This window comes from Lates calcarifer, linkage group LG10 (assembly GCF_001640805.2).
Source record: "Lates calcarifer isolate ASB-BC8 linkage group LG10, TLL_Latcal_v3, whole genome shotgun sequence".
Taxonomy (NCBI): domain Eukaryota; kingdom Metazoa; phylum Chordata; class Actinopteri; family Centropomidae; genus Lates; species Lates calcarifer.
Genome location: NC_066842.1, coordinates 26710729 through 26782817, shown reverse-complemented (window position 1 = coordinate 26782817; position 72089 = coordinate 26710729). Strand labels below are relative to the sequence as shown.

The 72089-nt window shown below is 39.0% G+C and overlaps 2 protein-coding genes across 2 annotated transcripts in view; one reads left to right on the top strand and one right to left on the bottom strand.

Annotated features, from left to right (window-relative positions):
* Positions 1-22882: 22882 nt before the first annotated feature.
* Positions 22883-43222, bottom strand: LOC108884607 (paired box protein Pax-6-like). The gene is made up of 10 exons (XM_051073354.1): positions 43189-43222; positions 34367-34497; positions 33177-33392; positions 31400-31562; positions 28098-28250; positions 27018-27100; positions 26454-26604; positions 25584-25693; positions 24522-24663; positions 22883-23729 (listed from the first exon to the last, which is right to left on the bottom strand). Exons 1-10 carry the CDS (start codon positions 43220-43222, stop codon positions 23644-23646), a joined length of 1269 nt encoding a protein of 422 aa, XP_050929311.1. The 3' UTR covers positions 22883-23643.
* A 26561-nt stretch (positions 43223-69783) lies between these two features.
* The window catches only part of LOC108884578 (zinc finger protein 32), a 3456-nt gene continuing 1150 nt past the window's right edge, over positions 69784-72089 (top strand). Inside the window, exons 1-2 of the mRNA XM_018678554.2 lie at positions 69784-70063; positions 71676-72089. The exon at positions 71676-72089 is cut by the window's right edge and continues 1150 nt beyond it. Coding sequence (XP_018534070.2) covers positions 69895-70063; positions 71676-72089 — 583 coding nt within the window. The 5' untranslated portion in view covers positions 69784-69894. The remainder of the gene's footprint in view (positions 70064-71675) is intronic.

Sequence of the window (72089 nt, the reverse complement as noted above, 5' to 3'; positions counted from 1 at the left end):
GTCAGGATAATAACTGTGAAATGGTAGCATTGCCCTTTAATAACTGTCTCCAGAAGGCCGTGGTGAATGTGGATTATGTACTGTGATGATATACTGTCATCTTAAAACCCTCTTTTGTGTGTGTGTGTGTGTGGGTGTGGGGGGTGGGGGGGGCATTAAGAATTACTCTCAATTATTGCTAAGTGTTTTCAAGTCATTTCAGAATTACACATTAGAAGCCTTTGTGGCTGTAAAGACTCTTTCTTCTTTTTTTTTCAGTAAAACTGCATTGACATGAATGTAAACTATGCATAAAAGGGCTGAAGTCATCTATGCATTTCACAGTTTTGATGTCACCTCAGGAGAAAGCCAATATGAGCTATTATTTTTTTGTGTTATGAGGCAAAAAGTTCCTCTCTTTTCCAACAACTCAAAAAAACTAATGAGCGTAACCCTTGCCATGTGTTAGAAAGCTGCCCACATCTTTAGTGTTACCGGGTCAAATTTGACCTGTGATTTAACTCAGCCTGAAAATACTTAAAAACACTAGTTATCATCTAATATTGTTTTTAACCTCATAGCTAACTTAGTATGTATTCATATCCATGGAAATGCTGTTTTAAAATTTTTTTGGCTCCACAGACTTTTTATCTTACAATATACCACTCGTTTTCGATTACAAAAACTGTTTAAATTCACTAATTATATTTCCTATAGTGATAAAATGAGTAATTATATTATCCATGTCTTATAAACTAATATATGTGTGTATGAGTACACCTACCCCAAAAAAATCTTTGATTTTTTTTTTTTTAATTTAAAATAATTAACAATAGTGACAACTGTGGTGTTACGGTTCAAAACCGACCCGTATAGATTTATGGTAGGATAAAGACAAAAAATTAATTCCTTTTCATAAAACCAACTTTATTTTAATCAGAATTGCAAGTGCAAATTGAAAATTAAACCATAAACTGAACATTGAAAAACAATATGGTGTCAGGACAGGTATGTGTAGTTGTGTATGAACCATAAACTAAACATTGAAAAACAATGTGTTGTGTGTGAACCATAAATTGAACTTTGACAGACAATATTTTGTGTGTGTGTGTGTGTGTGTGGTGTGTGTTTCTTTCTCTTGCTCCCCCTGGAATCCCCTGCCTGGTTCCTTGTGCAGGATGCTGGTGTGGGTGTAGCCTGCGTGTGTATCAATATTCTACGAGAATGTTTGAGTTCACATGGGGGAGGGGTGGTGAAGGGGGCCTGTGTGTGTGTGTGTGTGTCTGTGTCTGTGTGTTTGTGTGTTGTGGGGCACATTGAGCCATATTTGATCCACAGAGCAACCCACAGCTTTTGAATGATGCATACAACAGCCAGTATTCTCTGCTGGGTCATATTTGACCTGTAACACCACAAATGTCACTTTTTTTTTGAGACCTTTAGAATTTACTAAAATGGTGAAAATTAATTTTGTTGCATTAAAATAGTTGTGTCTGAGGATTAGATGAAGCCTTGTTCCAGTACAAAAAAGCAAATGGTACTTTTTACATACCTAAACTTGAAAACGGGTCAATTTTGACCCGAATACAATATGGTACTACTGGCAAGAATCAAGAGCAACAGCTGGATAATGAAAGCTTCTTTTGTAAGTTTATTTAATTTCTGGGCACACTGGCTGTATTTTAAAATTAAACTGAGGTCCAATTAGATTAAACAGAGGTATCTTCAAATGCAGTCTCAAAATTAAACACAAATGTCTTTAAATTTCAATATATGGATAAAAATAACAAGTAAACACTAAACGTTTGAAAGCCTTTTAGAAATTATTTAGAAAATTTATTTGAAAAAAGAATAATTTTGACGTAAATACAGAATAATAAGTAGAATTAAATAGCCACATTTAACTGTCTTTGCCTCTCAACCCTTTAAATAGCATCACTAACATGCCAACCCTACTAATCTCTGTAATACTAAATTGTTGTTATTAAATTGTATTGGCACGCTGCAGCCTCCATAAAGCAGAGCTGTGAGGGGTCCTTGCAATGTAATTCATTTTAAGCAAAGCTGGTGAAATGTACCTGACCACCCTTCAGTTCAGTCAGTGTGACTGATGGGGGAGCGTTGGTGGGGGGGTTCTGACACTGCTCTACCCAGCAACCACCTTGTTAATAAGGGGTGATGTCCCATTGGGTGCTTACTACTAATTGGCTGTAGCAGAAAGGACCTCAGAGACACTCAGACCTTATCAACTCATTAGCATGTTGTTAGCTTGTTATTAGCTTAAAGCTTTTTTTTTTTTTTTTTTAGCCCCTTAGCTTGATGAATGACCAGGAAAACAATCAGTGGCCCACTCAACCAGTGTGTGTGTGTGTGTGTGTGTATGTGAGGGAGAGAGAGTCTGTTTTTTCCAGCTTGTTAACATGTGTCAGAGCTATTCAAAGCACCTTTGAATGACCCTTATAAGCCGTCACGACTGTAAGACTGGGACAGCATATATTTTACTCATTTGACTTGTCATGGACTCGGTCCTGTGAAAACAGGTGTATAATGTCTTATGTGGCTTTGGAGGAGCTTTGTCAACTCTGAGAGAATAACCCTTATATGATATCATCATAGTGATGTCCTGCACATGGAATTGAAAAGATGTGGGTGCTAGACAGGGAGGGTCAAAGGAAAGGACACTATCATGCTGCATTATGTAGGACCCAGAGTTATTGGAGCTTGACCCTGGTGACCAAAGTCAGCCTTAGCCTCTCCTGCTTCGACCTTGACCATTTACCTTTTCATCTTGCGAGTCCCCTGCCTTCATGGATGTGAAAAATAACTCATTAAACATACTGAAAGGAGAGGTTTGGTTTGATAGTGACATCCAGGCCAGCAGAATATATTAATTATTCTTTGAGGAAAAACATCTCAGTTTGATCATTGGTGTTTCCGAGTATAAAGTTTAACACATCACAGCACCGGCCAGTTTAGGTAACAGTTCCTATATTGTGTTTTGATTTCCTTATACTTATTGTATGCCAAAAAAGGTACCTTGTTTTCATGCTGTAGAAGGTTGTGGCACACTTCTAGGCTAAGATGAAATGCTGCCACTGTCTACTAGATTACTGCACTCCAACCCACTCTCAAAGGTCTCTCTCTGATCACAGTACAGCTGCACTCCCCACAAGAGTCTGCACACAGCAATAGACCTTCTGACCACATTGTAGATAGTAAACCTTTCTGAAAATATAAACCTTGTGTTACCCTGAAAGGACAGTCCAAACAGAAGGTTATTGTTTTATTTATCCAGGTTTGAGAGCAATGCCAACAAAACTGAGGCTCATTACGAAAGCCATCCACCTCAGTCACTAGTATCATGAATTTCATCACAATTTCACTGAGATTCATTTACCTGCTGATGGAAATCTGAGGAGTTGCTGTCAAGCCAAAATTAAATTAATTTGTAATTTCTGTCTTATTTGAACAATTTAATTTTAGTGTGCATACAAAATACGTTATGTGTTTTATGTGCCTGTCACTGAGCTGTAGAGTCTGATCTGTCATGGCAAGCCTCTTGCTGCTCCCACTATCCTGCTCATTGGCCGCTGTTACATTTAAAATGTATAAGTCTTATTACTATTACTGTTATAACTGTCATTATTATTTTTATAGCTATCATTACTATTATTAATACAATTTAAATCTCCATATGGAATCTGCATATGTTCTCTGTCACTGGTACTGTACTTCGTGGCTTTATCTCTACCTTAGTTTAAACCTACCATAAGCTGTAACACAGAGATGGGTGACAAATTAAAGGAAAAACTAACATAAAGCAGCCACCAGACCAGTTTCAGTGCACCTTGGCATTGATCCTACAAGTCTCTGGAACTCTTGTGGAGGGATGGAACACTATTCTTCCATTCACCTGCAGATGGATCAATCTCAGTTTCTATGAATCTACTAAACCTAGTACACTATAACCCCTTTCCTGCTGCCAAGATTACTGTAAACTTTCATAAAACCACAGCATGTCTCTAACCCTCTCTTTATTTGTTTGTTCCCTCAAACACCGCATGTACCCCTGTGCTGGACCATCAGCTAGATTTGACCTGACTTATCTTTCTGCTGCCTATACTTAGAGTCTCAGTGAGGCAAAAAAAATTTAAATGAAGTCAAGATGATTTTATTTATATACCTCCAAATCGTAACAGAGGTTATGTCAGGGCACTGTTTGGTCTAGAGCAGGCATGGGCCATATGTTTTATAATATTATTTACAGATTCTCAACATGACCCCATGAGCAAGCACTTGTCAAAGTTTGTCCTGAGAGGGGCGCTAGAGGAGTAGTCATGAAGAGAGAAATCTAAAATTCATCTGCCCAAGATCATGAATATACTCGGTACATTTAATGGAAATGTTTCTGTAATAAGTCTGTGCCTCTTAAGTTAAAATTGAAATTTTGAAATTGTAACTTGCTGGTAGCACTAGCAGGAAAGTTGACATATAGTGTTAACAAAAGAAAGAGAAAACCCCCAAGGTTTTTGGTTGGAGGAGTGCAGGGAGAGGGCTGCCCACTGAATAGAGCAGACTAGAACAGAGAGCAGTGTGTCCTGGCTGCTGCTAAGCTGCTTCAGTCCAGGTTAAGCGTGAGTAATCTGTGTTGGCTCACAGGCCTCTAATAGGCCATGGGCCCTCACTCCCTGCCCTGTCCTCTGCTTAATCTGCCCAACACTACCTGCCCCCCTGCCCCCCTGCCCTGCCTGGCAATCTGTGCTCACCTCCCACCACACTATTGTCTCTGTATTTATTAGTAAGAGCCACAGAGGCTGCACAGACGAGGCTAACAGGCTTTGAGATCACTGTCATTCTCATTTTATGGAGCTTTAATGACAAATTAATCAATAATTCTCAAAAAAAAAAAAAAAAAGTATTCGGTAGCTCCTTGGCAAAAACACTTAACACTAAAACACAGCTGCAATTGAATTATTATCTGTTATAGACAAGTTTTTGAGGGATTTATTCTTCAAATCATCTTTTTTTTATTTTCTTCTTCTTTCTATTCTTTTTTGTATTTTGACTCAGTCCTGCATACACCATCCTGCTGCCCTAAATATTCACTAGAGCACCAAATGTGGATTAATACACTGATGAAAACAGTCACTTGCAAGTGGACTATGTTCCCGTATATTTCTAAGAGGTGTATGTCTTCAGGAGAAACCAATAGACAGGGTAATAAGGGCAGGTAATATTGGGAGACACATTGTTGGCTTTCATTTTTGATTTTGATTTAGTTTGTTGTTTTATTTTTTTATTTTATTTTTTAAGTGTACTCCAAGGTGTATCAGTAAAACATGACATCAGTGCTGGGTGTAGCCATAGGTGTTCTCTGTCAGACTTGAGGCCCGATGTTGAAAAAAGTTTTCAACTGACAGATGAAGCCAGCCATGTGACAGATTCCACTTCTGAAACTGACAAAAACATGCAAAAACACCAGTATAGTTCTTACATATGTCCATTTCATTTCCCTGCTGATGGCTGTACAGTGTTAAAAGAGGAGGAGGAAGAATGGCTGGAGAACAGGAGATGAGTCCATCATCACATATTCAGCAGTGTGGACAGCTGGAGGCCTCACTTCAGTCAGGGCAGACTGAATTCTCCTCTGACATTCAAACAGTATAAAAGCTTTGACAGGAGCAGCTTTTCAGATGTGACCTGATGACAGAGAGCGAATGTTCTGTCATTAGTTGCTGTTCTTATACATGTGCTGTCATAATGAAGTGAAGCACAAGAGGACAGCAAACCTGTCAGCTGCTGCTCCTCCATCTCTACAAGACCAGAGACAAGATGAAAAGAGCAGTGAAAGATCTGTTAGAAGAGAGAGGTCTTTATCTGTCTTCCATAATGGTCAGTCTTTTTTCTTCATCTTTCTTTTTTATACTCCTCTCAGTTCATTGTCACTTTGGAGGTTTTAGTACAACATATCTTATAATAATATAATAATAATGAAATGTTTAAAATTAAAAAAAAAAATCTTTTTTGTGGTCAAATGTATAATTTAATATAAAGTCAAATAATATCCTCGACTCTTAAGCAAGAAATGCTGACAAACAAGAATTATTTAAACTTATTTAACTGTAAATTCTTGATTAAAATTGTAAGAAATTAAAACAGAAAAATAAATATAGCACAGCTTTCCTGCAATCCAGCAGGCACTAGGGGACATTTAATTGATAATTAAGTTACTAATAACAGCTTAATATTAATGAATATGAGCAGACACGGAGCATCCTTATCTGCACATTTCATACAAATCTGATCGACCAGTATTCAAGATAAATTGTCTCTGCACCATACTCTGACTGAAAAAGTCTTCAAACATTGGTGGATTGTCAATGATGTCTTTTCTCAGAGGCTGAAAGATGAATGGGACAGAAGCAGAGAAGAACGGGTTAAACTAATTCTGCTGCAATCTGGTGAATGTTTGTGTAAATGTGTGAATTCTTTAAATACATGAAAACTGTGTCACTACTTGTCTTGCTTCAGTCCCTCCACACACATCTCTAGTCATCATTTGATGGATAAATTACACAAAGAACAGTTTTAACCACAACCTCAGCTGTGGCTCTAATGTGCTGACTCAGCCAGGCTGTGTAAATGTGCAGGAGCGGTTGGCACAAAGACACTGTTTACACTAGCTTTATTTCCGAGCTCTCTGCTCAGTGGCTCAGCATAATCACTTGTTGTGGAAATCACTTAACACCTCACTTCCATCTGGAGTGTGTGTGTTTGTCTATGCTGATTCACTACACAGACTGAAATCAGATAGTTGCGGCTTCACTGACTGCTCACTGTGCTCTTCACATGTTTGCATTGTAATGAAAGAATAAGGAAGGCCCAAGGCATGATGGTCCACAAAACATTTATATATGTGTGTGTGTGTGTATAAACGTAGCACAGAAAGTGAGGAAATTTGTGTTTGGTAGATTATTTCTTTGTTGTAACAATGCTTCTTGGTAATACATCTTATACCGTTGGAAAGCCTGTTTATTAACTTTTTTAAATGGTGCCACATTTGTAACGAACATGCATTTGTGAGATGAGCAGCAGCAGCTTATTCTGCCACTGACTCTTGTTTGGTGTTTGGTGGATTGGATGATTGAAGTTTGAGGAAACAAGACATATTGGCACTTTAACAATTTATTCAATTAACAAACAGGAGCCTCAGTAGCGTGTGGAAGAACCATACACAGCCACAACAGCCTGGCACCTCCTCCTCATGCTGGTCACCAGCCTGGTCACACACTGCTGTGGCACGGCATCCCATTCTTCAACCAGCATTTGTCGCAAGTCAGCCAACATGGTTGTGTTGGTCACTCTGGCATGAACAGCACGTCCTAAGCTGATCCCACACGTGTTCAATGGGGTTGAGGTCAGGACTGCTGGTAGGCCATTCCATCATCTGCACTCCCAAATTCTGGAGGTAGTCTCTGATAAACCCTGCTCTGTGGGGGCGAGCCTTGTCATCTTGGAGGATAGAGTTTGGTCCCAGACTGTGGAGATATGGGATTGCCACTGGTTGCAGAATCTCATCTTGATATCTCTCTGCATTGAGATTGATGACAAGCCTCGTTTTTCCAGTGAAGGAGATGCTGCCCCACACCATCACACTACCTCCACCAAAAGATGTTACTCTATCAGTGCAGCAATCAGCATAGCTTTCTCCGCATCTTCTCTACACTTTGACTCAACGATCCAACTGCCGTAGGCAGAATCTGGACTCATCGCTGAACATAACGTTCCTCCACATGTTCAGGTTCCAGTGTATGTGTTGCTGACACCAGCGCAAACGGGCCTGATGGTGAAGGGCAGTCATGGCAGGCCTCCTGGCAGCCCTATGAGACCAGAAGCTCAAAACAAGAGTCAACTAGCAACAGCGATATAAGCTGTTTGGCATTCGCAGAGATGATTTGACAAATTTTTCATGAGCACAACCAACATAATCAGCTCTGCTGCTCATCTCACAAATGCATGTTCGTTACAACTGTGGCACCATTTAAAAGGGTAATAAACAGGCTTTATATGTACATATATATGTACACACACACACACACACACCCCACACACACACACACACATATATATGTATATATATATATATATATATATATATATATATATATATATATATAGAGAGAGAGAGAGAGAGAGGAAGAACTAAAGAGAACTGAATATTACCTGTGTGAATCGTGTGGTACCGATGTCCTCATGATAGAAAATTGTAGTGCTTTTTTTTTCTCCTCTTCAATAAGATATAGTCAACCATTACCATTGACAAGATAATGATGATTGTGTGTGCGTGTGTGGTGTGTGTGTGTGGAGTGTGTGTGCATGTGTGTGTGTAGCTTGGTGACACCACTGGAGGGAACTGTTGTGACATGCCTGTTGCTATAGAAACCCAAGGGTGGGGGTGTCTGTCAGGAACCATTTCTACTCCCTCAGGGGAATAGACACACATACACAGATTTGTTTTCCTGTGTGTGTGTGTGAGAGAGAGAGTGTGTGTGTGTGTGTGTGTGTGTGTGTGTGTTTGGCAGGCTAAAACAGTCTCTTGGGTTCTCTTTGTGTGTCAGTTTGGTCCCCAGGGTCCCACAAGAAAACAACTGTACTCGCCAGCTAAATGATGACACTGTCTGGGAGACTGACTATGTGTGTGTGTGTGTGTGTGTGTGTGTAGGTGAGAAACTGATTTCATTTCTTCCCATTAGTTATCAGTGCTTTTGAAAATTCTAAACTGAGTTCATCAGTTACTGTGTAAAATAACAGATCAGCTGATCTGAAGTCAAATTAAACATGGGTCATGCATGAAACTTGTAATTGGAAGCGATCTCACTGAGAGCAGCAGTAGTAAAATCTTGTGGGCAGATCTCTCTGAACCTGTGGAAGAGTTTGGGCCATGATGAACATTTTATAGTTTCTCAAGTGTGAGAGTGTGAATTGGTCAGTATGCTCAGTTTACAGAAACAGATTTTCTCATTCACTTTGAGTGCAGACACTGTTGCTATGGTTTTGATATACAGTGAGTTCTGTGGATTATCCAGCGTTATCAGGGCCAGATTAAGGAAAAACAAACAAGCTGAAAGCTGCTACTGACCCTTTGTTTCCTCCTCTCTCTATGCATGCATGTGTGTGTATGTATGAGTAAATTTTAGTTAGTTTTTGGTCATTTTATTAAGCATATGCACCATGTATATATGATATAACTGAAATAAATTTAATTTTAACTTGGACTCCATGGTGACACAGCTCTCAAGAATAGGTAACAATACAGGTGTTGCTTTAAAGCCTTTATTATTTCAGCTCAAATTGTGCTTTATTACATCATACAGTATTACCAGAAATATCCAGTTAATCACATTAGCACAGATTTGATTAATTAGGCCCATGAACAGTTACCTACTCTGACCAGACCTTAAGAGTAACTAAGACATGGTTCTTGAAAGAAGTGGTAAAAGTCTCTACTCAAGTACTTTTAAGATATGTGTACCTCAGAGATAGTGTAATTTTTAATATGTTGATTCATCTGACAGCTGCAGTTGATGGATACTATACAGAGTAATATAAAAATATAATTTTACCTGAGTGTAGGACTTTTACCTTGAGAATTTTTGCAACTTTGCAATTATTGCTGCATTTTCTAAATATTTGTTCCACCATTATCCAAAAGACGTGTTGCTGTAAATGTATTTTTTCAATTTAGTAAGCTGCAAAATTTCCATTCATCCCCATTATACTGTGGTGGATATTTTGTAATGTTGCAGTCTCAGAAGATAAGATTCCATGTAAGAATTATAGAGGCCACTGTGCTCTTGGAAACCTTGGTTTTTGCTCTGTGTGTGCATTGTCAGCCATGAGACCCTCATTGACAGGTGTGTGACTTTCTAAATCATGTCCAATAACCTGAATTTACCACAGGTGGACTCCAGCTAAAGTGTTGAGACATCTCAAGGATGATGAACATAAATGGGAGGAACCTGAGCTATGTTTCAGGTTTCAAAGTAAAGGTGATAAATACTTATGTCAGTGTGATATTTCAGTTTTTCCTTTTTTAGTAAATTTGCAAAAAAAAAAATAAAAAAAAATCTAAAAATGTTTTCACTTTGTCATGGGAAACTGGTTGTAGATTGTTAAAGGGAAAAATGTATTGTTTTTTTTTATTATTATTTTATTTCAGCATAAGGCTGCAAAAAGAGCAAAGGGGTTTGAATACTTTCTGAATGCTCTGTGCATATCTTTAGCCCTAACAAATAAAATCAACAAACCTTCTAATATTTTCTACTGCAGTTTTTAGTGTTATTTCAAAAAAAAGAAAAGAAAAAAAAAGAAAGAAAGAAAGAAAGAAAAAAAATCCTTTCACAGAGACGTCAGATTCCCTGGGCACTGAGACCAGGCACAACCTCAGTAATTATCACCAATCACACAAGGTCCTCAGGTTATAGTGTCCTGTGTGAGGAGCCTTTATTGAGACACTTGATCAGCTGAGGCCCTGCTGCAGCCTTTTGTTGGGGGTCAGTCTTTTAAGTATCCAGGGTGGGCTGGACATCTTCATCACCTCTCTGCATCTAGCTGTCTATTGTACTGAGGTCTTATATTCAGTGAAAGCTTCTTACTGGACCTCCCTCCACTACTTTAGCCAGTTAAGGTTAGCCTCAGTCAACACAACAGTTGTATTGGACTGCTCCATGCTCTCTACAGTTGTTTATTGTTTGGCTTCCATACAGCCAGCGAGTAGCCAAAGCCTCTTATGCTGCCAAAGGAGCCTGTGAGTACGAGTACCTAATGGGTGACTGCCCTCTCTTCACATGGCTCTCACATCAGAAAAGCCTCTTATTAGAGCTTCTCTTCAGCTTCAGCTCAAAATGAGCACATTAACTGATACTTCAGCTCTCAAAAAGTTGCTAATTTGGCAAAAACACATGTTAAAATGCAGTGATGGGTTTTTCTATTTTGGTTGAGAGGGTGTGGAAGACATAAGCTTTCTGAATTTAATATAGATTTATTGTGAATTGCCTGTATTCTTTACAAAAAGTCCAAATTATTTGCTGTATTGTAATAAACCTGTTAAGGTGGCCCAGTTGCACACAGTTAGGCAAGCTTGTTTATGCAGCACCTTACAAAATTGGACTGTTGTATAAAAAAAAGGAGAAGGCCAGTGTTATTCCATAGTTTTCTTATTATCAACAAATTATGCATTAGTCTATCTCTTAGTACTTTATGAATTATCTGTTAAAAATATATAGTTTTATTTTTTTAAATAGCTAAGTAATTTTCCACAGCTGCTTGACTGCAGCAACAAATAACTAGTTACTCAAACAGGAGGATTATTTTCAGTGGTGGATTTATCCACATTTGTTGCTATAGTGAGTTTTATGTGGGACTGAGTAGAATGAACTACGCTGTGTGTGTGTGTGTTCATGATAAAAAACATTCATGTCACCCAGTGGCCCATCTATGCATTCAATAGTTTATGGACAACAGTGGAGCCCTATAGCACAGGGGAATAAAATATATCAGGGTTTGATACATACACACACTCATCCACACAATACTTGTTAAGATACATTTAGTGTTGGTTTGGGTCTGCACATGAGATGAACAGGTTAATGTTAAATACACACACTGAAGAAGAAAATGATGTGGTATTTATGCCATTAAATACACAATAATCTGTAATTAATTATTAATTAATTAACAATACCCTATTATAATTTTTAAAATGACATTTTAATCTAAAGTTAGTGATGTTGTAGTTATGGATTTCATCATCATTTAGCTTTCAGTTATCATCCAGGTCTTCACTGGGATTTGTTCATGGGCTTTGCTGCCAGCTAAAATGCATAATATGAATGCAGTCAATTTAACCAGGGATCATCTTTGTTAATGGGTATTTAAACCATATAACCTGTTTTGTCTCTCTGTTGTCACTGCAGTTGCAGCTTCCCCCTGCACTGCCACCGCTCTGTCTACGGTTCTCTAGGGGGAATCGCTCCCTCTCTTGGCTGCTAGTTATAGAGTTCTGTCACAGCTCCTGCTCAGTCTCTGTTTATTTCATCCCTGTCTGCCTGTTTTTCCCCTTTACTAACTCTCTCTCATTCATTCTAGATTCAGATGTTTTTTGGATTTTGTCTTTGCCTTTTGTTTGCCCGTGTTTCTGCCCACCTGTTGCTGTTCAGCCTGACCAAGACCTTTGAGATTTGCCATTTTCCCATTGCTTGCTTTTGCCCTCTAAGCTTTCCTTAAACATGAAGTACTTCCTACCTGTGTTGCTGAGCCTTGACAGGGTTCTGTCACTTTAAACACCAAATTCTTTTAATTAAATGGTCTTATTTCATTCCTGTTCACTTGTGCTGTTGTTTCCACTTGTATTATAGATCAGGTATGTTTAAGTTTAGTTTATTAAAATCATTTGATTGCTGACAGTGTGTATTCATGTGTAAATGATAAAAACTAACTGACTAGTAAGAAATAGAAGTGAACGTGCGATGCTGTCGCTGAAGTTAAACCTCCTAACTCTACATGACCTATATGAACACTACTGCAGCACTGGAATAGTTGTATGTGAAAGCACAGTCCTTCATTACAGTTAAAGTCCATCCCTGTCAAGATTCTGTGTGTGAAAAAGAAATTTCTCTACCACTGTATCTGTATACATTTATGTTTACTGGTAACATCTGATTGACCTTGGCCTACTTTTTTGATCCATCCCTACTGAAAGTAATGTCACCAGACATTCCCTGTGTAGCGCTGGTCTACATTTTTTAATCTTTTTCTCTTGCTGCATGGGTAACATGTTGTTTCTGCAGTTCCAAAAATTTCCAAGGATTTGGTGATTTTTAATCTTTATCGCACCTCCTCTCCTCCTGGATAAATCCCCTCCATTTTGTTAATGAAGTCTCCATCACAGTAATGAAGCCTTAAAGTGTAATTGTGGCATCTCTTACTCTCTCTCTCTCTCTCTCTCTCTCTCTCTCTCTTTGTGTGTGTGTGTGTGTGTGTGTTGATGGGATGCTGCTTATATGGCTATCCAGGTGAGAATAAATTAACTGATGTGACAAAGTGAAAAAGTCACTGCTTGCTTATTTGTGCAAGTAATTAACTGTTTATGTAGGTTTGAGTTCTATATTTTTTATGTGGTAGTGGCTGCAGATACAGTGGTTGTAGACGTATCAGTAACTCATATAGGTGCCTGCTTTTGGAACTGCTTTGTCATCTCAGTTACTTGAGTGCTGGCTGTGAGATACAGTAGTAAATTGTTAACACACAGACCACAAGACTTTTATTTGGGTAGAACTGCTAAAGCTAAATGAAATGGTTGCTTTATTGGTTGCTTTATTTATTGACAAATACAATGCATGTGTTGCATATCTTGCTGTATCACTCAACATTTGCACTGAGCATTTATCTTTTATAGTAACTTTTGCACCAACCAGTGCTTCAGGTAAAGGGCACAGGTGCAACAACTATCACCATTAGCCAGACAGAAAATGATGTTGCAGCATTATTTAACATTTTAAAATTCAACTGAGGATTGGATTGCATTGGGCCATATTGTTTGATTTTCTTGCATAACTATAGGTTGTATCTGTAATAGCAGTATGCTCAGATGAAGGTGAAGGTGATCTAGTATCTGTGATTTAAAAAAAGTATTTAAAAGTTCTTAAGTAAACAACATAAGGGCTATAAACACTATTTTTGCCATGTTCAAAAGAGGGATGTGATATGTGTTTGTCAGTGACACAGATTTGAGTGTACAACTCTTCCTTTAAATGAGCCTTACTTGATAGTTACAAGCTTTGTCAGTGTTTATTCTTCTATTCAGAGCTCAGGAGAGGACAGTAAACAGTGGCACACGTTATTTGGGGTAAATGTTGATCCAAGGCAATGTTAGTCATTCTTAGAACATCCAGAGCTAGCCAACATACTTCAGTTAGCAGCGCTGACAACCATTCAGTTTGTTAAGTCAGCGTTAAGCTCCCATCGTTATGAGTCAAGCTGAACTCTTGACTGAGCATCCCAACTGGAATTCTCTCCATTCTGTCACTCATTCATCCACAGCAGCAACAAACTGAGCCCTGAGCACTGAGGGCTTCAGGTAGTGAATCTGAGCTGCTGAATGGTCTCATAGACCTGCTCTGTGGCTGTATTTAGATCTGCTGCAGCTGCATTGAGATGTACTGAGCCGTATTAAGACGTAGGCACGGAGTGTTGAAGCTGCATTGAGAAGCACTGAGGTTGAATTGAGATGTTTTGAGCCATATTTAAATTGTACTGAAGCCGTATTGAAGCTGTATTGAGATGTATCAGAGCACAGCTAATTGAAGCTGAGCAGCAGAGAATGTCGTGCTTTGTAGCTGGACGGGATTGTCCATGCTGCAGCAGCACGGCATTGTGGTCTAAAGGGATCCTCCATGCTATTGTGGCGTAAGGAGATTGTCCACAGAAGAAGGTAAGAAAAGGAGAAAAGCCACGAAGAGAAGGAGCACTCGAGCTGCCAGAGGTGATGTAAGTCTGCTCGGCTGTGTGTTGGCTGTCTGAGCTCTGTGTCCCAATAGGAGGACCAAGCTCAGATTAAATGTGTCCAGTGTGTGGCCCAGTGCAGCCTTGCTGTGTGATGTGTGGCCTGGGTCGGCCTCTCTATTTGATACGTGGATCAGTTTGACCTCCACATTTGATGTGCAGAGCAGCCTAACCCTTTTTTTGTTGTGAAGAAAAGCTTCTAATACTGAGAGCAAAGACTTTTACAAGGCTCCACTCTCTCTGTCTATTTATTAGAAGGAACATTTGATTTTCCTCCAGCTGCAGTTCATTTCTGATATATCCAGCCACTGATGTCAGATTCATTTGAGAAAGCCAGTGACTTTTAAGTTAATAGGTTTACCAAAAATTCTAGCTAAAAAACTTAGTAAGATGACGTTAAGTTTGGAATTTTATTGTGACACACTGTCAGCACAGTGAACAGGGGAGGAACAGTGGAAAGAGAACAAAACATAACACAGATTCTATATAAAGATGTAAAGTAATAATAATAACAATACTTGTGTGTGTGTTTGGTGTTTAAAGTGAATCAGAGCTGATTCCTGCATTAAGTCTGTTTACAGCTCACATTTATATTATTATAAAAAAAACCTGCAGAAATAAGATAACCCTTTGTACAAGCAATAAACATCCATATATGCAGTGAGTTCAAGTAAGGCAGAAATAATAAAAGAGCAGACCAGGAAACAGCTCCAGGAGTCCTGGTAACCCTTTCCTCTCTCATGTTTTACATGCATACATAATATGTATGTGATGTGCTCCATGTGTGTGGGGAGAGTTTGGTGAAATTATTTCATTTATTTCACTGTGAAGAGCTATGTAGAGGGAGATTGAATGAGTGAGTAATTGCTTTGATAGGATTCCTCCATTGATTAAATAACTCTCCATTGACAGTTGACAAGCTTTCATTGTGGTCACAACCTTCAGGTCTTTTATTTAGTTGTTATCAGGGGCTGCAGGACAGCAGCTCTCATCACAATAACAGTTTATTTATAAAGCCTGTGTGTATAGGGGTCTCTGTGGGAAAAAAAAAAAGTCTCCCAGTGTTTGAAATAAAGACGTCAAAGTGAATCAGACATTGAACTGATTCCCATCTGCTCTGAGTGGTTTCATTTCAGTTTGCCTTTATCTATCAGTCTGTCCACTCTGTCCATCCATCTCTTTATTTGTCTGTAAAAAGGCAGAATGCTTCCCTGTCACAATACCATGCTGCTGTGATTACCATGCAAATGTATTTCATTAGGATGTAAATGATCAACATAATGATGATTTTTAATTAGAATGTAAATGATGATTATTTGTATGAAGATATCAGCAGCTGTGGGAGAGGACTGTGACAGCGAGCTGTTGTCTCTCTGACTGACTGTCTGACTGAATGGATGGATGGCTGCTTTTTCATTCATCTACAAACAATATTCTGTTCTTCCCTCCTCTTTCATTCCTCCCTCTGTTTCTCTGCCTGAGGAATCAGAGAAAACACACACACACACACACACACACACACACACACACACACACACACATAAACATATACACAGTTATTTCATTCACTGGACATCAGCAGCTGAAGCTCCTATGAGGCTTAAGAGGATAAAACTGTTTTTATAAAGACTTAGCAAATACAGATCTCTCAGAGAGAGGGAGAGTCTCTCTCTCTCTCTCTCTCTCTCTCTCTCTCTCTCTCCCTCATATATATATATATATATATATATATATATATATATATATCCTAATGTCTACTTTAAATGTATGGGTGCAGCTCCTTCTCAGTCAGTGTCCCTGACTTTATCTGTTGTCTGTGCCTGCAACATGATTGATTGGGACATGTGCTGGGTATTTTTTATCATGACTCGTGGGCTGCTTTAATGTGCTGTCTTATGCACACTAAATGTATGGATTTGGCACAACTCCTGACAGCACCTTCAGTTCAGCAGCCTCTGTCTGATAGCAATTTTTGCATGCAATTACAAATGAATAATGAAACTATTTAGTTATGAAAAACGCCAAAATTTCCCAGTGACATTTTTTTCCCCCCAATAATATCTGATATGATGAATTGCCTGCCCATGGATGCAACATCAAGATAATTGTTTGACTGCACAGTCAGATCTACACCCATGAGCTGAGCTTTCTGTTCAGAGTTAATTATATCATATGACAGATATCAATCAGTCACTGGTCAACTGGTCAATACAGGGGACTCTGAAGCTGAAGTGAACTGATTTGATCTGATTTACCATCTCTGATTGTTTATTTTCCTCCTCTTTGCATTGAAAAAAACTGATCAAATGATTTTATAAAGTGAGTGGGACTTGTCCCATGGCACCAATAGCTACAGGTCTGTGACAATGAAACCTACTTACCTACCTCGTAAAGTGCATTTCACAGGGATTGTCCATTCAGCACCAGAAACACCAGACAGAGACCGAGACAACAATGTCATGACTAGTGTTTTGGACAATACAATAACAGTACAATACTGTTTACTATAATCTGACCTCACATAATTGAAAATGGGTTTGCTTTGTTGTAGTTGTTGTCATTTTTTTTTTTGTTTGTTTGTTTGTTTTGGAGGGAGTTTGTTAGCACATTTTGTTAGTGCTAATAAGAGCTATACCTTTGTGGTTCCTGGGGAGTGTACAGGAGAGAGGATAGAAACTTTATCAACACACCCACTCGCTCTATTCACTCATTGGCTCAATCGGTCCAACTGATTCAGACTTCATCTTCATCTATACAGCTCTGCCAGGGTCAGAATTTGGCATCAGCATGAATCCATTCACCCAACCTGTCTCGTGTCAACAGCCATTGGGCCTTCTCTGAGTATTGTTACTGACTATGCTCATCTCTTAATGGCCACAGTTTACCACCTTCTCATGGCCTCTTCTAGCCTGATCATGCTCCATGTCACAAAACAAAAGTCATCACTGTGTTTCATGAACATGACAATGAGTTCAGTGAATTTCAGTTGCCTTATTCATGCTGTGAACCTCCTGCTCTACCACTTTTGTTAGAACAGGAGATTCACAGCATGAATGTGCAGCTGACAAATCTGCAAAAATACTGTGATGCAGCCACGTCAACATGGAGCAGAATCTCAAAGAAATGTTTCCAACTTCTTGTAGAATCAATGTCATGAAGACCAAAAAAAAAAAAAAAAAGCTTCTTGAGTGTAAATTAATTCAGTATCATCTTTATATATAAGTATAGAGTACATTTAGAAGTTATTGTTTTAACCACTTTCGATTCTCACATTTACATTACTAACTTTAACTATTATCAGCTGGTGACTGTTGACTGGAATCTTTGAACTGCTCTTGAATGACAACTCAAATTTTAATTTCTTTATCAAAATTTCTTTGATTATAGGATTAGTTCTTCCAACAAGTCCTGTTGGCCTGACACCCCTGTCAGCAGGACATCATCATTTCTCTGCACCTTCCAAAATCATTGCAAATCACTGAAAAAAAAAAAATCACCTTTACAGCATGATGTGTTGTACTGACTACTGAAATACTGAAGTTCAAGTGCAGTTTTGAGAAATGTTAACTACAGCAGCCTTATGATTAAACAATGTTTTGTCAATGTATATGAATAAAATTTAAGGTAGGAATTAAAATTAATTTGTCTTGATTATAATTTCCTCTTGAGATTTAAATTCAGCTCAAGTCCTACTTCCTGTGGGTGTGGCCAAAATGTAATTAGAATTTCCATCTCATATATTATATTGAATATAAGTCCAAATCAAGCTGAAAGGGAAGAGGTGTGGATGTAGTGAGAGAAGCTGAATACTGTGTTCAAAAGCCTTAGGAATACTGAGTGTGGTGCATCACCTTGCACACACGCACACACACATGTAACTCCTGTTATGACCAGAATAACCTAATGATCTTGTCATCACTCTTGTTTCAGTGATGGAAGGTAGGAAGCCATCATTGATCACTCTCCAAATGCTCTTTGATGATTAGAGTTCCTATAATGCTGTTTGATGCAGACAGTAATTGATAGGTGCTGACATGATGTGGATTGTGTGAGATGTAATGGAATGAAACTTTTCAAAGTGAAGCTGCAGGTCATCTGTCTTGGATCCCCTCTCTCTTTCTCTCTGTGACAGCCATCAACTCTTCTTTCTCTCTCTTTTTTCCAGTCTTTTGTTAGGTAAATGAGGAGAGGTTGACCCCATTCTCATTTTGCAGCCACCCGCTGGCCAATGGAAGACAGAAAGAAATGACGGGCTGAATGAATGAATGAAACAGAGGGAGAGAGCCAATGAATAGTTTTTTTTTTTTTCCAACAATGCCTCCCTTCTGAATTTGCAGTGTATGAAATTTGTGTGAGCCTCTGAGGGTAGTGTGTGTGTATGTGTGTGTGCTAATATTGCAATAATTTGTATTCTGAATGCCAGTTGCTAGTTCATTGCCAGTTTTCATTGCCAGCCACAAAGAGACCAAACCTAACTCACAATTTTTTATGACTTCCTGAAGTTCAAAATCTTTTCTTTTTTTTTTGAGTGAATGAAGCCCTACATTTATTTGACTTGCAGAGAGGTGGTCAGGGTGGGTGGTGTCATCTAGTCAAGTCAAATCAAGTCAATTTTTATTCATATAGCACCAAATCACAACAGAAGTAATCTCAAGGCACTTTTCTTATAGAGCAGGACTGTACTCTTTAGATTATAATATTTACAGAGAGAGACCCAACAATTCCCACCATGAGCAGCACTAGGTGACAGTGGTGAGGAGAAACTTCCTTTTAAGAGGCAGAAACCTCGAGCAGAACCAGACTCAGGGCGAGTGTCCATCTGCTTCTACATAGCGCAGATTCTGGAGTCCAGGCTTCACATCCTGACGTCTGTCTGTGGTAAGGTTTTAGAAACAAGGCACTCTAATGAAGGTATAAAAAAGGTCGTACTTTTGTTAGAATGTTAATAAACACATTTCGTCTCAACTCACTGCAACATGTATGTTTTTTGTTTGTTTGTTTGTTTTTTATTAATTTTTGCCTTTATCGACAGTAGATGGAGAGAGAGAGTGGGGATGACAGGCAGCACAGGGCCACTGTGGTGAGGACTCAGCCTTATACGCACTAAACCAGGCGAGCCACAAGTTCCTCATTATGTTAAATGAAAACACAATTCAGTGGATGTTACATTTTCCTCAAAATATATTTGCTGTTCCAGAGCCGGACTAAGATAATAATAAGGGCAGGAATATAATGTCAGCCCAGGCCTCTATCTCTACATGCTCACACTCAAAAACATCCAGAATAGTGAATAACAGCCAGTTAGTCAATAGCACCTCCATATTGAAAGCCTTAGGAATAAACATTTATATATACATTCTTTTGCACTTCTGTTTTTTTTTTTTTCACTCCTCACAGCTCTTATTGGAGTTGAGTGGATTTTCATGAAACTCTTGTCCCTCTAGAGGTGCTTCCACCTCACAAAAAAAAAAAAATACACTGGTCTGTAACATGACATGTTGATGCCATTTATTAGTTTTTTAAAACGCAGAATCAGCTCTGGAAGGGTTGTGTGTTAGCACCTTTTTTCTTTCTCACATTCTCTTTTTCACCTGTGCAGTCCATGTTTTTCTCCACACACACTCCGTGCACTGACTGAACCTTACACTGATGTGTACGTGCTTGTGACCAATCACAGTGATGACAGGCAGAGATCATACCATCAGATTAACAGTCAGCGTGAGGGGGCTGGCAGGCTACAGTTCTGAGTGACTTTAGCAGTTCTGTTTTTTTTTTCGCTTTAATTTACCCATCTCATTTTACATTTTGACTCTGGCCTGACACTGTGAGCCAATCCGGCCAAAGAAAATTCTCCCAGCACTACTGGTGGCCATTAGTTGTAAATAAATGTAATTTCTAGGAGACAGAGTCGCCTCAGGGTTCCTTGTCACAGATTCTCCAAGTGTGTGAAAGGGATGAGGGATGATTCTTTCAAAAGTCATTACCACGTTTGGTGGCGCTAAAAGGCAACACACAACTTCCCAGTGTTGATGTGCATTGTGCAATTTTATCACATTAACCACGCCCTCTCTGTCTGCATGGTGCGTTCGGTATTTGACAAGTGTCAACTGACTTACACACAATGCTGTTTGGTCTGTGTGTGTTGCAGTTAACACATTGCTTCAAAATTTTCCAAAAGTGTTTAATTGAGTTGAGAAATGGTATCTGCAAAGGCCACAGCATATGATTTACATGATTTTCAGTAAGCCATAAGAAAGCATTCTCATTTGTGTCTCATCATTTACTCCAGCTTTTCCTTTAGTTTTGTCACCCTTCTGGCGGTCCATGTTACTACCATTACCTGTATGTAGGGTGCCGTAGCATTCCCTAAAATCAGGGTTATAAAACCAGAAGTTTAGAATTAAAATATTTTAACCTATAGTTTTTCTCCTTTATACTGGGATAAACATCATCGGGCACTTTATTAGGAACACCACACTATGTTAGATGTGAACATAAACTGAAGCCTGACTGTATCTGCATGATTTAATGCTGCCACATGATTAAATAATTGGATAAATGCATGAGTAAACTAAAAATAATAAAGTGCCTGGTGAGTGTAAATGTGTAGTGCTACAGTATTTGTGGTAAAAAAAAAAAAAAAAGATGATTTACTTTGTTTTTAATCTGTTAATAATGAAAAAGTCTAGCTTAACTGTAGCTAGAATCCAAACAGTAACTGTAACTACTGCTCATGTACAATAAGATTATAGGCACAATTTGGACAGTTTGATATAGATATACACCATCTAATTCTTGATTACCCACAGAGAGTGAGGGATAGTTTAAACACGCAAAGTCCACACAAAAACATCCCAGTTAGTCATCAGGTTAGAACCCAGAACATTTGTGCCTTAAGACAACAGCACTGACCACTGTGCCACACCTGTTTGTATGATGGTTCTTGTATTCTTGGGTTACATCATTCCTCTGTCCTTGCTCGACAAGGAAATTATTCCTGTCCACTATCATGAAGACATCTTTGAAAGCACTGGCTGTTTTTGGTTTATGGTTGTAGACCGTAAGAGGTCTGAGCCAACACTTTGTTTGTTTGTTTTTTGTTCATTTATTCTAATTAAGTTAATCTATATAGTGACAATAATGAAAACATTTTTGGCATCAATGTAAATCCTTTTCTGTCTGAATTCTATTCTACTATGTCACAATTTAAATTCTAAGATCTTATCATACAGTTTGACACAGCAGAGTTTGCACCATAATGTCTAAAACGCTGAATAAACAGCAAAAAAGGTTGTTTAGCGTTTAACTGATGTCACCTGCAGAAACAGTTATAGCAAATACTTACGGTGTGTGTAGAGGCAGGTTTAATTGTTCTGTGGCTGGTTTTACTTTCAGGTAATTTAATGATGATAAACACAATGGGTGTTGTGTGTAATGACACTGTGCTGCATGTTATTAACATGCAGTATGAGTCCTGCTGCCTTCAGATGGCTGCATATTTGCTCTGAGTATTTGGTTTGCTCTTGTTAAAACAATCACCAAAGTGGCAGAATGACTATTAAGAAGAAACAGATGTGAGCCTAAGACATCTACTCTCAGACCCAATTTGAACCAAAATACCAAAAACGTACTTTGCGGTGCCTCATTAGATGAACCTCACACCTGTTTGTTCCTCCTCTCCCACCTGTACACCATGTATTCTGTGCTGAGCACCAAAATACCGTGCAGACGGACAAATCAAATTTCAAGGTCAGGAAAAAAAAACTAATGATTGGAGCGCTGCATGTGCTGGTCATTGTGCCACCACAAAACCACACTGGATATATAGCACTCACTGAACACCACCTGCTTCATGATGGTGTACATGTCAACCAGTACCCATCAGCAGAACAACCATCTGTTCAGCTTAGGAGTGTGTGCAAAGGGTTTTGGTCTGCTCTATATTCTCCACACACCACACAGATAGCAGATTGACAAGTTAAGTGCTTTTCATAGATTCTCTCTACTGGTGGGTTGGAGACTAGATTTCACTTCAGATCAGAGTTTTTCTCACAGGGATATATATATATATATATATATATATATATAATATTGAATGTAACTAGGAATATAATTGAAATAACTTTATTATGGAAACCCTCCCAGACCACTGGAGAAGACAAATACTTTACACTTTGAAATTAGAAACAGATTTACATCCCAGACACAATCTAATATGCACTAGCAAAGTGTTTGTTCTGTTGCCAGTCTTTCAGTATTTAATTTACTGTTGAATCTCTGGACATTGGAGCTTTGGAATTAAAACAAACTGAGACCCCCCCCCGCCCACCCCACTCCCACCCCAACAGACAAAGTCAGAGTCTATGCCAGCAGATCACATCCAGGTCAGGTTTTTTTTTTTCTTTCTTTCTTTTTTTTTTTTTTACAATACCAAACACATATCACCAGATTCCACATTCTGAAATTCTATACACATTGCAGGCCAGATCTTTTGGAATCTGCTGATGAAACTGATTCACAGCAGGCAATTAATTTCAAGTTTCATTAAATTCTTCCCTTTGCATTTCCATCAACATCTTTGTTTTTTGCTACAAATACACCAACATGATATTAAATTAGGAACTGAAAGTAGAGGTAATATGCCTTCCTACAGGATGTCCAAATGGACACAGAGCAGTTTATTCCTGTCTGGAGTTTATTCTTACTAAAAGACAGTCCACCTTCCTGAGTGCAGCTCAGGATAGAGCTGTTCATTCTGTCTTCACCAACCAGACTTGGAATGGCAGCAGATGGAGATGATGTGGAGAGTGGACTCCCCAAGACCTTTGATCCAGTTGTAGCTGAACCTGTAAAAGTTTACAGTCATATCAAAATCCTTCAACTGGAAGAGTACTCAAACTCCTTTTGTCCTGCTTGTCTCCAGAATTTGGTTTTAATGTTTTCCTGCAAGCATTAATGAGAGTAATTTCTTGTTTCAGGTCCTTTTTGACATTCAAGCTGCAAAGTAGGGAGGGAACATGCTCTGATGTCCCATACAGTCCTGTTGCTGCAGCCACTGCTGATGGCCACTGCAGGCAAGGATGACTGCTGTCTGAAATGACATCACTGCAGGCGTGGCCAGTACTGTGACATCTCTGCTTCACTTCCTGGAACTTGGACTGGAACTGAGACACCAGGGGAAATCAGTCCTGGTATAAGGAGAGCAAAGAGGAAAGAAGTGAAACAACAACATTTAAAGACATAATTGAGTGAAAGCAAAGTCAATTTTAAAGGCCATGGAAACACATGAGCAGATTCAGTTTTTTCCATACTGAAGAAATTCTACACAGCACATTTGAACCAATGAAACTGTGCAGATGTCATGAAAAGAGCTCAGTATAGGTTTTTGAGGATGTAAGATGGGCTACCCCAAAAACAATACAGAATAATGTGAGAATTCTTGATCAAAGCTTATCCTTAAATGTAATTTTGTAAAAAGTGTCTGCATGTTTTACTTTTGGACCTTCCATCATTGCAAACTAATAGCTACAGATAAGCATTGTCCAAACCCACAGAACTGTAGTGTGTATTTGAGTGGGGATACCAAAAATATCAGGGGAATTCTGTGGAAATGACTATGAAAAAATGCATAACAAATTCACAATATTTCCATTTTAGGAGGATGTATAGAACATGGTACATATAACTTGATATCTCATACTGATAACCCAATCTTTATGTTTTGCCGTGCAGCTCAAGTGGTTGGGGGGGGTGGGGGGGAAACATAACCACTTGAAGTGACAGTTGGTGGCTTTAGGAGGACTGTATTATAATGGCTACATCACTGATCATCATCATGTTTATGTGTAAGAAAGAAACTCAAATTAATTTCTGTCCTGTCTCATCTAGCAATGTATTGACACACATCCTGTTGACACAGGCTGAGGGGGGGTAGGGTATATAGAGCATCAAACAGTAGCCAGTTACTAGTAACTTCCTACCTGTTGACGACGTTGCAGAAGACGTCATTGACTGGCTGTTGATGTGTGGCTGCATGTGTGGAGGAGTATATGTTTCATAACTTCTTCCATTTACAGTAGGGCTGGTGGGCAGCATGCAGGAATAAGAGGTCTGGCTGGATGCCTGGAAACATACATTAATATAAGCCATTAAAACAAGTCTCAATTAATTCACTTAACAACTAATTTTGCACGGCAAAGGTTACAGCCAAGGGTGAAGAGGCGCTTTCATTCAAGACAGACTTATGCTTATCATTTTGTAACAACCTTCGTGGCTAAGTGAAGTCATTGCACAAGAGCTTTAATTTGTGGTTTCTCTATTCCAGACTGAAGAAGTTTGCTCAATGAGTCCCAACATCTGTCTCCAAAGTAAAAGTGAATATTTTTTTCCCATCAGACATTCAGCTCTCGGTCTGATGTGTTTTGGTGGTGAGACACACACCATCAGCCATACAGCCATGTGGCTGTCTCCATCCAGACATGAGATACATGTAGATTGTCTGGCTGATGAAATATAATCCAGGAGGTCTAGTATGAGATATACTGTACATCAATGAGTTTCAGATCTTATAAGACCCCATAACACTGTACAGTAGTTGATAACACTATAAGGAAGTATTTTACTACTCTGGAAAGCTATCATGGATGCAATTATTTTATCTTCCATCATGACACTCCTGAGGTAATCAGCAGGTATTCTGTGCAGCATCACAAAGTAATCTACCAGGAATCTGTGAATTTGTATTTGATTGGCCCAAGCAATGCATTCCCATATAACATCACATCCTGTTATGACAAAAGTTTAACCTGGCTCAACTTCTTTGTTGGTCAGTCCTGTGTTTTTTTGCTGTGGCCACTGTGACGCCTGACTCATACTGGAGTGGTAGAGAGTCATGAGCCATGTTTGCCCATGACAAACATTCAACTGCAGTCAACACATCAACCATCCATAAGTATATCAGCTAGTTAACTCTAGGTGTACCAGTGTTTGTATACAGACTGTGGATTAGCTGTGTATTGTTCAGTTGTGTAAAATAATCTTACTTGCATCGGCAGGCTGGCAGCCATACTGAAGCTGGGCATGGCTGGTATGCTGTAGCTGTTGGACAAAACTGGATCTGGCCTTCCCAGCATGGATCCTGATGAGAAGGACACTGGGGAGATAGTGAAGGTGAAGTGAAGAAAACAAAGAGATTCATATTCATTTCACAAACTATTAGCATATCTCTATGGAGGAGAGATCGTTGGTCCAGGTCATTGTTTTGTAAGTCACAAGTAAAGTCTCAAGTTGTGACTCAGGACTTTACCACCTGGGCTTCAGTGGTAAAGCAGATAATCCATTAATTCTAGAGTCAGTGGTTTGATCTGCAGCTCTTCTTCCACACACACTCAGGAATATATAAGTGAAAAATAATAATAATCACTGGATAAAACCATCATTTGAAATGTATTGATAAAAGTGCTTATATAATACTTAGTTTCAGTAATAAAAAGAAAATTATATTTCTTAATTATTGAGGATTATAAACATGCTTTTCTACAAAATCTTCTACTTTCATTGAATAAAAGAAGCCAAAGTTCTAAAATGTCAAATGTTGCCTGAGTAGCCATACAAAAACTTTGTCTCAATAAAATCTGTTTTAAAACTAACTAACTCCTTTTATTCCACATGGTCTGGACACATTTTGATCGGTACCAAAAAAGTACCAATGGTCCAATAGTCAGCTGCCCACTATGGTCACAGTAGGGATCGCTGTGAACAGTCACAGTCTGCACACTGACCACAACCACTGTCAACAGGATGTTTAAACAAGAGACATTTTGACATGTTACAGCAGGAAAAGCATGGCAGATTTCTATTTAGCTACTTGTTTAGTTACAGTTTACAGCTACAGTTTATGTCCTCATCAGTACCTGGTGTAGTGGGTTGTGGTAGAGGCTGATAAACACTGGTGTTGAAGCTGCTGCTGATGGGGATATGGTTGGAGGAGTTGGACATCTGGCGTCGTTGGTTTCGCAGCTTCTCCTCTCTTCTCCACTTTGCTCGTCGGTTGGAAAACCAAACCTACACATGGCAGAATATGAAAAAAAAAAAACACACTGGTTGTTATGAGGTTAAAAGACAAGTTCCACAATATGTTCACATGTAAAACGATGGGGTCACTGGTCACTGTAATCATTCCTCCTGTCTATACCAGCTCTTTAAGATCCCTTCCTAAGGCAATTTCAGTGCAATTGAATGGGGTCAATATCTGCAGTCTTGCATGCAAAAAAAAAAAACCATTCTGTTCATAATGTAAATAATGTTCAGCTGAATTTTGAATTTTGAACTAAAAATCCATTAGAAGATACCCTGCTGTATTTTTCCATGGAACGTATCACAAGGACTGAGGATTTTAGCCCCCATCACTTAAAATTAACAAGAGGAGTCCTGCAACACACACACACACACACACACACACAAATACAAGAACCCACCTGTATTCTTGCTTCTGGAAGGTCTATTTTGTTGGCTAGGCGTTCTCGGGCAAAAACATCTGGATAGTGAGTCCTTTCAAATTCTGGAAAAAAAACACATTGTGTCATTACATGATAATAATTTTCAACATTTGTTGTAATGAATGTGAATTTTTGGGTTGTGTTGTTGTAGTTGGGTTGGGAGGTCTAACTTTCTCATTCCAAATATATATTTTACATATGTCTTCCCTGGTAAGATTACTTGTAGGGGATCAAATCATTTTATTTAAATTATTGTTTAATGTTTGCTTTGCCATGTGCAAAGGACAAACAATTCTGTATCTGTTTCAGGGCTTTATTTCACAATCAACTAGATAATAGAACTTGTATTAGTGATTACAAGAATAGTTTGACCTTTTATTTCACTTCCTTGCAGAAAGTGAGATGTTTTGGTACAGTCCCTTAGATTTAAGTCTGACAAGACCCAGACCAATCTGCAAATGTTTAGTTGATGATGTGACTTGCTGCTCCAGAGCACTGTTAATAACTGGATGTTTTCGGTCAAATTTGTCATTTCCAGAGCAGTGAGCCTGCTTTTCAGTACATGCAAACATCAAGCGCAACATAAATTAAACACACTACAACAAGGACTGTATGACAGTTTACTAAACAGTAAGGGCTGATAAATTCAAAACTGGCTGAGCCGTCATTTATCTTTGTGTCTGGTTATTAGTACAGTAGAACTCGATGCCTGTTTTGGAGACATTTTGAAATTTCTCCTTATGTACCAAAATCAGGTTTTAAATAAAATGAGGATATGAAGTTAGTTAAACATGTTTTTTTATCCCCAGTGATGACCATGTCATCATGTAAACGTTGCCTAGTTGTCTGACTGGTAAACTGTGTCTGAACCAACTCAGTTGTGTTAAAGTGGATGTTTTCCATACTTACAAATGAATTAAAATGACACGTACACATAGAACAATGCTGTATAGCTCATTATTTTTACCCACATATATAAATGTACATATCGTTTGTGGGTATATGATGTCCTAATGTGAATGCAGCTGTATGATGGACTGATGAACAAGCAGCAGTAACCTTTCTCCAGTGCTTCTATCTGGTCCTGTGTGAAAGATGTTCTGTTTCTCTGCAGTTTTCGCTTCAGCTGAAGTCTCATCTGAGTCTCCTCCGAGTCTTCACCATTAGAACTAACTGATATGGTGCTCTCCCCTCCCTCTGCCTGTGGACACTCTGCACCAGAAAAGAAAGGAGTAGTGGTAAAAGTAGAAAAAAGGAAGGAAGAAAAAAAGAATTAGAATTAATATAATTTCAGACCAACAACACTCAAATTCATAGTCAGCTGAGATTGAAGTTTTCACATTTTATAAATATAAAAAAAAAAAAAACTACAAGACGATGTAAAAACATCCCATTAGCCTTTATGTATGTCATGCACTCAAAATACAGTGCAGGATGAAAAAATAGATTTTCATTTAGAATCCATAGACTTGAGAAATGGTATAGATCTTATTGGTATAGTACTTGACTGGTTTCACTCATACTTGTAAGACAGATTTTTTTCTGTTGCTTTAGGTGCTTTTGTGTCACAGACATTTGATATTGATTATTGTCTTTTTATAGGATCATAGGCTTTGTTCTCTGTATATATGCTCCATCTGGGCAGAATTATTAGTCAGTATGACATCAAATTTCAGTGTTATACAGATGAAGTTGGATGCCCCAGTTCTCTGAGCGCTCATGTTACGTCTGACTAAAATGAATATGTGGATGAATAAAAAATCTTTTTTAACTAAATGAGAAAAAAAAGGAGAGAGACTCTGCGTCAAAAGGAGAAAGACACACTACAGCCATGTTTGTCCAAAGAGCCACATGTTACAGAACTGGAAATGGTTTCAGACTCTGACCTAAATTTCATTTGCCATTTTAATAAGGTCACAAAAACATTATTTTTATTTTAGTGTTTTTAGTGTTACTGAAATCCTAACAACCACACCACTGCAGCTCTCTTTTACCTGGCCTCCTAAAAATTCTGTAAGAAATTTTTGGTTAATTCAGTTGCTGCAGTCAGTGATAACTGCAAAAAAGGAGATCATGTCACCCCATTGCTCATGGCACTGCACTGGCCACTTGTATATTTTGAAATTAATTTTAAAATCATGTTACTTATTTAAGGCCTGACACAGTTCAGCACCTTTGTATATCAGTGACTCTTTTTCATTTCAAGAAGTCTCAGATCTTTCCGCTGCCTTTCCTTTAGAAGCTGCTGGTGTTTCCTGTTTTTATGGCCCTAGGGCTGTGGAATATTCTCCCACTGGATCATAGAACAGCAAACTCCCCTGTTATTTTTAAAAATAAATGAAAAACCTGACTTTCAATATGGGGTAATTCAATATGAATTTTAATCTTTAGAGATTATTTATTTTTTCTTGTTGGTTTTATTAGTATTGTTTTTAATTATTATTTATTATTACTGCATTGCCATCAAATAGTTTAGTTACTGTTACTTGTATACCTATTGTTTTATTGTACTTGTTTTTTGACCATAGCATCTTTGCAAGAAAGGTGCTACACAAATGAATAAATACATACTATACTACTACTACTACTACTAATAATAATAATAATAGTAATTATTATTATTATTATTATTATTATTAGTAGTAGTAGTAGTAGTAGTAGTAATATCAAATGAAGTTACTAGATCATACTTTATCAAATTAGCACTTTTCTTTTAAAGTGCAATGCTATAAGCAGCTATCCCATGCTGAGTGAGACACTGTCCCTGTAAGAGCTGCACAGTCCAACAGGTATATTAGCAATAAGAACTAAAGCCATGGCTGCAGTACACAGTACTTTACTAAAATCCAGGCCCTCATCAGACAATACAATATGTAATGTTCACATCCATTAAATTAAACCATGCATGTGAGTTAAAATGAGTGAAGGTACAGGGCACTTCAGAGATGGAGATCTCCAACATGTGATCTCTGAGCAGATGAGAGCTTGACTCCTGCTCCCTGTGGAACTTATGTTATTTGTGGTGCTAGCCTAATTATTCATTATCCCCAGCAGACAGAGACTGCAAAACAGAATGAAGCCATTGCTCAGTGTCATAGTCAGTCAGGCAGAAAGAGACACAAATGAGAGCAGACGCCCCCTATTCCTCCCCCCTACCCATACACACAGGCACAAACATGCTGTAGACTGATGGGAAGGCAGCAGTGGTGGTAGTATAGCATGATTTCATTTCACTGTTGTAGTCCCAGGGTGCTGGAGGAGGAGCAGCAGATGAGCCAACTCCATATAGCAAATGGGGCCCACAGCCACACACACTGAGGGAAAAGGAGAGGAAACTGCTCAAGTCAGCTCTATACAATGTGGCTGCTGCCCCATATAATGTGACTTTTGAGTAAATTTGTAAGCAGACAATTTACTGTGGAAATTTTAAAAAATAAGACACAATGACACTGAACACTCAGGGAAACTGTGACTTGAATGTGACATGAGTCAGCAAAATTTCAGCATCTTGATATTTGAACACCAGCACCAGATTTCACAACAACAGTAAAATGTGAACTAAATTTGCAGAAACCTGGATAAATTAGGAAAGATAGACAGGGCCTGCAGCATTAACTGAGCTGTAAACAGTATTTTCCCTACAGACCTATTAGACACCTTCAACTGCAAGGCTTAATATTTGTAATTACTACAACCCAGAAAACCTTTTCTTTTGTCCATGATGTCACCTCAGTGTAAAGTCCACTGTTGGTACAAGGAATAGTGACAATAATACATATGTGTAGTCGGCCACACCACATGAAGGCAAGCTTTCATTGGAATAAATTTGTAGGTGAACTCTGATGATAATCCATGGCCAGGACAAACTGAATACACATTATTGTGCACAAGTGGTTTGTTGTTTCGTGAGTGGACCATGAGTTTTTTATTTGTTTGTTTGTTTTGGTTTTGTTTTTGTGGTTTTTTTGGCAAGTCGAAAAAAAATCCAGAGTTATTGGTCCAGAATGAAAAACTAAATTATTATTTCATTATATACATTATATTTTTTAAAATGTCAGTTTATATAACAACTCCTAAAAGGACATTGTCTGCTTTTGACAAGCATATATCTATATATGTGGGGTGTTATATATGTTGCACATAGGCAGGACTTGACATAGCTTCACAGACATGTTTGTGTGTGTGTGTGTGTCTGTGTGTGTGTGTGTGTTTGCGCTATAGAAATTGTGCTGTGTTTGCACCTGCACTCGGGTTTAGGAAGTTACAGTCCTCAGAGTCTCTGTAGTGATAGTCCCAGTTTTGTAGTAGTAGTAAAGTCGGAGCAGCAGTAGAGTTAGTAGTAGTATGGATTAGTGTCTTACCTGTGGTAGTGAGTGTAGTCCCAGCGTACCACCCTGAGCGTCCTCCCCAGGTGGTCTGTCCATTGAGCATCTTGAGTTTGTCAAACATCCCCTCAGCTCCCACTGTGCCCATTTGCTGCTTGTCACTGGCCAGGTTCCTCAGCACTCGATTTATTGATGAAACCTTCCGATAAACACAACGGGATTACATAAGAACAACTATTTTGTTGGATATGAAAGAGACTGGTGGACAAAATCTAAGAAACCCATCACTGTCAAAAACCAAACCAACGCATTTATGACCCACTGTCAATCTTCAGACGGTCCCTTCATGTCCATTAAAAGAAACACTACAGAGATTTAATGAGGCCTGTTGCTCCCACTAAGTAATATTAAAGACTTTGTGAAGAAGCGACACCTGTCATGTTAGTGTCTCAGCCCTTTTATCACACTATTAACCAGTAAGGTCAACTATGAGTTGATGATAGAATTGATCAAAAGTCTTTTTAAGCTCGGTTCATGTATCCTGTCTGCTTGACTGGTTAGTTTTTTTTTAAAAACATTAATATTTAATTGATGAAAATATTTTCAACCACCACTTCAACTTCACTGAGATGATAACAAAGCGTTGAAAGACAAAGACAGCAGCTTCCCAATGGCACAAATGAGTAAATTCTCTCATTTAATGAACAGTTCTTCTACAAATATAATCCAAAATGTTGGGAGACGTGTTTCAGTTTCCTCTGTCTCAGTGTATCCCTGCTAACATTTACCCAGCTAGTCCAGCTAGACTTGTGTCATCTTTTATCTGTCTGTCCTGATTTTGACAAATTCCCTCTGTCTTTGAATGACAGGGACATCTGTGTTGTCTCTGAAATAACTCCTGTCACTACTTGATAAACACTCAGTCACCAGATTGATTTATAGCAAGGGTCTCAAACTATATGTCTGATGACCCGCTTATTGCTGTATTCGGACTGTCAAAACGTTTAATGAAGTTTAATATGACTGTTTCTTATGTGTCTTATCTGCATGGAGTGAGCTGTTGTTATGAAGAAATACAATCCCAAGTGACACACACAAGGAATAGGCAAGAGGGTTTGTTGCTCAGTTTGTAGAAAGCTGAAATATACTGTTGGACCAAAGAAAAAATGTAATTATGTACATAATCTGACCTTTGCTCAAAATTATGAGCAGAATCTTAAACTGAGATTTCAGACACTTAGTATCATCATGGTTTTAAATCTTCATTGACAAGTACAGTGTCATATTATAAATGGTTTCCACAGCACTAAGCAGTAAACTGAGACAGTAAATTTCAGACATTTCTTATCATTATTGTCAGCTGTTTAGTCGTGTCCAACAGTAATGGACAGTAATGCATTTCATAGATGTAGAGTATTGCATTGTGTCATTGATGGCAGAAAGTATTGTGTGCCACATGCCAACCTTTTTCCATTCCCTTGTAGATTTTTTGAGGACTTCATAGTGGATAAAGTAGAAAATGATAAAATAATAAGTGTCTGGCTGTAGCAGTCTGATGCACACCAGTATTGACTTTATATGCAATTTAAATGAGGTTGATATTTAAGGTCTGTGTGTTTCTTCAGATTGTATGTGTCTGCCTAAATGGATTCTGTGTTTCTCACTCTTACAAGCCTGCAAGCCTACTGGTACAGTGTAACAAAAACATCAGTACTAAGTACAAGGTTTTACCAGTGAGTGCAGAGTTTTGGCTAGCCTGCCCAGCACAAACCTCTAATTGACATGACTTGGCTGAAGAACAGGAGGGTCTTACACTGGGTATATTGTCGTTGGTGCAGACTCCTTCTGCCAGCAGTCGGTCTCTGATCTCCCAGGCAAAAATGGACGGACACTCTCTCTTGTACTGAGCAATCTTTCCCACCACCTCTGGAGTGGCAACCCTGGGTTTACTCCCTCCTATGGCCCGAGGACGGATTGAACCTGTCTCGTAATACCGGCCCAGGATCTTACTGACACAGCCGTTAGACACCTGGAGACAAAAACAGTACACATTGCACATATTATTTCAGTGATCTGGGAAATGGTCATGGCAATGGTGCTACATGCAAGTTTTTACTGTCGCTACGTAGCCATGGTTAGCTTTAACAGCTGTTTATATACCAAGAGCTTCTATTCACACTATCATAAAGTATTATTAGCAGATGGGACGAGCTACTAACTTCAGTGAAAGAAAAGAAGTGATAGAAATAGAAGCAAAACAAGTGTTAACTTTGGTATTGCTTTCCACACTTGGTGAGTAAAGGAGTGAAGGAAAGAATATAATGTTGGCTATATATATATATATATATATATATATATATACATACATACATACATATATATATATTGCACCTATGAGGGGAAACTCCACCAGTTTACCACATCAAAGTCCATTTATACACGTTGAAATGGTACTACTCCATATGTGAAAAAAATTGTGTTAAGCCTTTTGTGGCTGCAGAGGGAGCTGTACAAAATCTAATAAACCGCTTTAACTAATGTCACTTGCGTCAGACTCAGTTATAAATACCTTTGAAGCAAAACAATTGGTGATTGTAAGAACCAGGAAATGAACAGTGGTCTTCAGTCAGATGCTTTGTCAATCCGATCATCCTCTCTGACTTCCTCCCTACAAGGCTTGGTGGCTCTACAACAGCACCACACTACCCCCTCCTTTCTCCCTGACAGACAATGGTCATAATTCACACAGCCATCAGAGCTTGTCAGTTACATGTTAACATAGGTCATATGTTGGCATATGAGCAAATAACTGATGCCGCTGCTTTTCTTGGGAGGACGGTCCTTGATGCACAGTGACGGACAACGTGCAACTGCATGCTGAACTGCTAATCATTAAAGCTAACCCTGTCCAGGGACGTAGTGTATTGTAACATGTCTACTATGTGTCTGCATGTGTATATATACTATCACTGTGAGAATCAACTATCAACATGGTAAGTTTACCTGCAGTATTCTGGATATGTCACAGGGTCGAGCTCCACTGTGTGCCAGCTCCACTATCTTCTGCCTGGTAGAATCAGGTAAAGGTCTCCCATTCACAAACACACCTCCCAGCTGGTTTACTCCACTGTGACCTACACACACACACACACACACATACACACACACACACACACACACAAAGAAAATAAAAAAGGTTTTCAGTAATTGGTTTACTGAGCTCTATTTTACTGATCTTAACAAAATATATTTAAAGCAGAAAAACTGAGTGGTAATTAAAAGTCTAACTACAATGAACTGCGTAGTCACACTGATCAGGCACATGCATGAGAAGAGGATGGAGTACAGTGGGGAGCACAGGAGATGAGGAGAGAAAAAGCATCCTAAGCCTCTCTTAAATTAACATACAGTTTCTCATTATGGAAGATCCACCGTCTGTACAGTACTAATTTTAGCATTTTACTGAATTTTACTGGTAATCATAGCTGTGTAACTGATACCATTAGCTCACCCACTGACCCAAGGTTTGTGGTAATATTAAGGTCAAAAACTATGCCATAAACTTAGACTCTTTGACTGACATTAAGCAATATGATCTACAATCAGACAGCTAACAAACTACTATTGATAAATGTAAAATGCAGTATATATGTATTGTATACTGTTTTTCTTAATGCAGATGATATGTTAAGTAATAATGAATATCAAAATGTACTTTGTGGATGTAGACTGTAACAAAATTTTTTTGTTTTTTTACAGTAATATATATTTATAACTGTTTATTTAACCCACAGTAAAACTGTATTTTTTAACAGAATCATCAGAAAATGGCCACAAAGAACCACAAAATTCACATATCAACTGCAATGTCCTTGCTCCTTTACTAATTTAGCTTTAATTCCAGTTTCTTTCAAATTCTAATGCTTAGACATATGTCACACGCTCTGACAAGCCTGAGAGGCAGTGCAAGCTGAAAGACCTAACTTAAAACCAAAAATTTCCAGGAGTGATAAATCTCAGATTTAAATGAGCATTCTGTCATCAACACGTCTGACAGCTGGTCAGTGAAGAGCAAACTGTTCAATTTAAGCACTTCAACCAAATTCTAGCGCAGGGAGGGGGATGAGCACTGTCAATGGAAGCTGCAGACAGGCACTTCTGTAGGTTTTTATGTGAAGTTTAAAATGATCTGGCAGCTGATCAACATGATGTAGATATGACATGTTTCCCTCAGCAGCAGCGGCAGCAGCAGACATCAGTCTGCGCTGTGACACTGTGCAGGTTAAGTAGGGATTTACACTGAATCAATTGTCTATTGTCTGTTAATGGCTCTGCGGGGGAAAGCATATTGCAGATTTATAAACCTCTCAACGGGACGTTAATAAATCATACAACCAACACACACACACACACACATACACACACACACACACACACACACACACACAGTGTAAGTGTAGAAGTGGGGTTGCTGTGTACTAAAGATCAACATCAACAATGCATTTTTTAAATCCACAGATGAATAATATGTAGTCTGTCTTCATGAAAAGTGAAACAATTCATGTTCCTGTTTCAAAAAGACATCATCTTATTGATGATGCAATGAGAAGGAGGAGCCAACCAGAGAGTCAAGTTTGATTTTGCCAGTGTCTCCCAAAGGCCTTTAAAAAAAAGATGTAAATGAAAACCAGTGATGAAACTGCATATCATTTGTAATATACCTGATACACAGTGCACTGTCAAATTATGTTGTTTTGCCAGTATCTTCCCTGACGGCCTCTGAGCAGCAGCTTAGGTTTACATAATCTTCCCACATCATTATTGAATGGTTGACTTTGTTAAATCATGTCTCTGGACGTAATCATTAGTTTTGTCCTGTATTAGCAGTACTTTTTACCTTTAGGGAAGAAATGTGTTTCTTTGAGACTGTCCTCACAAGAAAATTGAAGGCATCAATTGTTTGTTCAAATTCTCAAAAAACTGAATTTTGCCTTAAATCAACAAAGCACATGATCTGGACATGGGAGGTAAGAGGTCATCTATTTCTTGTATGTCTTTATAATTGCTAGACATTTCTTTAATTAGTGATTAATGAAATAATTCAGTCAATTAAAAGGCAGACACGCACTGCGTCTGCTTGTTCATTCATTTAGATGGAGATAGAGGACAGAGGGTAGAAGCAGAGAGAGGTTCTCTCTGACCCCCACCCCCTGCATCCTTTTGGAGCAGAGCTACTCCACTGAAAAATATATGGAAAACCTGGATCAGAGATCAGAACACCTGACACTGTCATGGCTTTGAACCACTCCCCTGGTTAATTAAATCATAGGAGGCGTCATGGCCCCTGTATAAGCTTTTGTTAACTTTGAGTGTGACAGTGGATTATTTCACCCTCTAACTCTCCCTCATGCTGTCTCACATCATGTTCACTTTGTGTTTTGGGGTCGATCGTTTTGCTGTAGAAATGTTAATCACAGTGTCATTTCCCAGAGGAACACACACGGGCTTTCCTCTGCTGACACACAATTAATAGACAGACATATGGAGTCAATTTGGCTGTGGTCCCTCTGTGACACTCACACACACACACACAGCAGACGGGCCCCCGGGAGCAGCTCAGCAGCTTTCACTTTAAATCAGCTCATTCACACTGAGCCTGACTTCAATTAATTTTCACTTTAACCATGTACTGTTATTACCAACAAAGTCTTCCAGCAGAATATGTTGTTTGTCCGAGCTACAGACAAATCCTTTCTGATCTGCAACCCCCATCAGCAGAATGACATTCAGCATCAGCTCCTTTTAAAATACTGTTGAAAAATACATGTTTTATGATGTGACAGCTCTGGTTAATGTTTGGTTGGGTAAGAGAAGCACTGTGGTTTGGGTTAAAATGATTATTAAGCTTAGAGGAGGTGTGATGATTACACTCGGTTATGGTTATGAAGCAAACATGAGCAGCTGTCTCTTGTGTTAAAGTCCTGTGTTTTGTTGACCAATCCATCCACCCCAACCTTCTTCTGACATGGACTTTTTCACAATCATGTCACCTGACTTCCTCTGACCACTTGAACATAAACTGATGTCATTTTAATGAGTCTCATTCTTAAAGCAAATTTTACAGCCAATATTGTTTAAATCAATCAGCAGTGTTGGAGGTGACGTGCTAGAAAGTAGCTTGTTAGAGTGCTCTGATTACTTATTTGTTGAAATGAGTAACACAGTTTTAGCAATCCATTACTGTTACAACAAAACAAAAACACATTCTCACAGTCTGTTCTTTCCTACTAGTGGAAGGTGTCCCATCCTACAGTGTCAATGCACAGGTGTAGCTCAGCTAATGAGATGGCAGAGAGGACGGCCTTTACGTCAAGGAAATATTTGCATTATTTTGAATTCATGGGTGAAAAGGAAAAGAACATTACAGTGAAATGCAAATTGTGCTTGGGTGATAAGTGTGTGTCAGCTGTTAAGAACTCGACTTCAAATTTGTAGAAGCAGCTGAAAGCTAAGCACAGCTCCACAACACCGGGAGCGAGGTCGTTTGAGAAGGAGGAGAACAACACCAGTGCTACAGCTCCGAAACACCACCGTCTATCTTTGAGTTTTGGCTAAAACTGTCGGTGGTGATGCAAAAGTACTCTAACCAGTTACTTTTTTAATATCAGTAATTTTGTAACTTATCAAGTTACTTTTAAAAGCAGCATCACCAAACACCGTCAACCAGCATGTATGTCACCGTATGTCTTGTCTAAATTGCACATTAGATGAAGATGAATGAATCTACTATCAGCAAAAAATAAATCAGGCTTTGACATCCATAAACACAATGCTTTGAGACAAATTCATTAAATTAAAAATGGAAGGACTTTGCTGTACAAAGGACACTACCATTCATATTTTAACAGTATGGGAGAAATCTTGCACTTGGACTGACAGTCTGTTTCCTCTACTGAGTCTCAGCTGGCTAAACCGCTGTTCACTCTCGCCCTACTCTCCGCCATCACCTTTACTGTCTTTAAATACACATGCTCACTGCTTAGTTTTTCCCCTCAACTCCTTAACTCTCTCTCTGTTGTCAGACAACAGAACAAGTAGGTAATAAAAAGAAATGTGTTAGCATTTATCACAAATCATTAAGCACCTGTACAGGACCCCCGTGAGAGGAAGACTTGAGTGGGGTATGACATCATCACGACATCACATCATCAAATGGACACTGGAAAAAGATAATATTGACTGTCTGTGAACACCAGACCAAAACTAATCACAGCATCCACCGGGATAAGGGTCAAAGGTCATCAACCAGAGGTCAGGGGATGGCAAGAGAAAGATCAAGGATCACATGAGACACTGTCTTTGAACAGAGTCAGGGGTGACCGTCTCTCCCAGTATGAGACCACCTGCTATCACTTCACTGAAGTTCCATTCTTAGGTCACGTATTAACTAAGATGTCAATGACAGCTCAGAAAAGATTATTTTGTCACATTCATTTTCAGATTTATCCATTCTAGACAAGTTTTCTGAAAGGCTCTGAGTTAGGGTGTGAAAACGTTACTGTTAAGATAGAATTAAGACCTGATGTTAAAGGAATAGATAGCTGAGTGTAGCCTGCTTGTCATTTGATGTTTAAATCTCTGTAAGGTGAATAATTCCCGATGTAAATATATTTTACATTTGGAAACAGCTTACTTGTGTGTTTGTAAATGTCTTGGTCCACAGTGAAAATAGTGAGAAGCTGCCAACCTAGAAATGTATTTTCTTTCACAAACTGTTTTGCATCCATCCCAGCTAAGACCCTCACTATCTACTACACATGCACACTGTACACACACGCACACACACATGCAGAGCCTCACACCCATCAGAAGAGAGTTAGATCCTGAACAGAATGTCTGCACTCATACAGCACACTGCAGACTGACTGAACCCACTTTCATTTCAATCAATTCCTAATGTAACCTGTAGTTCATTCACTAATGATCTGCTCACCTTCAGTCACTCCTCAACAGCCTCCAGCTGCTCCATTTTCACTATTTGGAATTAGAATTGATTAAAGTGAAGGTAATGCGATAATAGCTCCCAGTCTGACATTTAACCCAGTGCTACTGTGCAACAGAAACCTATGCAGCATCATCCAGTAACATTCAGAGTGAGATGGACGCAAGGGGTAGAAGCAGTGTCGCGTGGGATTGATACTGGTCAGTGGAGAGATGCAGGACAAGGGAACAAGCAAAGAAACACAGAGAGAAGTAATCCACACACCTTCACTGCAGACGGCATGGACCTCTTGTCCCGCAGTAAGAAAGAAGAAATCAGGTGGAGTTCATTGTCAGTTCCACCCAAAAGGTTTTATACAGCCCAGCATTTTGACTTCGCAATTTACAATGATATTTACAGGTGCCACCGGTAACTTTGATGAGTGTCTAAATTTAAGGTGCAGTCACATACTTGACTAAAGAGTTTGACTGTTATACAGAAGAGAGTTTGAGTTTGAAAGATCTGCATTTTATGTCTCAACAGGTCAGAATTAAAAATATACTTCTGCTTTACACAGATCATCAATGGGTCATTCCAGTTTATTACAACTTGGGCCTAGTTTTCTCCATAATTTCCATCAGTAATATGATCTTCACCAAAAGAACTGCTGAGGTCTGACAACATGATGACACCTCTGTGACAAAAAACATTAAAAAGTGCCATGTTCTAAAAATGGTGAGTACAATGTCATTATTAATGATAGAAAATAAACACAAGGTTTATTTTCTATCATTGGTATTTCCAGAACTCTTATTCTGGAAATACCAGAACTCTTATTCTGGAAATACCAATCATACCTGATTTAAGGCCCAAGATAAAATAAACCAGAATTGTGCTTTGATGTTGACAGAGATTTAACAGGTCCAGAAAATATTATAGAGTGAATCTACAGAGGTTCAGATGTGGCTAAGTCACAGTAAGTAATGAAACAGAATGATAGCAGGTTCCAGGTTTGAATTTTGGATCTGTGGATCTACGTTGTTTTAGTTTTCTCTTTTAAAAATGCAGCCTGTCAGGTAATGCTTACCTCTACCTCTAGCTGTAGTTCTTGGAATATTTTATGTCGGCTGGTGTAGAAATAGACTTTGTTTAAAAAAATGTTTTGTCTGCTTGTTAACCAAGTTTTGATGAGAAATATGAAATACAGTTATTCACACACATAAATGCATGCACAAATGATAATAACAACAAATACTCTTGAGATGTAAACTCACTGTTTTGCATCATGGAAGCCACACCAGTCTCCCAGCTTGTTTGACTTCTGTAATCTGTACAAACAGAGAGATAATCTTTTACCATGTTTTAATGTAGAATACATACATGGACAATAAACCACACACATCTCTCCCAGGACACTCAATCAGTGCAAAGGAAGAGAGAGTATCATCCTGGATCTCCACAGATTCATTCTTCTTTAGCAGTGAGACAGAGTAACAAGAAAAAGAGCACCAACACAGGAGGACTTTTCTTTTTTAGATCTGTTTGTAGGAATTTAGAGTAAATAGTGAAACTTTTTTTTTCCCCTTAAATCAGTGACCGCCCTAGACACTGTCTGGCCAGAATGGCTGAATGCCAAGCCATCCTGTGATTGGTTCATATGCTAATGTATGCTAATGTCCATAAAGTTATGAGTACAGACTCGGAGTCCAGCTCCCACACAGGTCCAGTGTGCTGACACACTCTGAAAAGCAGGGCAGCTTCATGTCTAACATTGTATTTATACTCAGTCACTGAGCTAAAAGGTGATATCTGCACTACACTGAAGAGTCTCTCTTTATTTCATTGCCTCACATAATGTACTGTACAGCTCTGACAATGCTTTATGCTCTCTCCTGTAGAGATTACAAACTGGAACTGAAAGACAGGCTTTCAAAGAAATGCACTCATCCTTTTTTGTCATGTTTGTGTTTCTGTCTTGTTTGGACACTTTCTGCATATTTAGCTGAGGTGCATGAATGCTGAAGAATATGAAAATACATCTGATGGTAGAGCTTCTCAGTAGCACCTCAGTCACTGCAGATTAACTGAAACTTACCTGTCATCATCAGCAGTAAGCTAAAAAAGACACTGTGTGATTTGAGGCACAGCCATTGTAAACTGTGAGAAAATAAGTGAGAAGGAATATATACTACAGTAATTCGGAGTGAGAAATGATTTGATCTATCTTAGAAAGGCAGAACACACCCAAAGTTCATTTTAAGAAATGTATGTTAAATGTTAAATGTTAAAAAGTAGAGATGCTGGTTTTTCCTGAGAAGTTGTGCAGGTGTGAAAGACAAACATCAGCAGGAGCCACACTGAGTCCTATAGAATACAGCCAAACTGGACTGACATCTTTAAATGCTTCTCACAGTTATCTGTGGAGCCTCAGAGATCATGGAGAGAATGAATCACACCCAATAATAGGTTTTGACAAAAATTCTTGATTCTGTTATTTTGTGGAAACACAAAGTGTTCGAAATTAAATAAATAAATAATTGTATGAGTAAATATCATGTGACTAAATTTGTGAATTATTATGTTTCAACCTGCTTTCTATTACAATAACAGAGTCAAACCAAAGAAACAGCCAAACACATAAGTGACTCTGTTTGCCTTGACTGATTTTGTGGAATGTGCTGTAAAATAAAAAAAGAGGCTTTGGAACAACAACTGTAACACTTGGTTATAATATATAGTTCTTAAAAAAAAAGTTTAACAAGTTCATGTTAATCTTAAATATTTTGTCAGTATTTGTTCCTAGTTATTTATAATATTTAATACTGAACAATATGGGTCCATATGAAATTTGTACAGTCTCATCAGACATTACAGGAAGGATTATTAAAATGAAAATCAGCCCTGAGTTCATGCTGAATGGGATGTCATGCTGTTTGAAGAACTGAATAATAATAATTTAGCGACAGGAATGCAGAATTGTTTTATTTTGTGAAATTTCTAAATCACTTTCAGTTTGCTGACAGTGAGGTAACTGTGGGTGTGCCGGTGAACAATGGTTAATTAAGGTGTGGGCAGTTCCAGCCAGGAAGCTTGTCTCTCTGTCTACTGTATGTCCTCAATAGACTACATTGCCAATATATAATAATAGAAAAATAGTAATTATAAAAAAAAAAAAAAAAAAAAAGATTCATACTCATACATGTACAACTATCCACCATGAGCACCAGAGAAGTGAACTGTTATGGAGGGATGATGGGGTAAAGGAAGATGACAATTTTATACTATCTGTTGATATTAATGCACGTAGAAAGCACGTGACATTCATCACCCCAATTCTCAAAACCAAAGCCTTTTGAGGTTAGCTATAAAAAAGCTAAGAAATAAAGGCTTCAAAGCAGCTCCTTCTCTGAAGCTCTTGTCATTAACAACCTGCATAATGAACATGAAGCAGCTCCACACAGGAACAAACAGACACACACACAGGCCGGCTATAGGCACCTTGTCCCCGCTAAAACTCAGCGCCCTTCTCCCTGTGAAAGGAGACAAAGGGCCGGAGGATCGGAGCCGCGGCTCTGCTCGGTAAATACCCGCCAGGCTTTGTGTGTGGACGGGGATTTTGGTGTCGTTGCCTCGTTAGTTGCGGCTCGTTAAAAAACCTGCGACACAAAACCGCGGCGGGGAGCCCAATTTGACCAGTACAACTGACATAAAGGAGTTCTGTTGAACACACTGATGACAATATAAAAGTTTCATTCAGCCTCATTCAGCGCGCTGATATGAGGAGAAAAGAGCCGGGAGACACAGGACCGCTGCCGAACACTGGAGGAGACTGCTGCTGACTTACCCTGCTTTAGAGCACTACGGCTGTCCCACGGCATGTTCATAATAATAATAATAATATTATTAATAATAATAGTTTATTTGTAATAATTTCATACCCCAGTAACAGGACACTGACAGTTTCACTCAGAATTAGGTTGTTAATCAGAGTTAATATTTAACGGGAATTTAGAGAATACAGCAATGTCACTAACTGTGTTAATATTCCATAAAACCTCATATTTACATATTACCTCTGCTCTTTTTACACATTGTCCAACACTGGAAACTATAAACCGCTTAAAAGAAGAAGCGCATTCCCTCAGACTCTTCAACGCTAAACCATTCACACAATTATTCTTAGAGTGAGAAATAAAGTCTATTGAATTCACTGGATAGCTACCAGCAGTTTCTGTATTAATAACGTGTATTTATTGGATATTGTGTATTTTTCATATATCTGTTCAGACCATAGACTGTGCTTGTGTGTTTGCGCTGTGCACCGAAGCAAGTTTCTGACAACTTCAGCTGCGATGGCAGTACTCAGTCAACTCAACTTCATTTGAATAGATACCAAAAACAGCAGAGAAACAACTGGTTCCATAAGGTGTGAAAATGAAATCAGCTGAGTTTGAAACCTGAGCAGATCAAAGCGGAGCTCCACGTGTTGCTTCTGATCTGATCTGTGTGTTGGATGAAGGTTTGATCAATCAGGTTTAGAGAAAGTGAAAATCTTTAGGAGCTCCAAGTCTCCATTAAGAGACAGTGGTTTGATGAAGAGGACATTTTTACGTTATTTTATAAGACGTTCATGGCGACATGTAAAATAGCAGCCAACAGATATCACGTGCGCTGTAATTATGTCTGATTATTTAGTATTTTAGTAAAACAACAGTCTGGTGTCTCTCAGCCAGCAAAGCTTCTGGTGACACTTGGAAAATGAATAATTGGAAATTTAATCAGAGAGCCGACAATACTGATTTCTGGATAATAATGTCATGAAGTAAAACGTGTCCGCCGCTCTGCTCTGTGGTCGAAAATAAAAATGTGGCTCAGGTGCCGCGCGGATACAGAGGCGGTTGTGCACGTGTTGTAAATCTGGTGTCTTCATCAGAACATATGGGAGCAGCCCGCTCCACTCCCTCTGACACACAAACAATGAAATGTTCCAAATTCACATGTTGGTTGAATTCATTCCGACCTGATTAATCATGCGGTTAATTGGCTCCGATTTAATTAAGACGTTAATTAACAGCCGACTGAGATCATCAATTAAGACGAACTTTATCGTCCTGTACGCGGTGGCTCTGGATTTTAAAAAGCCCCCCACCCCCACCCCCACCCCAAACAGCACGTATAACTGACAGCAGACGTATATTCATATTCATATCTACATTTTCTGCAGTGAAGGAATTTTGTGTGTGATCCCAACGCAAACAACATGTCCTCAGACTTTTCTTCCTGCTCACTGACAGCTGTCATTTCAACATGGTGCAGGCCTCTCAAGCACGGACTGATTCTTAGTCGAGGCCTCCATAAAATACAACCAAAATAAATCTAGCAAGGCCTTCACTGGATAACCTTCATCACATTTAGGCTTAAATAAACTGTTGACAGCAAATTCACAGCCGCAGAGTTTCATTATTTCTTTTACATATAAATTAAAGAGACAGTTATTCTACAAATGCATATTCTTTTAGCTGACTAAATAAAAAAGGAACGTCTTTACAGGATACAAATGACGACTTTAAAGTGGGGCGTTGAGGTTTGACTCTACAACTTGTGACAAAGATTTATTTTTAGTTTTTATTTATTTGATGAAGATAATGTCTGGTCCAGGCCAGACACTGTTCACTTTAACTTTCTGATCAAGGCTCAGGAGCTCAAAGACCGGTTTACATGGATAATAATTTCATAGCTGCTGTAAATGTTGTCATGTTAATGAGCTCTGAGGAGCGAGGAACAGTATCAAACACCGTCAGGTTGATGCAGAGTTCATAAACGAAACTTCTCTGACGGATAGCTCAAATCTATATCTGGACCCAAAGGTCCTTGAAGCAGGAACCACACTCTCTATTTAAATATTTAGGTGGAAAATCGCGGCGATCATTCGAAATAAACGCGGACTTAAATTGGACGAACACACACGCGCGCGCCTACTTTTCAGAATACACCTGTGCTTCCTCTGCTCTCTGAGGTGAAACTCCGCGCAGTCTGAAAAATGTAGTTTAACGGCGTCCTGTTCCTCCTGACCGGCCGTCAGAATCCAGCACAGACTGAGCCCAGGATTAATCCACATCACCCGCTGATGAATGAGCGGGCGGCATCACCGCGCACTCTCAGCTCGAGCGCGACATCTTTTTTTCTTTTTTTTTTTTTCCTTTTGCTGTTGTTGTTTTGTATATTGTTTTGTTTTGTTTTTCCTAAGTTGTGTTTCTAATCAGCGGGTTCGCCCGGAGACTGGCGGAACAACCCGAACCAAGCTCTGCAGTCCGGCCTTGAACAGGAGGAAATGCAAAATGCAGAAGACACCAGTTAAGGTCTTTGACTGCAACACTTTACATATCACGTTTTTACAAACTGAGGTTGGAAATACAGCAACATTTACTGAACACATATTAATAATTTATATGTTTGGCTGACAATATTATTGGGGAAAAAGTATTTGAGCAATTTATTCAGGTTGTCCTGAATGTATGGAGTCTTTTACTTTTACTTTTTGTCAACCCTGAACCCGTAAGCCAGTCTAACTTCAGCATAACTTTTGAAAGTAAACAGCCTAAGCTGACATTTTGACAGGAAATCCCAGATTTGGGATGATTTAGTCAATAATATACACACACTGTTAGACAGAGTTATTCAGTTATTTCCACCATTTAAGGACAGTCCATTAAAATAATGTTTTCTGTTTTCACTCTCTTTGTCTATTTGAACTGTTGCTTCAAACATTTCTGCCACCAAAGAGGTGTGTTTGTCATTGTTCCTCAATCCTGTCATCTGTTCTTTCTTTCCTCCTCTTTCCCTCTGTTCTTAAAGCTGCTACACTGTTCAGTTGTAACTATTTTTAATGTCTAAACCATTATTTCAGTCTTCTTCTTTTTTCACAATTTCTTTCTTTCCCCTTTCTTTCTTTTTTAAACTATAAACTTAGACTATAAATACTTTTGTCTTTGCTCTCTGTCTAGCCCAGGTTCCACTTTACCTGCTAGTCTTCATCTTGTCCTTATCTGCTAAACAAACTAACTTTTTTTTTAACTCCATGCTCAGGCTGTTAGAGAGGGAGATGAGAGGGAGAGTGAGAGAGGGGGAGAAAGAGAGAGAGAGGAGAGAGAGAGAGGGAGAGAGAGAGAGCGAGAGGGAGAGAGAGAGGGAGAGAGAGAGAGAGCAAGCTTACCTTTCTGTGGCATGCTGTAGAGAAGTAAAGTTTTGGTGCGTTTAGTTTTCCAACAGCTCCTTTCTTCTATTCTTTCCTCCAATTAGTTTCTCCTTGACTGAAGAGACAAGTGCAGAGAGAGACAGAGCTGGTCCTCTGAGGAGGAGGGAGGAGAGAGGGAGGGCGGGAGGGAGAGGGAGTGGGAGGGCTGAGAGACGGCTGGAGAGAGAGAGAGAGAGAGAGAGAGAGAGAGGAGGCGAGTTTGAATGGTGAGAGCTGAGAGTTTGTTCCTGAGTGAGAAAGAGAGAGAGAGAGGGAGGCGTGTGTGTGTGTGTGTGTGTGTGTGTGTGTGTGTGTGTGACTCCTGTGATCAGACTCATACACTTCATCACTCTCAGCTCTCAGCTTCAGTTCACTGTGCTTTACTGGCATGATAATGGCAAATATTCACTATTGACACAGTTCAAATACAGTTAAGAGAATTAAAACATACTATATACAGTGCTTGAAAAGTACTGGTGAAAAAGTAAAAAGTATGAGGCTGCTTTTCATCGTTTAGACCAGGTACCATACGATATGCTTCAAACAAACTAAGCTGTATAGTGTTCAGTGAGTAGAAGTGTTTTTATCTGTTCTGAATGGTCGCACTGGATGCAAAGTGAGATGAAAAGCCACGCTGTCATGACTTCCTCCTGCTCTCTGTCCAGGACAACAAAGCAGCTGTAGTTTGAAGAACTGTACAAATGGGCTAACAGCACACACTTCAAGACCGTCTCTCTTTCCAGAGATGCAATGACAGAAGTAGCTGTGTGAAAAAAAAGAAGAAAGAAAAGAGAGAGCCTGATAGAGAAGTTCAAACAACATCTGTTTCCACGCCTACACCTGAACAATCACAGTGTAAAGTGGGCCAACCTGTTGGATTATCTGTTTCAGAAAGTTAGAGATGTTTGGACACAGTTTCCTCTATTCCATTAGACAGACACTACAGGTAGGGTAAAAGATTTAACTAATAGATATCACCATGAAACTTCCCTAGCTTATCTAATCTACCATCAAAACTTTTTTTTTTTTTTTTAGCATCATCTAATCAAAAATGTGCAAATTTCAATAAATTTCCAAAACAGAAATCTAAACACTGGACGAAGCCACATTGTTAGAAAATGTTAGAGTCAAAGGTTTTACAGAGAGACTTTGGATATTTATCACTCCAGTCATGTTTTTAGGAATAAAATGATATTTTAAAACAGGTTATGAATGATATATGAACAAACCCCTCCATAAAAAGCTTAAAAATATAGACAGGAATAAAACTTGAGAGTCTGTTGTGTGTTAAAAAAAAAAAAAAAACTTTAAAGACGTGTTTGTAATTGAAATCTTCAGACGCAAACAGACGAAGCGCAGTAAATAAACACCTAAATGTGCATTTTGGATGTTTTCTTTCCACCAGTTTGAAAAAAGGACAAAATCTAAAAACATGTTTATTGCCTTTAGCGTCTCACCTTGAACAACGCTTTGTCTGGAGACTGCTGAGGCCTCTACAAGCACTTTGACATCTATACTGTGTGAGGCATTTTTCCATTGTATTTGGCTAATTTTGGCTGGTATGAACACTATCACCAGACAACATATTTATATTGTATGTGAAACCAAAGATTCTGTTCAGTGTCAACTGGATTTCTTTGTTAAATTTTTCAGTTTTATTTTCTAAAATATCTGTACACAGTAACTATTCTATGGAAAGCAGGTGGCTACAGTTAATAAAAAGTTTTGTTAATTGCAGGTCTGTGGAAAGATGGATGTCCTACGTACCCACCAATCACCCAGATGCCACACTCTTACTTTCAACCTCTCTATGTAAGGGATACACTTCTTCCTGCCATGATACTGAACATCAGTAATGGACATAAATTGTGAGGCGCACAATCGTCCAGTATGGATATAATTCCTTGGGATAATGGAGCACAGAGCCAGTGCAGCAAAAGAAATACCGCTGTCCTCCTACTTAATGAATGCACAGCAGTACATGTAAATGTCGCTACCCCACTAGCCTGTTGATGTGACTGTTGAGGATAATCACTGCGTGAGACAGGCTGAGCGTGGCCTTCTTTTCTTTTTAAGAGCAGAGCATTCACCGCTCTGAAAAGTAAATGTAATTCATCAGCACCCTGCATATGACTGAGGTTCAACATCTTGAAAATAGCGGTGCCCATAGGCAGTGAAGTACCCTATAGCCTTATTCAATTCCCCCCTATATAACTCACAACATGTGTCAACAACCAAATCATGTTTGGGTGTGCCTGTGCTGTATTACTGTTTATTTTTCTCTTATTCCTTTTACTTAAAAAACTAAAACAATCTTTCACATATTCTCTCATTTACAACAGTGAAATTTCATTCTTTGTCCTGGCCCTCAACAACAAAAAACAAACAACAACAACAACAACAAAAAAAGAAAAAAAAATCGATCAACAACAACAAAACATGAGATCTCAAGATGAAACTAACTAACTCCGCCACTGTCCAGAAAAGCTGTCCATGCTGGCTCTCAGTGATGAAGATGATGAAGAAGGTGGAATATGATGAACAGCAGACATGAAGACTGACTAAATGTAAAATGTGAGATTTAGCCACATGCGTGTCCTGCTGCACTGAATGAATGAACTTAATGAACTGAATGAACTTCCCATATGTTTGTTCCTCTCCTCCCACCTGTTCACCATGCATTCTGTGCTGGGCACTGAAATACAACAAAGATGAACAAAGCAAAAATCCATTTGTCAGTTGTCTTGTGGTTCAGTCTGATTGGACAGTGCCTTCTAAGGGAACTGTAATTATGGCAAGGGTGCTTAATTGACATTTCACTTGAAATATGTTTTGTATATCACAAGAATAGAAATGTGAAGTGCCCCCATGGTAGGACAACATATTCTATACTACATGTATTACATTTACTTCCACATTTACAAACTGCTGATAGCTGTGGAAACTGCAGTGTGGTTCTGAACATGACTGCATTCAGACCTCAGGGGTACCTGGCTACAAGTCAACAAGTCCTCCAACCTAAATGACTGTAGGTTGTTTGTCCCTCCCCTTTAATACAACTTACAAGAATGTCTCCTGAAATAACATCCCTATGGCTGCAGGCATACTGGACCTTCATCGTCATGGTCACAATAATAAGCGGTGGAGCAATGTGCAAGATCTTTGTCATCATACTTACAGTAGTACCTGAGTATGGTTAAGCTTATGGAGCTGCTAGAGGTTGCCTAACAAGGAAATATAACTATGGGTTGTAATAAGCTGTTTGCACAGATGACATATGGGCTCATTTACAAGACAGGCTTATGTTTACAGGCATACATGTTACGCTGCTCCACTTAATGCATGTAAACAAATTTCACAATTAGGAGTTCTGGGCAAATTAGACTGCCAAGAAATGTTTCTAATTTAAATTTTGGTATTACTTTACATTTGTTTCTCTATGCATATAAATGTGACCTTTGGAGCTTTATGCATATTTTTGTAGAGGTACAGTACAGTATTGAGTGAACCCTAACTCAGCTCAGTTAGCTTTTGGAGGACCACATCAGTGGATTTTTTTTGCACATTTATGATGACATGGGATGGGACACAAAGGTGTGGTGCATAGTGATGTGAATTGCAGCTCTTTAAATAGACCTAGATTTGATGACTCCATTCCTTTCCAAGAGCCGTTTAGTTTCTTGTTTTTGGCCGGATTGCAACAGCAGGGCTGTAGACCCTGTATAAACACAAGTGTCTGTCCTTGACTGACTGTCAGACCAACTGATTGGCTCACTGGCCAACATGTCAGCCCTCATGCAAACATACCATAATGTATATTTAGGATGATGGCAATTATACAAATATCTGTGTTCAACTTTTATCAGTATTTACTGTTAATATAATATATAAGCAGTTCTAATGTGTTTTGGGGAAATTCAATAATAACATTAAATAAATAAGATGAATAATAAAAATGAAGTTTTTTGAGTAACTCATAAAAGTTTTTTTTTCCATTCTCTGCTGCCACTAACCATTCTGATCATTTTAACTTCATGTCAGGAGCTTTTTTTTCCTCTTATATTTAACTCACCCTCAGTTTAAATAAAAGGGTTTCCTTCTCATCTCTATATAGTTGACAGAATAATAATACCTGTCCCACTGCCTGTTCACATTCATACTAATCACATATTTCATAATGATGTGTCATGACAACACAGTTAGTCCTAAAAATAGTTTTGATACTGTAGGATCTATATACGTATAATCCCTTGCACACATTGTTCTTCTCTTTGCTCTCTTTCAGGAACAGAAATTCTATTGACTTTTTTATGTTTGAAAGAGATTACAATGATGGAATTGTGATTGGATACTGTCTTCACTAATAAAGAAGCCTTTTCTTTTACTTTTCTACAAGTCACTCAGCCTGCTCTCATATTTACAGGGCTTGGAACCAAAGGCAGTATCTGTAAAATGTTTTCTGACATCATGTTTCATCTGTTTTTCTACCAGTGTGCCACCAGACTGGAATAGACTTGTTCCACTTTGGTCTGATCAGTCATCACCAGTCATCTTTTTAGCAGTGTTTACAGCTTGTAAATATTCATACCCCGAGTAAAGACTCACCAAAATGAATAGATTTGTCGTACAGAATTAAAGTTACTCACCTACGAGAAAAAACTGCAGTTTAAACTTAACTAACAAATCCTGCTTTGTCCACAGTAGCTTGTGAATTTCAACATCAGTTGACCTGTCATAAATACTATGGCCACTAGAGGGCTTAAAACATATGTCGTTTTGAGGCACGTGCTGACATGACTGATTGTGTCATTCTTCTTGGGAGTACAGACTTAATGCTCCACGCTGTCATTTTACACAGCATTTTCATATGCCAGGGGTCGGTCCTGCGGTTAATTTAATTCAGAGCAGCAGTGTTAAATGCATTAGTATAATTGGCAGTTGTGAGTGCATTCATATTTTAGCCAGTTCATGTCAGCCACACATTCAGATGTGGACTTCCTGTAGCCATCTGTCTCTCAGCAGTGAATGAGAATGAAGCAATGGAAGTTAATGTATGATCCGATGCTGCTGACCTGAACATTAAACTCATGTCCTGTGTTCTGTATTAGTCTTATTAATGTCTTTAAATTCACGTCTGTAACAGGGTGATATCTCTCCATCCCCTCCTCCATCCCTCCCTCCTCATTCTCTACCCTCCCTTCTCTCCTCCACCATCATTCCCCTCTTCTGTCCATTCATCTTTGCTTTGTACTAGTCCTCACATTAGGATCTGTAATGCAGTGATATCTTACTATCCCTTCTTCCTTCTATATGGCTGTCACACAGCACATTCTGTGTGTTTGCCATACAGCACTGAAAGGTGAGGAGAAAAGTGACATTTTTTTCTTGTGTTCCTTTGTGTATTAAATCCATTTCTCTGGGTCACTATTTGGTATAACATACAATGTAAAATTAGGGCAGCTACGATCATTTTCAATTTATATGCTTCTTTCTGTAGCAACAAAACAGATTAATTCAGTTGTTTATTTCACTGTAAAGTCACTTAACCTACCAGATCAGTCCTTATAGAACTATAGGAAGATTAATTGTTAATGACTGTTTAATTTAATTTAATTTTATATGATTCAGCATTTTTAGTGTTTCCCAACCACACACTGCTGCTAGGCTAGCTGTTATGTATTTATATTCATGCACAAACAAATGGATTTGTGTAAAAAACCATTTAAACATATATAATAGCAACTTGACAGTTGTAGGAAAAACATTCCTTTGTGTTACAATGATGGTGTGAGTGTCTCATATTGCTCTGCTCGTCCTGCTGTACCATGGCTCCTTGAAACCAGGGGCTTGGTATCTTAAAACAAATGACTGGACATGCATTTTAAAATGAGGATGACTCCTGATAACTTTGGTCACCCCCGAACCTTTCCACTGTGCCAGCATCAGGTCAGAATATTCCATTGATTTAAGGAACAGTTTCAGATGTCCACACTGAATAACAGCCTTCATTTTAACAACACCATGTGGGTTTATTTAGAGGTTTCAGCTATTTGCAGTGTATTGTGGTGTTGTTAAGTCCATTTACACATCACAAAGTTAATTTCCACTCTCTTTGAAAACCATTAAAGCAGTTATCTAAAGTAGCTTCAGTGCAGTGTAAGCTGGATTGTTTCTTCTCCTGCTGCGATTTCTGTTATTGTTCATCATCATACATTTTTTAATTTTTTTTTTTATTAAGACAGTGGTCTGCAATACTTAATAATTAGCAGTCCCACTGCAACAATTGGCAGTTTTTACCAATAGGTGCTGAGATGGTTGTGGAACTTAAAGGATCAGTGTGTAACATTTAAAGGGATCTATTGACAGAAATTGACTTTAATATACATACATATGTTTTTAATTAGTCTATAATCACCTAAAACTAATAATCGCTGCGTTTTTGTTGGCTTAGAATGAGCCATTTATTTCTACATAGGGAGCAGGTCCTCTTCTGCAAAGTCTGTCATGTTGTGCTGCCTTCTGTGTTTTTACAGTGATGCCACAGCTTGTATATGGAAGACAAAGAGGAAGAAAAGAGAGAGCACATGTCAGTTAAGTTTTACAGACCAACAACTACATACAATATCTAAATATAGCTATATAAACAAATCTCTTCACTTGGCGGACACCATAAACTGTCCAATGTAGTGGCAGGGGAACAGGTATTCAGTTGGTCGCAATCTGTATTCTCACCACTAGATGCTGCTTAATCCTACACACTGGTCCTTTAACAATGATCAGTTTATGACACACGTTCACATTCAAATACTCTGCATAGACATCATGACATATGGTGGTGAGGGAAGTCAAATCCTGCTTTGAACTCTACTTTGAACTTGTGTTTTTGAGGTGTAATTTAAATAGTACATCACATGTTTCTGACTCTAGACCCAAGGGATATCTAGACCAGTGGAAAGCGACGCCTAAAGGCCTGACAGGAAGTTATTCACAGTCCTGTAAGGTTAGGCTTGGTAATCTGGGAATGCACACAAACACCAGACACACAGTTTGTATTCAAGCTATACAAGTACCTTGGACACACATGTGGGTTTCTTGTATTGTGGTATCTGCTTGTTTTGCAGATTTGTTTTTGACTGCTTATTTTTGGGACTTTGATTTTTGCTTGCTTCCTTTTGTCTTCATTCCTTGCAAAGCCCTTACCTTTTTAATTAATATTTAATATTTAATATTCAAATAATATTTAAATTAAATATTTCTGAGTTGTGCATTTGAGTCCTGTGCGTTCTGAGCCATGACAAAAAGGATATAAAAGAACAGGACCTGAGAGTGAGCCACTCCTTAACATTTTCAACTGACTGTCACATGACTTGTGGGAAAAGCAGCATCACTGTCATCAGAGAGCAGATCAGTAGCCCTGCAATTACAGCTGCTGTCAGAGGTCTGCTTCATCTCTGCAAATGAAGGGGAGATTAATTCACAGGCACTCTGTGATGGACAGCAGCTGAAAGAAGAGACAGCATCCGCTTGACCCTGACTGACAGAAACACATGTCAACACTCTGCTCTCTGTCCTCAGCTCCTCCTCCACCTCCTCCTTTGCTTCTCCTCCATCTCCTTCTGCTCCCCCCCAATACTGCTCCTTTTCTATCACTTTGTCCTCCTCCTTCTGTCATCTTCACTACTTCCTCTGCCCCTTCCAACTTTTCCTCCGATTCTACCTTCCTCCGCCTCCACATCCTCCTCCCCATCCTCCTTATGTCTCAGAAGCAGAGTTTCTGTCTGATGCTGACAGCTAACAAGTAATTACAGGTAATCATCTAAATGGACAGTAATTACTTCAGGGGGGGGAGGGGGTTGGAGTTTGTCTTTACAATATTGTGAGTTGGTGTCTAGCCCTTGACTTGCTTTTGTAAGTCCTTAACCTGGCAGCAGCACACATACCCACACACATGCACATACACAGACATACATGCATATACATACACAACTTTGATTACGCCACTTTCAGGAACATTTCTTTCTTGTGCACTGAATGCTGGAGACACCAAATCCTCTTTTACACATGTTTTCTCAGTCAGTACTCCTCCACCTCCACACATATCCTCCACATGTTGCATCTACAACACTGTGGCCAGAAAACAGAAAACAAATTCCTGCCACACTCAAGGAGAGATGGCACCTCCTGATTCTGTTCAAAGATGGCCTCTAGTGTTGAATATGAATATCCTGCATGATCTCACTCTGTCTGTCCACTGACTCCTAGTCAGTGACTTTTGACATCTTCTCAGCAAATAGAGAGGTGCAGGGATGATGTTATTTTTGTAGGCCAACCTTAGTTAGCCAGTTAGCATCACCCTGGTTCCCTCAACAAAAAGTCTAAGTTTCATTGGCTTTTGGATTATTGCAGAAAATAAGATCAGCGACTAGCAACAGTTTGTGATACTTAGACGTTCTGTTCAGCAAGATAATCTTCACAGATTAACACCACTGTTTTTTGAAGCTTTAATACAATCGCCATAAGTAAAAAGCTACCATTAGGCCATAAACAAACTACACCACGGTCACATGATGTTAACATCTCCACCACTAAGCCTCCAATTTGTAATTTGATTTAGCTCTGACCTTTTCTACAAAAGCCTTTCATCTTAAAAAAAGTTATTGATAGTTTGCATAAGAGGGGTGTAAAGGTGGACTGGTGCGTAGATTGGTTTTCTTGTGCAGCATTATTATGTCAACAACCTGTGTAGTCTCAAGTGTCTCTAGACAATTGTTAGCAACCGCCTTTTTTTAAAGACAAATAGGATCTTAAAAAATCACAAGTGCAGTATTTTCTGATGTATTTTATGTCAGCTTGTGTTAAAACCACAGACCTAATTTAAAACATCTAATCATTCAACATCATTTATTCAAAAAGCCCACTGACGTTGGAGTGAATGCTAACTTATTTACAGGTTTTAGAACTCATTCCTGCACCATTCTATGTGGCTTGGTTTGGTCCTAGAACACTGTAAAACTAGTTGGAAACTACCTTTGAGCTTAGAATTTCTTTTGACCACGTGCTGTTCTCAGAGGGTAAGAATGATCATCGATGCTCAAAACCATTTCTTTTAAAGCTGTCTAATTAGCCCAAATAGCCATCTCTGCCCTCCACAGTCTCAATACGCAAATGCAATAACTCATGTTGAGTTCCATTTTCCATAGCTGTGCGATCACTTCTTGTCTTTCTTCTGTGTATTCTCTGTATGTTCCTAGGATATGCTCTACCGTCTCTTTTTCATGACTATGATATCAAAGACCTGTTCTCACATAATAAAAAATGCACTATTATGGTTGCAGTGTTCAGTTCTAAGTCTGCTTTTTGTTAGTCTGTCCTCTTTGTTCCCTTACTTTTTATTATACCTATTAAGATTCAGCAAAGATGTCGTCCTTTTGTAGTGTCATCTCAATACTGTTGCCACTTTTTCCACTTCATGATTTTTTTTCTTTATTTTTTTGTTCCCAGTATTTTTTTTATTTTTTATTTTTGCCTTAATTGACAGGACAGTGACAGAGAGACAGGAAACAGGGAGAGAGTAGTGGAATGACATGCAGCTAAAGGCCTGCTAAGGCCACTAGGGCCCACATGGTACGCGCCCTAACCATTCGGCTATGGGGGTGCCCCCAATATCACAGAGAATCTGGCTGGTCACAGGCACAAACAAAAGCAGATGAAGAATAAAATGCAATTACATGCACATGTACATGCATATGTTGCAGTAAAGAGAAGTAGTAGACTGGAGACTCATAAGATACACGAAAAGAGACCAAGAAAAGTTCAACACAAGACAAATGCACCAGAAGGAAAACTGAAAAATATACTTCAGGAAGAAAGCTGTGGCAGGAAGGCAGGAAGAAAGTGGGACAAGAATTTTTCCAGTAGTACATTGGCTATTTAAAAAGTAAAAAGAGTGTTATTATCAACAGCAGAGAATTCAGGATGTGAGGAGAGGATAGAGGACAAAAAGAAGAAAAGAAACCAAGAGAAGTGCCAACAAGAGTCAAGGTCAGAACTGTGCCTTTTATAAACAGGGTTAATGTAATAACTGTGTGTGAAAGACTGTTAACTAACTGTACTTTTTTTACCACTAGAGCCAACAAGCATAGATGGATTGGGAGAAGACTGGATGACAGAGAGTTTTTAAAAAATGTAAGCCAATAGAAAAGATACATTTTGCATGGCATAATAACCTTTGAGGTGTGTGTAACTACTGTTTTTACAAAACAGTATTACACACACAAACAGTGTTTTTTTCTTTGCATATTTGTAATGTGTGTACTGCAGGTCCACTGTCTAAATAAATTCCCTGAATGCTTGTATATATAAATGTTGTATATCGTCATTTTACAGTGTAGACTTTGACACACATCCAATAAAAATATTTCCCTTTAATGTTTATTAAAAATTCTATAGTACTGGCTTTATTATATTTCATACAAAACATATTGCATAGTTTGCTTCAAAGTAATTAGTTGCTTCTTGGAGCTCTTGTGCAGGAACCTTTTTACCATGTACTTTTTTGTGATCATGTCATCATTTGCTTTCCTTGTCCTGTGAATGTATCAGACATTTAAAGTCGTTCAATTATGCAGAACTGTTGTCAGAAAATCAAACCTCTCTATTTAAAGTTATTAATTAATCCACTCCTGGGAGTCTTTTTTTCTGCTAATTTGAACATGCTGTGCTATATTTCATGTGCATTTTATTTCCTATAATTAGAAACATATACAGTCATACTGATATTCTTAAGGTCTATGAAATATGAGCGTAATCAAGTCAAACTGACCCAGTAAAGTAATTTGATTATTGGCGGCCCGTCTTTAAAATGCAGGCAGGATTATCGTGCAATCACCCAGTCAATTACTAATATTGTCTGTATATTATGTGATATTAGTGTTTCTAATGCATCCTGAGTAAAAACTGAGTGAAACAGGCATGTTAAATTCAGTCTGCCTCTTGAGGTCAAATTGGACCATTAATGTAAATTGGTTATCAGTGTCGTCGGCTGAAGACAGTGCAGTTTTGGATTTATATACTATCAATTAGAAAATGAATATCATTCATGAAAATAACTCAAATCATTATGACATACAGGGTTTTTTTTATTGAATCGCTCATGTTCGATTGATTTTAATGTAATCATGGTTAGCATGTATTTTTCTGCAGGTGAGGAAATATACAGGAATAGAGAGATTGCATTTTGCTCATGCCATGTGCAGTATGTATTTATCACTGCTGAATGACCACTGCAACAGAGGAAACAGTGTCTAGAATCTAATGTCTGGTAAAAGAAGGTCGAACCTGCAGCAGTTTTATCAGACATTCACACTGCAGAGACTGTAGCCAGAGAGAAACAGTGAGGTAGAAAGAGAGTGACAACTTTGGTCTGTCTTTAATAATGGCTCAGAAAATGAAAACACTCATGTGACAGCAAAAAAAAACATATCACAACAGAAAAAGAGAAAACAACCACGAAATGAAATACAGAATAAAAATGATTATAGGCTTAATATAAGGCAATAAGTATGGATGAAATAGAAGAGTAGAATAAACTAAAACCAAGATACAATAAATATATTTAAAAAATAAATATGAGATTAGAACTGAACCTTAGAAGTGGACACTGACCTGAGGTTCTGAGAGAAATGGATTAGCTTTGTGCTTTGACTCTTGGATTGCTAAGAGGCCACTGCAGGAAGATCCTTCAACATATTTAAAGGCACATGAAGAATGAGTTAATTATTAATGCAGCCAGGTGCCTGAATATGCAACATTTAAACTGAGCAATATGATTTTAATTTAATTCTAAAATAAAAAAGCAGCTGTGTGAATAACTTTTGGACTGCAAATAACAAAATGAATGTGTGTTTTAATGATACATCTTCACTTACATAGCTTTTTATTTAGTTCTTTCACAATACAGGGAATTCATTTGGCTAGCTTCTGTAGCTTCTTTCAGAAAAGCAGCTGGAACAGTGTGCTGCCATCTTCATCCATTTCCCTCTTTCATGCTCCGTGCTGTCGTGCTCTTGACACTGAGAGCCATCATTCATCTTTAGAGCTGTGACATCTCCTGTCTCAGTGTGATGGGTGATCTCTCTTCTCGCTCTAATGACTATTATCTTTAATTCACAGAGTCTCAATTAACAGCTTACTGCAGGTCAGTGATTAACAATGAGCTGATAAAGACCCTGACACACTAACAGGACCAGAGAAGGAGGCTGAGGAGCCACAGAAAATGTTAGAACTGAAGTTTTTTTTTTTTTTTTTTAAATACAAGATGTTTACTGCGAGAAAGCTCAGGAGTGTTTGTGCATGAAATTTTAAGACTTACTTTTTCATAGTTCACTGCTGTGTGTATAACATGATGAAGGTGCCAAAATACTCCATGATATAATTATGCAAAATGGCTTCGCTTGTGTGGCTACATTTGGTTTTAACGAGGCAGCCCTGACCTAATGCATTCATTTTATTTGAGACATTATGAACTAAAATGCACAGTGCCACTTTGTTCTGATGAGGTCCAGGGACCAAGCTGTATCTAAATGTATAATGTATGTACGGTAAGCCCAGAGGGAAAGTCTTTTAGTCAGTCCCACTGCACTGCTTCAGAGAGATAACTTTACAGTAACTTTTTAAACAGGTTGTATCAGTTTGTTGATAACTTAGGCAGGAGAAGGTGAGAACGTTTCTCATGTCAGACTTTGGAGCGCAGTACAGCTATTTGCTGGATCAGTACATTTTCACTGTAGACTAGATTCCCATCAAACCCAGTTTTGTTCGTTACCTTGTTTATTTTGGGACCAGTACAAATTTAATCCATCTTTCCTGCAACTTTCTCCAATTATTTTGAATTGCCTTAACAGAGCCATGCAACACTAGTCATGCTGTTGTGGCCAAGAGCAGATATTGTAAGAAAAATAATTTTTATTGTAAGAATAATAATTCAAGGGACTTTGCTGAATCCTCTGAAGAAAACAGCCCAGCAAAGTGAGGATCTAGATCACAAGAGAGGCGAGCATGCAGAACCTCACTGTCCAGTTCCTCTTTCTCTTTTGCTCCCTCACTCTCTCTTGTTCATTACTGAAGATCCTCTGATCTGGATCATTTGTGTCCTGGGACCTTCCTCTCTTTATTTCTCCCTCCTTTCTCTCTCTCCCTTTACTTTACCCAGGACTTCGTACTAGTGTCATCCCAGACTCTGATCCAGATTCTCTTCCTCCAAGAGACTGTGTTTGCTCTGTCTTTGTCTATGAGGGTTCTGACATCATGTGTGACTAAGCAGGAGTCTGATGAGGCTCAGTGCACACATGAATCCAGCGACTGGTTATCAAACCTGGCTCTGTGTCTGGATTGGCTTGGACTGTCTACATGAGCAGGTGTTGGTTACCTGAATTACCTGTGCATTCTACACAGAGTTTGAAACAAAAATATCCTCTAGAACAGTAAATGGCCGCCTGTGAACTTGATAGCATTTGGAGAATTGAAACACCCCCACACACACATACACATACACACAAATGCTCTCACAGAGCACAAAAAGACCCCCCTTCCCCCTCCCCCTCCCCCTCTCTGTCACTACACCCCCACACACAGTTAATAGCTGCTAAGAAATCACATTTGGTAAATTGCGTTGTGGCACTAACCTTTTCTCTGGTAATTAAATGAGTGAGGAGAGGAGGCCTGCCTTAATGAAGTCAGCAATTTACTATAACATCACCACACACATACAGACACACATCTACCAACAGAATTGGCTGGGGAGGATCAGTTTATGAAGTTTTTCTTTTCTTAAACTGAATATTTGCATATTGTTTCGGGTCCTAAAGATTTTCTTCACCATTAAACTCAACTGTGTCGAGTTTCAACTGGGAACACTTCAGATATGGCTAGCCTGAATAAGTGGGGGCAATAGATGGCATGAATGGATGGATGGAGTAGTAGTTTTTTTCAGAAAAACTAGGCTCAGAAATGTGCCAATAAATGTAGATGTTACAGTTCAAGTAAAAAAAAAAGTGATTTGACTGTAGAACACTGTCTGTTTTTAAGGTCGCAGAGCCCTGAATAAATATTGTTCGGTGAAATTGTGGCATGCTGAGGGCAGTCCTGCATGTAAGCTGTCACTCCAACCTTGTCCCTTGCTCTTGAACATATGTATAATTTTGCAGCATCTCACTGCGCTTAGCAACACTCACTCAATGCACTAACTGAGCAATGCACTGATATGTGTGTATGTGTGTGTGTGTGTGCGTGTGTGCGCGTGCACGTGTGTGTCTGTGTAAGAAAGAAAGAGAGAGAGGGTTGTTGGATTCATTAGTTTCACCAAACCAGATGCCATTCCCCAGCTGTGTCTAGAGACTATGTTCGTGAAAATCAGAAACTGAACTGAGAAATGGACAAAAGCTTTGGTGGAGTCCAACACCTATTATTGAGAACATATTTAAGTTTCTTGCAAGAATGCTGCCAAAGCTCATGCTCTGATTATGAGGGATGGCTTGCAAGAATGGCCTTGCAACTCCACACTCCTGCAGAACCTTGACAAGTTACCCTAAGAAACACAGTTACAAAGTCAAGCACATTAAATCTAGATGGGCAAATTCCCAGGGCCGGTGCTAACCTTGGTGACCCAACAAGGCCCCAGCTCATGTAAAACCGTATTCACAGGTGAGTTTCAGCTAAATCAAATATTGCTCTCAGAAAAAATACAAGCAACATGAAAGCAACAGTACTGTCAGTGCACTGTGACTATATGGTCACCTCAGAGGAGAGTCTGAATGCAGGAAAACGTAACTTAAAGGAGGCCAAGGACCAATCATGTTCATTTTGAATAATGTAGCTGTTTCTGGCTATAGAGAATCAAAAGGCTATCTGTGTGACGCTGGGTTGAAAATATAAAAGATGATGGCAGACTGAGATTATAACAACAGCTCTGTGTGTTGGCACACACCTCAGCTCTCCACTGACTCAGTCAGCCACTGTTGTCCTGTCTTCTCTCTCTGGGTCAGTGGGCCCCCAGCTGCTCCAACAGTCCCTCTGTTGGTGTTCTGTATGTGCTCGGGGTTTCTGTGTGTGTGTGTGTGTGTGTGTGTGTGTGTGTGTGTGTATGTGTATGTACGTGCTCTGTATTGTGGGGTAATGGATGGCATGCTTCAGTTGATGTGGAACAGCTCAGCAGCTTGCCTCAGTCTGGTGTCAGCAGTAACTACACACTCTCCTTCCTCTTATCTTAGATTGTAACAGGGGTAAGAACCTAAAAATGTGTGTTTTAAACACCATTATCTGTTTGACATTATAGATAATAATCCTTTGTATAGTGTCTGTATATTTAAGTGCATCTGTTGATGTGTCCATCCTTCACCCTTGAATCTCAGTGGGTGCACTGTGGCAAAAGATTTCTCTTTTGGTTCCCCTCTGTAACAACATTTAGGTCTTTCATATAGCGCTGTTGTCTGTCTGAACAAAGTCTGATGAGGTGCTTGCAGTTCCTTATACATTCATTCATTGTCTATACCACTTAAGGGTCGCAGGGGGGGCTGGAGCCTAGACCAGCTGACATTGGGTGAGAGGCAGGGTACACCCTGTGTACGGATCGCCAGTCCATCACAGGGCCAACACATATAGACAAACAACCAGTCACACTCACATTAACACCTACAGGCAATTTAGAGTCACCAGTTAACCTTGCATGTGTTTGGACTGTGGGAGGAAGCTGGAGTATCCGGAGAGAACCCGCACAGGCACAGGGAGAACATGTAAATGCTACACAGAAAAGCCGCAGGCTCAAACCTGGAACCTTCTTGCTATGAGGTGACAGTGCTAACCACTGCACCACCGTGCCACCCAGGTCCTTATGCCATAACTATAAAAATGTTCATCATGCTTTAGTTGCCACAAGTAGATATTGTAGGAAAACAAATAAGATATATATGAAATGTGTATCTGAAATTTCAGCTGCAGCTCCCTCTGCTATATTGTCTCTTCAACCTGGCACTGAACATGTTACACTGAACAGGGTCTCTCCATTAAGCCAAGAATGCTGGACTACAGTGCCAAAGGATACTGAAATAAGAAGAATAGAAACAAGTGAAGTAAAACACTGAAAAAATCTGAGCACACATGGTTGTGTGCTAAAATGTTGCTAGACGCTAGCTTTTACACTGAGTGAAGTGACTAGCACCAGGCAGGGGTCTTCCCTCAACAGGGGTCACAACTCAAACCACGGCAGTTATTGAGTTATCCAGTATGTTAATGATACGATCCACATCATCCTCACACACCACAGAAAATATAGTCTGGTTACTACTAGTCTGAAGCTTAGCTCTGTTATCAACATGCTAAATTACAAATACAGTTAAGCTCAATAGAGTTTATGAGCTAGGTTACATACTGAATCAGTAACAAGGTAACAAGTGACCATACCAATGAATTACATAAATAATTGAAGGAGCTGATCAATATTGACATTGTGTGTTTCCCTGAAGACTGCCTGTTATCAGGAAACATGGCTCGGGACTTTCTTTTTAGACCTAAAATCCAAAGTCCACTTCTTTGTCTTTTCTCTATCAGTAACTAATATGTTTTCATGTCTCTGAGGCATTTAAAACTACACTTTTCATTTAGCTTTTTGTCCGAGAAAGCTGCAGAAACAGCAACATCTAGTATTCAGTTTATCATCATCCCCTTCATCAGTTTGCAGTTGTTTCTGTCATCATTCCATTTTCTGGCCTAATCTTTAATATTAGCTCTTTAATCTGTTGTATTTATTAAATATATTACATTTTCGGACCAGTCTGAATGATTTCCTCTCTGTAAATTCATCATCTTCTCTTGCACTGAAAATCAGTCTGTTTCTAAAAGACCATTTCATTAACTTCATCCATTTCAGTTTAAAATTGAAAATCTAATTGGGAAATCGCTGTGATATCTGTGAGTATTCATATGTGTGTGTGCATATGCATGTGTGTGTGTGTGAGAGTGTGCGTGTATGTCCAGTGAATAAAAGAAAGCTTTTAATTGCATTGTTCTTTGATCAATGCATGTTTATTAGTGGGTGAAAGTCACATTAACCTTTCTATCAGCCCTGACATTTCCTCTCCTCCTAAATGGAGAATTAAAGACCATTGGAAAGTCATTAGTGAAATTTACTGCTTCTGTTGGCTGGTCAGCCATTAGAGAGGCTGCAGGACCACAGAACACTGTTCACAATCGTCTGCCAAGTCACTTTTTATTGTTTAAAGGAGAAGGACGTGTGGAAGTCACAAACGTGCCACATGGCCATGACAGAGAGGCAGACACACAATACAAAGCCAATTAACAAATTATTTTATTTCAAAGAATGAATAAACGTAAGAGGAAAAACTTGGCATGTGTAAAGAGTAGAGTCAGCAGTGTAGGTGGGTGCATATTATATGGTGCAGCAACACAAACCAAATGCCAAACAAAACTAGATAGAAAACTCAGAGAGGAGAGAGAACCTGATCTGAGCTCTGAGAAGGTTTTAAAAGGACTGACACACAGGGCCAAGGTGTGGCAGGGTTGATGAGCCCTGGTACTGATACCCCTCTGCCACGTCGACCTCCAATACCTGCAAGGAAAGCAGCCACACCACAATAATGGGCACCAAAGGCAGAGAGGGTGGTCACAGTAGACAAAAAAGCTCTTCCTTCCAGAGGAACATTTATTCCTGTAAGGGTAGCTGACATAGCTGAGAATTGGCAGAAAAACATCTCATATCTTACATTATTCAGTTCTCAATGCAGCTAGTGTGCTACCATCTCACTGTATGGCAACTGCTAAACAGGCAGGCATGTTATATCATTCTGTTTGTAAGGAACAGGATGTTGAACATGTAAATGGTCACAATAATGATTATAAAGCGCCTTTCAAGAAACCCTAGGATGCTTAACAAAAAACAAGAGACAGGACACAACAGATAAACAAAGAGGCTAGAGGCCAGAGATTGGTGTAAGGGGCAGAGAGCAGACCCATGGCTCAGGATCACAGCATCCAGGACCGTGTGCATAGGTGAAGGAGGTCAGACAGGTATTGAGGGGCCAGGACACTCAGGGATTTATAGGTGAAGAGAAGAATCCTGTAGGTGATGCATCACTTGACCGGGAGCCAATGGAGAGTAGGCGTGATGTGCTGCCATGGCTTGGTGTGTGGAAGAGGCCTGGCAGCTGAGTTCCTGACATACTGCAGCCTGTCCAGGGCTTTGCTGGAAATCACATACAGGACTCCAGTTGCAATAATCCAGACAGGCAGTGACAAAGGCATGGATGCGGGTCTCTGCAACAGAGTTAGGGAGTGATAGCTGAAGTTGGGAGATGTTTTTCAGGTGGAAAAATGCTGATTTGGTGACAGACTTATGATATGATATGATATGATATGATATGATATGATATGATATGATATGGGGCTTGAATGAAAGGGTGGAATCCAGAAAGACACCTGGGTTGCAGACTTCCGGGGATGGGGAGATGGGGCCTCCATATTGTTTTCTCAGCTGATCATGTGAATGCACATTTTTCAGAACTTACAGAAGTTTCCAAGTTTGCAGGTGTCTTGAACGCAGCATTACGCCACCTAATGAAGTTGGGAGGTAGAACAAGAAAGGAAGCAGAGGGACAGAGAGTACGTGGCTGGAAGGAAGCTGGGCAAATGGATGTTGGAGAGACCACACCAAAGGTATTTTAACTGTCTAAGAACTGTTCAAGTGCAAGAGGACACCTTTAAAGGGAGAAAACTGACATTTTTAATGTTGAGAACTATTTGGAACACTGTTGAGTTTTTAAAGAAGCTTTTTCTCCTCCGGGATGTTTTAAGTTGGACATTCATTTTGAAGAAGTTACCTAAGTTACCTGTTCATAACCTGCTTAGTGGAGAAAAAGTTCATCTTCTTTTAAAGCTTCTGTTTCTGCCTGTTTTTTCAGTTATATTATACAGCACTGCCCCACCCTTGCCTAACCAGGTGACCTCTCGTGAAATTACCCTTCCTAAAATACTGAATTTACATTCATCAGGTTAGCGGAAACATGACTGGATGAATGGGGTGATTATGTTGCTCTGTGTCTGCCTATGTCTGATGTCCAGTCATTTTCCACACTATAAGCTATAATGCAAGAGAGAGAGAGAGCAGCTGTGACTGACCACAGTGAAAAAGCAGGTGGAATACAGATTGTTTCACTTACTACCTGTTCATTGTGTGACAAGTAATCACGGATATCATTCAAGAATACGCTCCTATTTACTGCAATGAAAATGTTTGACATTTGCACACACTGAAATACATGTAGTTCTACGGACTATCATGTTTTGGGCCCATAAATCATCAGTGACCCTCTTTGGCACACTTCCATACAGGTCACGTGGCTCACTGAAGGGTTTGATGAAAATCATGTGAATCCTATGTTATGGCCTTCATAGTCACCAGATCTCAACCCAGCTGAACACCTATGGGAGATTTTGAAGCAATGTGTCCAATATGTTTTGGAAGAATGCTGCTCATTCCTCTAGTGGACATCCACAGGTACCAGTAAGCATCTCTATCAACAGTTGAGATGTCATTATATGTATATATATTTTCTTCTGACAGCAGTGAGTACACCTAGCTGTGCTGTGAATGGCCTAGATATTAATAAAGTGGAGAGCTTATTTTTTTGAAACCAGACCTGGGCCTTAAGGTGAAAATGATCATAAAATCCATTTTATTAATCTTTTTCAGCTTAAGAGTTGTTTTCCAAAAGCACTGTACTGAAGATGGTCTTAGAAATGATCACAGATTAATGAAGGCATCCCAACCACTCGTCATCTTAAGAAGGAAGAACATAGTTTATTTCATCTTTAATGTTTTTACTAATTTTTCACACTATGCTTTTATTATGAATACTTTGTTTAGTGATATTAAACAAACTAATTTGTGTTAATTTGTGAACTAATTCACAAATTAATTCAGCAGCTGACTTTGTGCAGCTGCTCTGCAAGTTTCTGCTGACTGTCTACAGAATGACGCAGTATGATTGTTGACAGAATGTTTGCTGCATTTTAGCTTCAATTTCATTTCATTTTATACTTCCAAGTATAAAACTGCTGTTTGCATCTTGTTACTTGTGTGTCATTTTATGAATGGAAAATAAGGCTCAACTAAAGTTCTCTCTCTCTCTCTCTCTCTCTCACTCATTCACACCCACCATCTCTGCGGTATACCAACACAGGCAAACCCTTCAGAGCAGATGTTTGAAACATGCTAAAGACTTGTAATGGCCTCCAAACTGCTTCAAGGAAGATGTCCTTGACTTCATTTTCACCTTACTCTCATTTTATCCACATTCACACATTCCACTGCATGTACAGAGGGACAGGGTGAAGGCAACAGAGCTTTAAAGAAGACAAAAGCTGCCTTCTAGTGGTACTGTGCTGGAACACATACACCCTGAAGTCATCTCAGTGTGGCCTAATATTTATTTATTATTATCTATTTTTTTTAGGTGAGGCAAAAATTAATAGTCATAATGTTTTATATGTCACAAGGAAGAGGACAAAAACAGAAAGAAGCTATAACAACATAATCAATTAAAATGCTTTTATTGTGGAGGAATGTTTTCCCCTTGATAACAGTCAAGTTTAAGCTATGGTTTACACTTTGTGATTCACAATATTTATTTCCAATAATGTTCTTACTGCTTGTGTTCTATTTAAAATAAAATGTGTAACATATTCATGATAGTTGTGCAGCTTCTTATTCTGTTCTGCTCAGCTCACTTTTTTCTTTTTCTTTTTTTCTTTTTTTTTTTTTGTTCTTTGCTGTTTCTTCTCATATCATTAAGCACTTGACTCATGGTTCTGATAATGTGTGTGATTCCATCTCTTCACATGAACATGCCCAGAGCTGGATAACTGACATAACTGAGCCCTGTGATAATCAGCTACATGATACTGAAGTGAAGTCAGGTGACCCAAAGAGAGTGGGGCAAAGCTGAAATTGGTTTATGATGCAGACTTTGTGAAGCTGATGGGTGTTAAGCAATTTCCAGTTGCTGCTGTAACAGGACAGTGTTCAGCACATCTTACAGTGAACAGGGTCCTCTGGTGGTGAAGACAGCTCAGAGTTTGGCTCCACTGATGCAAGGTGAGGAGAAAGTGAAGGCTAAGCACAGCTGCTGCTTATGTGTGTAATTTTTATTTTTATTTATTTATTTATTTATTTTGCATTGTAGTTAATTATTTATTTATGTAGGGCACACACACACACACATGCACACACACACACACACACACACACACACACACACATGCAGCTGTCTCTCTCTTAAACTATTTACCAACTGGAACATAAGTGTTGGTGTAATGTTTGGCACACCTGCCTGGAAACATACAACATGAACACTAACTTGGGTCAACTATAATAGTTTTATGTTTTCCAGAACTGTATAACCAAAATTGGCCATCTGACCAGTGAACCCTTTGCTGCCATGTTTTGACTTTTAACTTTTTGTCTGCTGTACTTCTTTTACATGAAATATTTAAGAATATATAGAATGCCAGGACACATACAGAAAAGAACCGGAGTGGACGGAGATGGAGAACACCAAAGAGGATGGTGAATCCATCCATTATCTATACTGTTTATCCTTTAAGGGTCACAGGAGGCTGGAGCCAATCCCAGCTGACAATGGGTCATCACATTTAAATGTTTTTCTAATATCCCCACGCTCATAGCCATTTACCTCAAAGGTATTCCTCAGCTGACTTCACTATGATCTTGATCTTTTCATTTTCTCAATCAGTGTGTTTTGCTTTACTCTGGAACCTCATGTGTCCCACCACCTGCTTCAGTTCCTCCCACCTTACTTTCTGATCCACCACTTCCCTCTGCCATCTCCTGTCCATTTACAGTCCATTTGTGAAGCACTGCCAGTCTCTTTCTGGCATCCTCTGGTACAATCTGCAACTACCATCAGCACTTCGCTCCGACCATTCCATTTAATATACAGTGCTTGCCAAACAGCTATGCTCTGGGTTACACTGACAAGGTGCCATGCATTGTACAAGACAGTAAACAGTAAAAAAGCATTCAGGGCTTAAGCCTCATCGGCCCACCTTTATGTCACCGTCTATCATTAACCTGCTGGTTGCTGCTTACTGTCTGACACAGCAGATTATTTGCTCACACCACTGTGTCAGAATCACATCGGCCACAATTCACCAGGCTTCACACTGGATTATTCACAACTGGGATAAAGATAATGTGTGCACTAGTACAACCTCATGTCATACAGTCTTTAATGATTAACAATAATATACACCCTGAAATTAATGTAAAGTAATTAATGTCCAAAGGCAATCCACAGGATCTAGATTAGGACCAATAAATCCAGACATTCTGATCACTGGGTTCAGTTATAAATCCAGATGTTTGCTCCTGGGATGACAGTTGTTAAAAACATCCCACTGAGCTCTGTTACTCTGTCAACACAACATTGTGAGCAAGTGAGCCATGCAGCAACAACACATAAAAAGAGCAGCCAGTTTCAGGGAGTTATAACATGGTGAGTGATGTGAGCAGAAAGTTCTTTTGTTTCTGTGTCAGCGATAATTTGCAGGTGAACTACAAAACCAATGCAGTGTTGTATATTGTATATACCTACGCTAACTGCAATCTTTGTTGCATTTCATTGCATTTAGTTAACTATGCTTAGCTTTATTTTATGTTACTTTATTTTATTTTATTTTATGATAGCTTTATTTCTACTCTCTCTCACACTGTATTACTTTTCCACCTTTGTATTGCAACTGTTGCACAGCAATTTCCCTCGGGATGAATAAAGCTTCTTGAATCTTGAATCTTGAATCAGTGCTGCTGTCAGCTGAAAACTTTTATTCAGGCTGAGGTTAACGGGTGTTAACCTGCCTGGCACAGATGTTTTCTGACACTCAACTGAGGATATTTTAGAAAATATTTAGAATGAAGAGAAAAATAATCTCAGAATATAAATTAAAAAATAAACATTTTGGATCATGAAATGTGTTACTTAAAGTCTCACAGTAAGAATACAGTACAGACTGTAAGTATTATATGGTGTTAAAATATTAACATAGAGATAGAGCAGACAGCTTCTGACAGCACACTGTGTGTGCATGTGTGCATGTGTGTGTGTGAGCGGAAAGGAGGGAGGGGCTCCTGGCATGTCATGTCAGCAGGAGGAGCGGCAGTGAGGAGGAGGAAGAGGCAGCGACAGAATCGCAGCTGTTGCCCGCTCACTGACCAGATACTGTGTGAAAATGTCCACGATTCAAACGCTCAGAGCTTTTGTCAACCAGCGACTGACTGCGGCTGTAGAAGAGATCTTCGTTCTGCTGGAAACAACCATCTCAAACTACGAAGAGGAGATTGATCGCCAGCGCAGACTGCTGGAGGATGTTGTCAGGTCTGACATCCACATGAACAAAGGTCCGTAGACGGTTCCTCGGTCCTCTGGGTTCATGGAGGTGACAGGCTGGACTCTTAAAGTGTCCTGATCGGGTCGTAGCATGACAGTAGCTAAATGAACAGTCAGTCTGTTGGAGAGCCTGTTAGCCTCCCGCAGCTGCGTTACTTTAAAGCAGGTTAAGGTCGGAAGTTGACGACTTAGACCTTCATAATAAAAGCGCAGAGCAAGACGTTCAAACGTTGCATGAAACCAAACTTTAAAAAGTTTATTGTCAGAGAACAGCTGGACCTCAGTAAAGCTGGAACTGTTAATTAACAGATAAAGTCGACTGACATATTGGCAACTAATTTATTACTAATATTTATATAATATTTTGTGCTTTTCTTAGTCTTCTATGAAACAAGAACTGTCAGTCAGACAAAACAGAAGACTTCACCATTGGCTTTGAGAACTTGTGATTGTACTTTTGTGTTATTTAACACATTTAAATACATGTAGTATAGTAATATAGTATTGATACATCAGCATGGCCAATTTATGGACCATGCTCCAGTTGTAGAGCACTAAATTGATTTTTCAACTGTAAAGCTCAGTTACTTAAAAATGCCAAATAATTTTCTCTGGCATCAAATGTAAAATCACTAAGTTCTCTACTTTACTGCATTGATAATGCCTGTTGAAATACCTGCTACACCTTCTGGTTAATGACACCTGCAATAGAAATACTGAGTACTATATCTGTGCACATAGAGTAACGTGGACACTATGGTAACAACACTATGACCCGAGGAGTCTGAGGATTCAATCTGTTGAACATCAGACCTCAGTACATCCTAGTGTCTAATGTGTCTGTAGCACAAAGTATGAAAAACTTATAAACACTGAGAGCTGTCATTGAATGTGTTGTTGGATGCATAATCTTATTTACTTATTCAGACAGTCCCGAAATGAATCATAATTTTGCCAAACATGGAATGTATTTCATTTGAACAAAGTTTAAAAAACATATTTACAGCTGCTTGTGTTCAGACAGTGTTTAACGTTTGACAGTTTTAGCTTCTTTAATGAGAAAAAGGTTTTGTAGCAAAAATATTTTAGTACTTGAACTGAAATTTATCGTTAATTTTACTTACATTATAGATTAGCCTCAGTAATTTTTCCAGTCTTGTGTAAACACCTAAGTTAGCCATCTCTGGTTTAGGTTACCAGACACCCAGAAACTGCTAAACTATTTAACCACTAGTGTTTCTGTGGGTTCAAAGTTGATTGATGTATGTATATGCGTATGACCAGTAATGTTATTGAAGATTTAATTGTAATTACTCTTTGTAAGTTACACTCAAGGCATGCTTTTGTGTTCTCCACGGGCATACACTGAACAACAGAACAACTGAATCTAAATTCTTTTCAGTGGTTGTGAGCTGTGGAGCCTGTAAGGTGTATGTTAGCATGTATGTTACAACATCAGCTTGTTGACAGCGGGTACTCCTCACTTTTAGAAGTCTTGGAGGAGATGAAGGCAGACTGTTTTTATGAACCTTTGCCATCAGAAGATCTCACAGTACAGCATCCTGGGAGATAAGAATGTAAAATGTGTATTGTCATAGTAATATCTGTTTTTCTGTGTTTCAGTTTTACCTCCAGCTGTCCAAAAACTGATTGTCAGTATAGAAGACCAGCAGGAGTGGAGGACCAGTCTAAACCGGGAGAACCCAGAGACGCCACATATTAAAGAGGAACAGGAGGAGCTCGGTGTCAGTCAGGATGTAGAGCAGCTTCAAGAACTGAAGGAGGCTGATATAACCATATTTCCATTCATTGCTGTGCCTGTGAAGAGTGAAGATGATGAAGTTAAAGCTAGGACCTCAGAGCCTCATGAAAGACAAAGTGAGGAGAAGAGAGAGGCAGAGCCTCCAGCCAGCAGCTCAGCTCAACAGATGGAACCAGAGACCGACAGCCATCATCAGCTTCTGTCTTTATACTGTTGTGAATCTGAGACTGAGGACAGTAATGATGATTGGAAAGAGACAGGAGGACAAGAGTCAG

Excerpts from the sequence above, each read along its gene's own strand:
- LOC108884607 (XM_051073354.1), bottom strand. The coding sequence starts at position 43,222 with ATGCCGTGGGACAGCCGTAGTGCTCTAAAGCAGG. Across the intron at positions 26,605-27,017 it reads TTCCAGAAGCAAGAATACAG|GTTTGGTTTTCCAACCGACG; the intron begins GTGGGTTCTTGT and ends TGCCATGTGTAG. Across the intron at positions 23,730-24,521 it reads TTCTGCAACGTCGTCAACAG|GACTGATTTCCCCTGGTGTC; the intron begins GTAGGAAGTTAC and ends TCCTTATACCAG.